Here is a 72,089-nt window from a genome sequence, read left to right as displayed (position 1 = left end):
CAGTAATACCAAATATTAAGGGGAAGGTTCCCCACACAAGGTTAGGCAAGCTACTTACCTCGAACCAGCTCAAATCAATCCGAAACCACACTCTTGCCACGAGTACTCGACTCCAAATGGCCCAAATCTATTCAATTCAATTGCATAATGTAAATAACACTTCAAATAACTGATTCTACAAAGAAATTCTAAGATATGTCATTGACTGCTTTCCAGACACGCCCCATGACCCCTTGGCCGTGCCCCATGGTGGCCTAGCAAGCCTCACAATGCCTAGCGCCATGGTTGGCTCCGTGGTCTTGGCTGCACCATGATGCCTCTCTCCAGCGCCCGAGGGCTGGTCAATGACAACAGCGCCGCGCGCCCTGACAATGCCGCACGCGTAGATCCTGATACCTCGCCAGCGCCCAGCTGCAGGCCCATTCTAGCAGCGCCTCGCGCACAGGCTCTGATACCAACTGTTACGCAACGCTTTCCTGAAGTTCTTTGGAAGGGCAACGTAAGGCTAAGCAACCGATGTCAGTGCGGTTGTTGTCGGCCAATGAGGTCCCCTCCGCACGCTAGACTAGATTGTTAGTGCCGTGCGGGAAAACCAATGTCACGAGCAATTGCGGAAGCTGAGAGAGAATTGGGTTTTGAATGATGATGATGATTTTATTGATGACTGAAATGCTGATTACAAAAGATGCGGTGTCAAGGGGGACCAAACAATCAAACATTTTCAAGCAAGCAATTTTCTGGTATCTCTCCCCCTCGACACCGCATCTTTTGTAATCAGCATTTCAGTTATCAATAAAATCATCATCATCATTCAAAACCCAATTCTCTCTAAGTTTCCGCAATTGCTCGTGACATTGGTTTTCCCGCACGTCATTGACAATCTAGTCTAGCGTGCGGAGGGGACCTCATTGGCGGATAGCAACTGCACTGACATCGGTTGCCTAGCCTTACGTTGCCCTTCCAAAGAACATTAGGAAGGCATTTCGTAACAGATAATACGTAAAATTAGGTAAAATGACCAAAATGCCCCTCATGCCCCTCAGGCCCACATACCAAATTTCTAGAATTCTCACACTCTCACGAGTTCAGTCATACCAAAAGTACCAAAATCTGAGCTCAAATGGTCCCTCAAATCATCACTCAAAGGTCTCTAATTAGTCAAGCCCTAACCCCCAAATTACCACTGATTTTCCTTAATTTTTCATGCTTATAATGATAAAAATCACTCCAATAACGAGATTAGGGACCAAAAACCTTACCCCAATGAACTCATCTGAAAATCCCTGTTGAAAAATGCTCCCCAAGCTTCTTCTTGTTTGAAAAGAGGTGAAAAATAGCTAAATTTCGCGAAGGCAAGTATTTATATGTTTCTGCCCAGTTAATACGCTTTTGCGGCTGCGGTCCCGCTTCTGCGACCTCTCACTTAAAGACCAGCTTCCGTACCTATGATTACCCATTCGCAGATGTGGTACTGCTTCTGCGGTAAGTCTCCCGCATCTGCGGACCCTGCTAAACCTCCCCAATTCCGCTTCTGTGATTGCTCCGCCGCTTCTGCGGCTCCGCACCTGTAGGACCCAACTGCAAGTGCGGTTGTGACAGATATCAGCAGCTTCAACTGCTTCAAACCACTTCCAATTCTTCCGACTACCATCCGAAATCATCCTAAGGCCCCCGCGACCTCAACCAAAAGCACAAACAAGTCTAATACCACTGTCCAAACTTATACCAATCCTTAAAACACCTAAAACAACATCGAAACGACGAATCAACCATGGATTCAAGCCAAAGAACTCCAAAACTATAAAAATATGCTTTCGATCAAAAGGTCTACCAAACCTCGTTCGAATGACCTGAAACTTTGCACATACGTCACATTCAACACTACAGAGCTACTACAACTTCCAGAATTCCATTCCGACCCTCGGATCAAAATCTCACTATTGAACCTAAAACTTCAAAATTCGACTTTCGGCATTTCAAGCCTAAATTAGCTACAGACCTCCAAAACACCATCCGAACACACTCCTAAACCTGAATCTCCATTCCGAGGTCATCTTTACACTGTTCCGGCTATGGTCAAATTTCCAACACTTCAGCTCTCATGTAGGGACTAAGTGTCCCAAAACTCTCCGAAGCTCAAAACCGAACATCCCGGCAAATTAAAATAGCAGAAATAAACACGGGGAAAGCAGTTAATAGGGGATCGGGGCATTAATTCTTAATACGACCGGCCATGTCGTCACATCCTCCTAAACTTAAATATTCGTTCGTCCTCAAATGAGCATAGAGACATACCTGAAGTAGTGAAAAGATGAGGGTAACAGCTGCGCATATCCTACTCGGTCTCCCAGGTCGCCTCCTCGACCGGTTGACCCCGCCACTGAACCTTCACCATTGCAATGTTCTTTGACCTCAGCTTTCGAACCTGCCTGTCCAATATTGCCACTGGCTCCTCAACATAGGATAGATCCTTGTCCAATTGGACTGAACTGAAATCCAACACGTACGACAGATCACTGTGATACCTCCAGAGCATCGAAACATGAAATACTGGATGAACTCCTGCCAAGCTTGGAGGTAAGGCAAGCTCATAAGCAACCTTCACAACACGCCTCAATATCTCAAAAGGGCCAATAAAACTTGGACTCAACTTTCCTTTCCTCCCGAATCTCATAACGCCCTTCATAGGCGAAACCCAAAGCAAAACCCGCTCTCCAACCATATAGGAAACATCACGAACCTTCCAGTCCGCGTAACTCTTCTATCAGACTGGGCTGTACGGAGTCTATTTTGAATCACCTTGACCTCCTCCAAAGCATCCTGAACCAAGTCTGTGCCCAATAATCTAGCCTCACCCAGCTCGAACCAACCCATCGAGGATCTACACCGTCTACCATATAAAAGCCTCATACGGTGCCATCTGAATGCTGGACTGATAGATGTTGTTGTAGGCAAACTCCGCCAATGGCAAGAACTGATCCCAAGACCCTCCAAACTCAATCACACACGCAGGAGCATATCCTCAAGAATTTGAATAGTGCGCTCGGATTGTCCGTCCGTCTGAGGGTGAAATGTTGTACTCAACTCCACCCGAGTACCCAACTCATGTTGAACGGACCTCCAGAACTACGATTTTAACTAAGTACCTCTATCTGAAATGATGGACACTGGAATACCATGCAGACGAATAATCTCCCCGGATATAAATCTCCGCTAGGCGCTCCGAATAATAGGTAGTGCACACGGGAATGAAGTGCGCAGACTTGGTCAGCCGATCCACGATCATCCAAGTAGCATCGAATTTTATCAAAGTCCGTGGGAGCCCAACTACAAAATCCATGGTGATCCACTCCCACTTCTACTCCGTAATCTCTATCTGTTGAAGCAACCCACCTGGTCTCTGGTGCTCATACTTCACCTGCTGATAGTTGAGGCACTGAGCTACAAATCCAACTATATCCTTCTTCATCTGCCTCGACTAATAGTGCTGCCTCAAATCCTGATACATCTTCGCGGCATCCCGATGAATGGAATACCGCGAACTATGGGCCTCCTCCAAAATCAATTCCTGAAGTTCATAAATATTGGGTACACAAATCCGACATTGCATCCTCAATACCCCACCATCACCAATAGTCACATCTCTGGCATCACCATGCTGAACCTTGTCCTTGAGGACAAGCAAATGAGGGTCATCATACTGACGCTCCTTGATACGATCAAATAAGGAAGATCTAGAAACCACGTAAGCTAGAACTCGACTGGGCTCCGAAAGATCCAATCTCATAAACTGGCGGGCTAAGGCCTGAAGATCCATCGCCATAGCCCTCTCCGCTTCTGGTAAATAAGCCAAACTCCCCAAACTCTCTGCTCGATGACACAAGGCATCGACTACCACATTGGTCGTTCCCGGATGATACAAAATAGTGATATCATAGTCCTTCAGCAACTCTAACCACCTCCTCTGGCACAAATTTAGATCCTTTTGCTTGAACAAGTGCTGCAAGCTCCGATGATCAGTATAAATGTCACAAGGCACACCATACAAATGATGACACTAGATCTTTAGGGCGTGAACAATGGCAGCTAACCCTAGGTCGTGGACTAGATAATTCTTCTCGCGAACCTTCAACTATCTGGACGCATAAGCAATTACCATACTGTCCTGCCTCAAAATCGCCCCAAGGCCAATCCTCGAGGCATCACAATAAATAGTGTAAGACCCCAAACCTGTAGGCAATATCAAAACTAGGGTTGTAGTCAAAGCTGTCTTGAGCTTCTGAAAGCTCGCCTCACACTCTTCCGTCAACTGGAACGGAGCACCCTTCTGGGTCAGTCTCGTCATAAGGGTTGCAATCGATGAAAACCCCTTAACAAAATGACGGTAATGACCCGCCAAGCCAAGAAAACTGCAGATCCCTGTAGCTGAGGATGGTCTGGGCCAACTCTACACGACCTCTACTTTCTTCGGATCCACCTGAATACCCTTACTCGACACCACGTGGCCTAAGAATGCTACGGAATCCAACCAAAACTCACATTTCGAGAACTTAGCATATAACTTCTTTTCTCTCAAGGTCTAGAGCACTGTCCTTAGGTGCTGCTCATGATCTTCCCGACTCTGGGAATTCACCAGAATATTATCAATAAAGACAATGATGAACGAGTCAAGATATGGTCGGAACACACTGTGCATCAAATGCATAAAGGCTGCTGGGGCATTGGTCAGCCCAAATGACATAACAAGGAACTCGTAATGACCATATCGAGTACTGAATGTAGTCTTCGGGATATCTGGCTCCCGAATCTTCAACTGATGGTAACCTAAGTGCAAGTTAATCTTAGAAAGCAGTCGTGCGCCCTAAAGCTAGTCAAATAGATCATCAATGCGAGGCAAAGGATAACGATTCTTCACTGTAACCTTGTTCAACTGGTGATAATCAATACACATACGCATAGAACCATCCTTTTTCTTCACAAACAAGACAGGATCACCCTAAGGTGATACACTGGGCCGAATAAAACCCTTATCAAGAAATTCCTGTAACTGATCCTTCAACTCTTTCAACTCAGGAGGAGCCATACAATACGGAGGAATAGAAATGGGCTGAGTGCCTGGCAACATATCAATGCCAAAATCAATATCTTTATCAGGCGGCATGCCTAGAAGATTAGCTGGAAACACATCGGGAAAATCCCGTACTACTGGAACTGAATCAATTGAAGGGGTATCAACATTGACATCTCTCACATAAGTTAAATATGAGTTACACCCTTTCTCAACCATACACTGAGCTTTAAGAAAAGAAATAACTCTACTGGGAGTGTGATCTAAAGTACCCCTCCACTCAACATGCGGTACAACTGGCATAGCCAGCATCACCGTTTTTGCGTGACAATCAAGAATAGCATAATGGGGCGACAACCAGCCCATGCCTAAGATAATATTAAAATCTACCATGCTGAGCAACAATAAATCGGCTCGGGTCTCAAAACCACTAAGAGCAACCAAACACGACCGATAAATGTAGTCCACAACAAGAGAATCTCCCACAGGGGTAGAAACATAAACAGGGGAACTCAAAGAATCCCGAGGTACACCTAAGTGCGGAGCAAAATAAGAAGACAAATAAGAGTAAGTGGAGCCTGGAACAAATAGAACCGATGCATCTCTGTGACAAACTAGTATAATACCTATGATGACAGAATCAGAGGCAACAGCCTCGGTACGGGAAGGAAGGGCATAGTATCTGGCCTAGACTCCCCCTCTAGGGCGACCTCTACCTCCCCGACCTCCACCTTTAGCTGGCTGAGTAGGTGGGGTAGCAACTGGAGCTATAACCATAGCTTGAGAACTCTGTAGGGCACGCTGTGGCTGAGAAGTCTGCGGAGGTGCACCCCTCCTAAGTCTGGAGCAATCCCTCACCATATGGCATGTGTCACCACACTCAAAACAAGCTCTGGAAGGACGTGACGGCTGTGACTGGATCGGTCCAAGTCTGCTGGACTAACCTCTGAAAGCACCCCGCGCGGGAGGCGCACTAGAAACCGGAGGCGCATAATAAGGCTCTTGAGGCCTAGGAGGAGCTGGAATACCACTGGTTGCTGGAAGAGTTGAATGAATAGGGCAACTCATATAACCCCTACCATGACGACCTGTAGCTGGGGCACGGGCACCATAATAATGGCCCGGCTCTTGAGACCTCTTGGCCTCCCTCTCCTCTCTCTCCCTAGCATGCATACACTCAATCCTCCTAGCAATGTTCACCACCTGCTGATAAGAAATATCCATCTCCAACTCACAAACCATGCTAGACCTGATGTTGGGAATAAGGCCCTCAATAAAATGGTGAACCCTCTCGCGAACAGTAGAAACCAAGGTTGGTGCATGTCTAGCCAAACTAGTGTAACAGACGGCATACTCTGAGACAGTCATAGCACCCTGGCGCAAATGCTCAAACTCTATGCGCCATGCATCTTGGAGGCTCTGAGGAACATACTCTCTCAGGAACAAATCTGAAAACTGAGTCCAAGTCAGTGAAGCAGCCTCATCCAGACTGTCTAACTCATAGGTGCGCCACCACTCATAGGCGGCTCCTCGAAGCTGGAAAGTAGTAAAGGAAACCCCGCCCGATCCTGATATACCCATGGTACAGAGAATACCGTAACACTCATCTAGAAATCCCAGAGCATCATTCGATGCTAGACCACTGAATATAGGAGGCTTGTACTTCTTGAACCTCTCAAGCCTCGGCTGCTCGTCCTCGGAAACCGCTGCCCTGTCCTCGGGCTTATCTCGGATTGCAGGCTGTACAAGAATAATCTCAAGGACATGCTCAACATGCACTCGCTACTCAAGAGTGCGGGCGGCGGGAGTTTGTGCTCCTCCCCTGGCCTAAGACGTAGATGCAGCAAGGTAAGCAACCTTGTCTGAGACAAAGTGGTGTACATGCTCATGAACTATGCCAGAGTTTCCTGAAGTGCTGGATTAGTAGTAGCAGTAGGCGTATCAGGTGCCTGGACTCTGGCTGGAACTGATGGTGGTACCTCAGTGGAAGCTAGCATAAGTGCTCTGGCTATACCACATGCGCGTCCTCGGCCTCTACCCCGGCTCCGGTCTCTGACGGCTGTAGTAGGAGGCGCATGTGCCTGATCATCTCGGGTAGTGCGTGTCCTCACCATCTATGAGAGATTAGAAGACAAGTGTTTAGAATTGTGACATCAAATATCGCACGACAAGGAAATCAAATGAAGTGGAAATTTTCCTAACGGTTACATAGCCTTTTGTAGATAAGCACAGACGTCTCCGTACCGATCAGCGAGACTCTAATAAACCAGCTTGTGATTCATGACTCTTATGAACCTAGAGCTTTGAAACCAACTTTTCACGACCCCAGTTCGCCCTCCGTGAACTGCTGTGACGGCACATAGTCTCTACGACTAAGTAAGCCTAACAAATATGGAAAATAATAAAACTTGAGGAAGAATAATTAAAAGCCAAAATAATCGAATGAAACAGTATTTAAAATGACGCTCGGCATATACAATACAACTTCTCGAAAACTAAAAACATTTTCCAAAACCCGGAATCTCATGAAACCACAAGCCTTGGAATGTCTACCAGTGTCTAATTCCAGAATATATAATAAGGAAAAGAAAATACATAAGGTTAATACAATAGGGAGAGTAGAAAGGGACTCCTCAGTCTGCGGACGCGGCAGATATACCTCGAAGTCTCTGGAACAGTCACCTCGCCTCAAGGGTGATAGGACTGAGTCAAAGTACCTGGATCTGCACATGAAAAACATGTGCAGAAAGGGCATGAGTACACCACAGTGGTACTCAGTAAGTGTGAAGCCTAACCTCGGTCACCTAGTGACGAAGAAGGTCAGGGCCCTACTGAGGTTAAATAAAATATAAAGTTCGACAGTGTAGAATAGATCAGTATAAACAAGTACAGTAGTAAAAGTATCACAAGATATAAAAGATCAACAATAACTATTATAGAGGCAAGGTAAACACAGAAAGAAATAAGGCTCAGCACTAAAATAACAATCGGGGATCTCCCAGGATACCATCCTGTAGTCCCAATTATACATATCCAATGGATCACCCGGGATCCCGTCCAGTAGTCCAACTCATAGTGCGCGGGGATCTACCGGAATCCCGTTCCGTAGTCCCAAATGTAAATACTAAGTAATGAGGGAATCTACCGGGTGCAGTTCTGTAGTTCCATATAATTGTGCAGGGGGATCTACCGGAATCCCACATCCGTAGTCACAAATAAATAGACAAGGGGGAGCTACCGGAATCCCACATCGTAGTCCCAAATATAATTACACAGCAACATCAGGAAAATATTCTGAAATGTCAATTTCATATCAAGGCAAACAAGTAATTCTAGCCTAGCATGCTGCACGAAATTCAGGTAAAGCAGTTTGAGCAAATAAGACAATTAAAACACTTAGACATACTTTTCTAAGCTAATAACAGGCTTTAAATGCGGGTAATATAAATAGGAAAATAAACATACTAGTAATTACTTAATGAAAACCGGGTTTTCAACAATTAGCACAAGTACGCACTTGTCACCTCACGTACATGGCATTTCAATTAACAGTAATACCAAATCCTAAGGGGAAGGTCCCCCACACAAGGTTAGGCAAGCCACTTACCTCGAACCAGTTCAAATCTATCTGAAACCATGCTCTTGCCACGAGTACTCGACTCCAAATGGCCAAAATCTATTCAATTCAATTGCATAATGTAAATAACACTTCAATTAACTTATTTTACAAAGAAACTCTAAGCTAATACGTGAAATTAGGTAAAATGACCAACATGCCCCTTGGGCCCATGCCTTGGAATCGGGTAAAATATACATTTTTAGAATTCTCACTCTTACGAGTTCAGTCATACCAAAAGTACCAAAATCAGACCTCAAATGGTCCCTCAAATCATTACTCAAAGGTCTCTAATTAGTCAAGACCTAACCCCCAAATTATCCCTAATTTTCCTTAATTTTTCATACTTATAATGATAAAAATCACTCCAATAACGAGTTTAGGGACCAAATACCTTACCCTAATGAACTCCTCTGAAAATCCCTCTTGAAAAATGCTCCCGAAGCTTCTTCCCGTTTGAAAAGAGCTGAAAAATAGCTAAATTTCGTGAAGGCAAGTATTTATATATTTCGGCCCAGTTAATCCGCTTTTGCGGCTTTGGGACCACATCTGCGAGGACATGGTCGCATCTACGACCTTTCACTTAAAGACCAGCTTCCGCACCTGCAATTACCCATTCGCAGATGCGGTACTGCTTTTGCGATAAGTCTCTCGCATTTGTGGACCCTGCTGATCCTCCCCAATTATGCTTTTGTGATTGCTCCACCGCTTCTGCAGCTCCGCACCTGCGGGACCCAACTGCAGGTGCGGTTATGATAGATATCAGCAGTTTCAGCTACTTCAAACCACTTCCAATTCTTCCGACAACCATCTGTAATCATCCCGAGGCCCCCGGGACCTCAACCAAAAGCACAAACAAGTCTAATACCACTGTCCAAACTTATACCAATCCTTAAAACACCTAAAACAATATAGAAATGATGAATCAACCACGGATTTAAGCCTAAGAACTCCAAAACTCTTAAAATACGCTTTCGATCAAAAAGTCTTTCAAACCTCGTCCGAATGACCTGAAATTTTGTACACATGTCATTCTACACTACAGAGCTACTCCAACTTCCGGAATTCCATTCCGACCCTCGGATCAAAATCTCACTATCGAACTGGAAACTTCAAAATTCGACTTTCGGCATTTCAAGCCTAAATTAGCTACAGACCTCCAAAACACCATCCGAACATGCTCCTAAATCCGAAATCACCCAACAGAGCTAACAGAACCATCAGAATTCCATTTCAAGGCCATCTTCATATTGTTCCAACTACAATCAAATTTCAAACACTTAAGCTCTCATGTAGGGACTAAGTGTCCCAAAACTCTCCGAAACTTAAAATCGAACATCCCGGCAAATCAAAATAGCAGAAATAAACACGGGGAAAGCATTTAATAAGGGATAGGGGTATTAATTCTTAAGACGACCAGCCGGGTCGTCATAGAAGTAGGTGAAACAAAGTTATTGGGGTCGGAGTTAGTGCAATAGGTTGTAGAAAAGGCGAAGCTAATTCGAAGCCTACTGTTGGGTGCCCAAAGCAGGAAAAAATCCTTCTTGGATAACTGTCAGCGAGAATTGGGGTTCTCTATAGGATACTGGGTATTCTAAAAGGTGTCATCTATGAAAAGTGTGATAAGATTTGGTAAAAGAGGCAAACTCAGCCCCCGGTATATTGCACCGTACCGGATTATTCAGAAGGTCGGCCAAGTAGCTTATAAGCTCGAGTTAAACCCGAAAAAGGAAGCAGTGCATTTGGTGTACCACGTGTCTATGTCCGAAAGTGCTTGAGCAATTCGTCCGGTATCACCCCTGTTGAAGATATTCAAGTCATAGAAGATCTATCCTACGTAGAAGTCTCGGTGGCTATCCTAGATCGACAAATCCGTAAGCTGCGAACTAAAGAAGTGGCTTCAGTTAAAGCACTTTGAAGGAACAAAATTAAGGAAGAAGTGATGTGGGAAGCTGAAGAAGATATAAAATCTAGGTGCCCCCTTTTTACTCAACACTACGGGAGGCAGTAATGATGAGACCATCGAGATGGGCCACGATTCAACATTCGAGGATGAATGTTATGAAGAGTGGGATGATGTTACAACCCACACCTACATAAAGCTTAGTAAGTGTGACTTTTAGTGCGGCTAATCAGATGTCGACGCGTTTCCGGGCAGAAAAGGCAACTGCATGCGACCAGATTTCGCCAGTCACACCGGGCACGACAGCCAAAGCGGGGGCGACCCATTTTTCATGTGAAATCGACGGAGTTCCCTATTCTTGGTACCTATATATAAGGGCATTATGTCTCAATCTCTTTAACTTTTAAGAAAGATCACTCTCCACAATTCACCAGATGCTCTCACACCTAATTTGAAGTTCTAGAATAGACTAAACTGAATTAGGAGACGGTTCTATTATGATTTAGCTTGAAGAAACATTGGAATCGCTGCTGTAATATGTACCATCTGGTGGTATTGATTCTGAAGATTTGTTTGAGGCAAAGTTAGCCACCATAAAAGTGTAATTAGATCTTCAACAAGGTATGTAGGGCGACTTTCTTTTCTTGGCATGAGTTAGCGTAAGCTCCTCCTTCTTTCTAAATGATTCATGTGTTGTAAGGTTTTGTAGTTCTGAAGACCTTTTGATAATATTATCCTGTTCTTATACATTCATGTTGGTAGCATTTATTTCAAAGTCTATGATGTTCCTAGTTAGTTTTTTGGGTTCGGAGAGTATGATTCGTTTTGAACTCAAATTTGTTATCCCTTCAAACTGCTACTGCATTGCACTTGTATATATATATGTATCTATTTCACTTTTACGAGTCGTGCTATAGTTGGTTGGGTACGGCACTTATTGTACAATCAGTGGTCAGTTGGGTATGAGGTGAAATACTATAGAGCCCTTGTGTGGTCAGGTACGACCGAGCCCTGGTGTGGCCAGGTACGGTCGAGCCCTAGTGTGGTTGGGTACGACCGAGCCCTCTATGACGCCGGGTACGAGATAATGTAAGTAAGACACCATCGAGCCCTTGCGAGGATGGGTATAATCGAGACCTCCTAAGGCTGGGTACGATGTGATGAGATATAGAAACTATCGAGCCCTCTGCGACTCCGGGTACGATATAAGGTGATATGCCCTAAACAAGGCTAAATGATGTTATATTAAATTCAGTGTACAATCTCTCTGAGTGGACTAACCCTTTATAAAGCTTGTATATTTTTAAGTCTACTGCTCAACTGTGCCCAGGTTGAAGGCATGCTCTCATGTCTTTTATGTTATATCCCTGATTTACATGTTTACCCTTACATACTCAGCACATTTTCCATACTGACGCCCCTTTATTTCAGGCGTTGTGTTCATGCCCACAAGTACAGATAGACCCGGTGACGTTCCTCCCTAGTAGGGTGCTGTGCCAGCTGACTGGTTGTAGCTCTCCACTCCTTCAGAGTGGCGGTTCAGAAGTCAATAGGTACTGAAGCAGATGTTCTTAATGTTTTGGGTACAGTGGGGCCCTGTCCCGACCAAGTTGTGTATATATTTAACTCATTTGATTTCCTTAAGAGGCTTGCAGACTAGAGTTGATTGTATGTAAAAAGGTGGAAGTATAACTCTATTACAGTCGTAAATATGTATGGAAAGTAAAGCTTCTTTTGCTAATTAATTGTACACATTATAGTTCTGGTATTGTTACTTGGAGGCCTCAATGACCCGATTTAATGAATTAAAAAAATGTAAGAACCAACGCCGGTTCGCACGGGCCTTCGAGCATCATGTGCCGGTCGCACCTCCCAATGTTGGGGTGTGATAATTTCTAATGCGTTACTTATAATCTCGTCGAACTACTCTTAGCAGATCATGAGTTCTTTATCTATCACAATTATCTCTATATTAGAGGTGATAATTTACTAGAAATATTCTCTCGAATTAATCTAGCTTGCACTCCGAACATTTATTACGATCATGTCAAAGCTTTGTTATTATTAAACTTGCTTTTAAATCCAAGTGTTTGATCTCCTCAAGTACTTAGGAGTGATGTTCTCAACAACAACCTAATTTGATGTTGTTTGTCAAGCAACTCAAGATAAATAGGTACAGTTAATCAAGAGCCCTTTAATTAACTACAATCAAAATATAGTTGAACAAATAGAGATTAAAACGGCTCAATTATAATCAAACACAATCAAGAATTCATCCAACAATCAGTTCCATCAAACCCTAGAGTAAAATTTTAGCTGCTCATAGTAGTATGTAAAAATTATAACCAATAAGAGAAATAAGTTGAATAATGAAAACTCGTTGGCGAATCCGTTTGCCATCGCTCTTTGGGCGTTCTTACCTTTAAACGTATTGTCTCCCCCAAAAAACATCATTCTAGGATGTATTTATATGATTTAGGGTTTGCATGAGTCGCATTTGACCAATTCAACCTCGGACAGGAGAACTGAAAGCTCATTCTCAATCGTCGCGTCATGAGAGGATGCAGACGAGCTGCTTCAGGTCTTTCCCAATAGTCCTCGTGATGGGAGCACGCATTCATTGGCTTCACTGCCTCTGCCGGAGGCTGACTTCTTTTAGTCCATGTCTGTTTGTGATGCGAGCAGGGCATATGACCTGACCCTTTAACTTCTTTGTGTTCTTCACTCAACTTTTGCTCCAGATTGATCTCTTTCAGTCTTCTTTCGTTACAAATAAAAAGCATGTAACAAGCTCAAACACATCAAAAGCCATACGAACTACGGTACTTAAGCACAAGATATGAGGTGATTTCACACTATATGTGTACACTTCTAGCTTAATATCGCTGACATCTTCGTTAATTTTGCAATTTACATGGAAGACGAAATAACTTAAAGCATTAGTACCATTATTTGGTTGGCCACAGCGAGGCCATAACTCACAAAAGGAGTGATGGCACTAATTCCAGTAAATACTCTCTGACCACCGAGGACTGTGGTAAGATAGATGGTATTCATTCCTCCTTAACCACAGATTTCGTGATCCTATGTGACGCGAATCAAAATTAGGCCGGACTTCTATATGGTTACTGGACACCGTGAGAAACGGAGAAATAGAACTACATTCCAATTCCTAAAAGTTGTGCTAGATGGAACCTTTTTAAAATTATTGTTATATTTTGACCCCATTAATTTATTTTTTTAGGAAAAGTAGCCCCGTGTCTGAATTTTAAAACACGCTGGCCAGTATTGTGAAGCACCCGCCAAAATATTGAAGCACCAAAAATTCTGACGATCACTAGAATTTTTAACGCAAAAATTATAAAGCAGCTGAATTGTGACGATCACCAGAATTTTCAGCCATAATATTGAAATTTTTTGACGATTAGTCAAGATTTGTGGCAAAATCTTGACGATCACCGTAACTCCTGCGTAATTTAAAATTATGCAATAAAAATAATCCTGGCGAGCAAACTTGAAAATTCTGGAAGGACTTTTTTCCCGAACTTCTGTTAGAGGGTCAAAAAATTAATAATGGCACCAAAATCATTCTCCCTTCGGACTCTACCGTCAACATATTTAAAGAAATAAACAACCTAGGGAAAGAATGATTCTTCTATTTTTTTTCTCTTTTTGCACAATAGCTCACATTCTTTTAGTTAGCGTTGTTTTTGCGTGTACAATTCTGGTACACATCTTGTCCTAAAATACTTGAGGAAAAAAAAAAAGCAACTTGCTAATCCACGCGACAAAAATATCTAGATCTACAGCCCTAATTCCTAAATCAAAAATTGACAGCAGTAGTCCCAGTATGACCAAAATTTGGGGTCTTTTCTTTAATTTGTTAATCTCCTGATCATCCTGTTAGAACACTTCATGATTTTTTTTCTATTTTGAACCATGTACAAAATGGCTGCTGCCTAAATTTATGACACCTTTATCACAATAATTTTTGAGAGTTAGCTTCTTAATTGTTTTTATTACTCCAATTATTTTAAAATTAAGCTTACACATCTAGAAAGTATACAAATTACTTAACCACCATTCTTAATTTCCGCTAGCTTTTCAAAACAGAATTGTGATTTGCATTACGAGTTCTTTAACGAAAAATTTGTAAAAATGATAAATCACATGCAATATTTATTTCATATATTCAAATTTATTACATGAAAAAAAAAATCTGCAATGCTACTTTCAAGAAATCGTCATTTTAAAAAAGTTAGGGGTTAAAAAAGTGAAAATGATGCTGGTTCAAGAATTTTCTTATTATCAATGATTCCTTAGCCATGAATATCAATGAAGGGACCATGTAAGTGTCAATGAAAAGGATAGAAAATGTTTCCTCAATGGCATTTCTTCTTGAGTATTTGGAAACCTTAATGCTGATATATAAAGGAACACTACATGGAAAAAAAGAAAGAAAGATAGCAGGTAAATATTATGATGCTTTTACATTTGGCATCTTTATTTAGGACCACTCCAGATTATTTTCATAGGATAATACCTTTTCACACAATTCTCTTACTTTTTCTTATTTGTTTTATTTAAAGTGTTGATGGCCACTTAAACCCCACATTTTTTTTTAAGAATATGAGATAGTAGTTCTAGCAGCAAACAATATTGTCCCTTTCAATTTACGCACACCTCAACTATTCCATCTGATACCCGATATCCAATCAAGAATAAGACAACCTTCCAATAAATGTATGTAATTAAATTATTAATATTTCATTGGATTAACCACCATCATAAAAATGAGAAATTGGGAAAGCTTCTAATTCTATTCTTCAAGTACCTTAGCACTAGAGCATGAGAGAAAAGCAAAAAAGAATTACCCAACAAGGTATGTAGCTTGTTGTTTTATTTGGGCATGTAGTCCCCAAAGTTTAGTACGGTGAAAATAGCACGGGCTAGCCAGTTTTTAGACTGGTAATTGAAAATAGCCAGTACTTGCAAAATTATTGAAAAATAGTCACTATTTTGCTGCAACACGGAAAGTTCCAGCATAATATACTGGAGATTGGTGAATCTGTGTATGAATTTCCAGCATATTATGCTGGAACTCCAATACACGGAAAGTTCCAGCATAATATACTGGAGATTGGAGCACCTGTGTATGAACTTGCAGCATATTATGTTGGATCGATGTATTATGTTGGAATTCCATTATATTATGCTGGAATATTTTTCGGATTTTGAACATGCTTTCGTTCAAATTTATCTTTTACATGAAAAGTGGCTAATTTCGATTAATTTTGAAACTGTGGCTATTTTTCAATTACCACTTATAAATCTTGCTATTTTTGAATTTCACCACATCATATTCAAAACTCAAGTCCATTGGGCACTTACAAAAGTCTGAACCCATATTCAAGGTTGTAACTGCAATACTACAAGGAGAATAACATTACTACATGTTTGTATTTCAGAATACTAAGGCTGCAACAAGAGCTTAAACCATGTATGTCATTCCAACTTGGATGATGTTCATGTGAGGTACCCTCATTGTTGCAACCCCTCCTCTACAATTCCTCCTAAGGATTGCATATAAGTAATTTATGGTTAGTTTCTTGATAAACCATGAGTTTTTCTTCGCCCTCACGTCCCCGTGTCCTAGCAAATATGTAAATCCTGATTCTATGGCTTCGCGAAGTGCTGAGAGCTCGTATTCTAAACCAGGATCATCATCTACTGATGCTATTATTGATGGTTCTGAGGTAGATGTCCCGATCTCTAATCTTTGATCGTGCATTAATGGTACCTTAAGCTCGTCCACGCCAACTTCAGCGTTGTCCCTTGGCGCCATCACAGAATTGCTGTCAAACTCAGGTTGGGACAGTTTGTTTTCTAAAGCAAGATCAAGTGCTTCCTTTCTTAGAAACTTCTCAAGGCTATCAACCAGAAGTTGTTCGAATGAATGATGGTCTTCTTTTCTGACATCTTTATAGCCATATCGAGCTACACAACGAAACATATGATAGTCCTTAGGACAAATCCTTCGAAACAAGAAACGTTCTTCTTGAGGGACAACAGGAACTGGCACATATTTGATGCACACAAAGACTATTACAGAATGAATAGCCGGAAGGTCCAATAGAAACTGACTTAAAATAGATGGAATGCGTTGAACCAGTTCATTATATAGTAAACCGATCCCTGGTACTCGTACTGTCCCCAACGAACATCCAAGCTCGTCCATAAAATCCATCGAAATTTTCTGCTTAACTTCACTCTGATATTTTAAAACACTTCCATAGTTCCAGATATACATGACACAGAGGAAAAGAGAGGCGAAAACAAGTGGAAGCCAACCACCTTCCAAGATCTTTGATAAAACAGCAGACATATAAATGAGCTCCATTGTGCCAAATACCAATGGAAACCACAAAGCAAGAAGCAAATTTGTTTGCCATATTAGTAGCATTACAATTGTAACCAAAGTGGTGGTAACGATCATGACACCGACTTCAGCTATGCCTGCAACAGAAAAGAGTCTACTCTCAGTATGAACAAACAAGGAATATATTGTAAAGACTGGAATAAACTAGTATCCTATTAATAACTCGAATATATAGTTAAAGAGAGACACTAACCGTATGCATTGGCTATACTTGTTGTACTCCTAAATGCAGCAACCACGAGCATGCACATTATCATCAAAAACCAATTAATGACTGGAATGTAGATTTGACCCATGTGCTCTTTTGAGGTGTGAATAATCTTCACCCTAGGGAAGCATCCGAGAGCCATGGCTTGCTTAACACATGAAAACGAAGCAGATACCATGGCCTGGCTTGCAATTATAGCAGCTACAGTTGCTATCGCAAAAACTGGCCAGAAGAGACTATCTGCTTGTTCACAAAAAAAGAATCTTGAGTGTCAATGAGCACTTGCTATAGAAACATTTAACTCCTAAATAGCTGTAGAGAGATTGCGGAAAGAAAATATTTAGAGCTGAACATTAGCGCGATTATTACTTGGGACTGAATCGTAAAATATTCTGCCAGCTGACTGAGGGTGTTGCATAAGAAAAGCAGCTTGACCTAAGTAGGCCAACAGAAGGCAGGGGAAAACCACGCTTGTGAAGGCAATCTGCAACAGTCAACTTGCATCAGAAATGAAACAATTGTTGCAGATATTATATTATGGTAAGTTGAAAAGAGGGAAAGGACAAAGAAAAAACACCTGTATAGACTTCACAGTAAAATGACCTCAATCCGCAAACATCGCTTCTGCTCCTGCAAATTTAAAATAGTGTCAAAACTATGTCCTCTAATCAGATGTATACTGGCACTCTATAGAAAAGGAGCTTCTAGGCAGTCTTCTGTAAAATTTACCGATATCTCAATCCACATATTTCCATTAGGTATACATATACATATTGGCAGAGGCATCCATTACTCGGATCTCTAAGTATGCCAAATTCTTTTTTAACTATAGAGCAAATGAAAGGAGAACAATAACTTCGCGCACCTGTGATGCATAATACACAGCCACCAAGAGCGGACCATCCTTTGCTCGAGTTCTTCTTGAAGAATAGATAGATATAAGCTGGATTTACAGCCCTTATAACTGTTACGTCATACTTCAGCAGATTGTAAATTCCTATAGACCCCAGACTGAAGAACCACAACGCAAGGGCCGGAGCAAAAGTGAAACCAACTTTATTTGACCCAAATCTCTGTATGCTGAATAATGCGCCAAGGATGATAATTGAAATTATGACAAGAGCATCTGCATGCAATATCAATCATATTAATGTTTTCAATAAAGCAAAATTATCTGAGCTTCTTAGAAGTTGCCAAATGCAGTCATTTTAAACATAGAAGCAAAATCACCTGTATCAAATCCTGGTACCCTACCCTGCAGTCCACTAACAGCAGACATAACTGCCCAAAAAGAAAAACTTTTACAGCCATATTGTATATAATTTCTATTCAAACGACACAAAAGTAAATTCTGCAATCCATTTCAAGATGATGAAACTAAGACAAAGTACCTGCTATTGCTGGAGTCAAGATACCATCCCCTATTATCATTGACGTTCCCATCAAAACCAACAATAAGAGAAGTGTTTTCAGCAACGATTTACGTTCCAATATCTCCTTTATGTACACAGCCCTTTCTAGCTCAGGAGTGGGCAATTTGAGCTTAAAACTTGAGATACATTCATCAGCAGGCGTACGATTCTGAAGAAGATTGACATTTGCATATCTGCAAATCAATGAATACAGTGCAAAAGTTCCTCCTGCCATGTATAAAAAAAAACATTATCTACTAGAATCTCAGCATATGACAAGTTGAGAACAAAAGATACTTTTGGTAACTGCCCTATATATATACCTTCTCCATTGTCATTGGCCTTAAGCACTATGAATACATACTTCATTAGAGGAATGAGCGCAATTGTGTAAAACACAATTGACAATGCCCCTAAGACATCTACTTCTGAAGTGATGTGGACTTTGCTGAATACATCTGAGAAAACATATAAAGGGCTTGTGCCCATGTCACCATATACCACACCAAGTGTTTGAAATGCTAGAGCAAGAGTAGCCAAAAGAGGCACATCCTGTTTTGTACAAGTGACAGAAATTAGTCAAGAATGTAATCAGAAATGATGCTAGTTTTAGAAACAGGTACAATCAAAAGGGAGAGCACATGCATTTCTATGTCTATCTAGGATCCTTTTCATGACTAATGGTTTATTAAGGAATTCTGAAGTTGTTCTTTAAGATCATCTTTTTGTATATATTTTTCTGATTAATGTAATTTCTAAGGTATTTCTTCCAAATTAATGGACAGGAATTTGTTCCTGCAAATCTCAGACTTGAAATTTGGTAATGACTTGTCATAAGGTAGCTTAGTGGTCAATGAAGTAGGCTGAGAATCTAAGATCTCAGGTTCAAATCCCAGCAAAGACAAACATACTAGGTGATTTCTTCACATTTGTCCAAACCTTGGTGGATGAAGTATTTGGTACCTATTACTGCTTAGAGGTAGCAGGTATCTCGTGAAATTAGTCTAATTGCTCGCAAACTGACCAGACACCACGATTATAAAAAAGGTAACTTACTCATTCTCCAAAGACATATACTATAATTTAGACTACATTTTCTTGGTCCACAGTGCTCTCAATAAGAAAAGCTTATTTAACTTATTTAATCAAACAGACCCATAAGCTAATGAAACACAACAGGAAAGGCAAAACGGTCATAAGACATTTAACTTTTAAAGAAACCATATCAGCACAGAATCTCAGAGATGCCGTTTAACTTCTATACATTAAAAGTATAAGATAAATTTTAAACTATTCAGAATTTTAAATGATAATTACTGTTCATAAAAGTGGGATTAGTAACCTGGAAAAAAAGGATTACCTACTACGTACAACAAGTTCAAATACTTTATAGTATAAAAGTTCTTTTAGGCTGTCAATGTATAAGTTAAATGTTTCTAAAAATTGAGTTTAAGTTTGTGTAAATTTATGCAATCAAGTCACTTACAATATAATTAGATGTAAATCTCTATGATAAACATTAATTGGAAACTTGATAAAACTAAACTAACCTGTTATTATGGAATAAACGACAATTATTCAGTAAAAATTTTTGTATTGTCCGGACATAAAAGTTAAATCTTGTAAAATTACCTGTTTGTGTTGGCTACCATGAGCTCCTTTAATCTGCATAGATTCAACATCTAAAGAATCCACTCTTTTTGGTTTCTTAAGCCTTCTCCTAACAGATCCATAATTACTTTCTCTAATCTCCTCATTATTATCAACCACTACATCTTGATCGACTAATTCATTACCATCAACCCACCTCAATGATCCAGTACTTCCTCCACTACTACCATTTCTCCTCAATAATCCCTCTGTTACACTGCTCTCCTCAATCTCTTCTTTACTCATTCTGTCACCTCTTCAAGAAAACAAGAAATCTTCACTACAAGACTAAATAATTAGTACACCATTTTTGCTTCAATCAGTTTCTGACAAAAGTTGTTTTTAACTATAGTGTAACTACGTACAACATTATCAGCTCAATCATTTTCTGACAAAGGTTGTTCATTTGTTTTCTTATTGGTTGCGGTGTTGGGTTCTGATTTTCCTCAGTACAATAATTTTGTTTCCTAATAAATCTAGCACGTGTAACACCGGATGTTTTGTTAGAATTAGTAATTAACATTCCTTGGGAGCCTAAAACGTGTCATGTAATAGTAACAGAACAACGGATTCGCCGAATAACGTTGACAGTTTCCATCAGCATGAAAATACTGGATTGGTTTTATCTTCTTTTGTTTTCTTCCCTTTCTAATATTAGTTAAAATGCATGATTGTCAGATGCTGACTTAGTAATAAAATAAAATAAAATAAAATCTCGTAACAAATGGAACCATCTTTTCTTGCGTAAGAAATTTAAAACTTTTTTTTTTTTTTTCGGTTTAAAGGATGCATTTATATATCTAATCAGGTTATTTGAATAGATACATCAAGGGGCATATTATAATCCCCTGCCAAATTTGGATATTGAGCCAATGTATGAAGGCTATCACTATTACATTCCAAAACATGTCTAGGAAAAGTAGTTCCTAAGATATTTGCCAAAAAAAGCTTTATTTGCAAATACAGGAGGAACTACTAGCACAGTCAATCTCCAAAAAACTTCCTTCTTGGCTCCTTCCTTTTCCAAAAGATTAGCTACTCTATTCTGTTTCATGTAGCTGTGCTTGATCCTTGTCCTGTCCAGCTTTTAAATCAGCAACCTGCACTCAGAGATAATAGGATCATAAATGTCATTACCCAAATTTAGTATTCTGATAACTTTAGTTGAGCCAATAGCTATTTCCAGTGGAGTGGGGTTCCTGTCATCAGCTATTTGCAGTCCCTGCACTAGAGCTGTTAATTCAGAATGAGTGTTAGAAGTGTGTGGGAGGCTGACCATAAATCCTATTACCAGTCAGCATTGGAGTTCCTGAAGACACGAGTAGTGCCTCCTTTCCCTGGGTTACCTAGAGCTGCACCATATGTGTTTAGATTATAGTAACCCCATTCAGGAGGCTCCTATTTAACATTAATGGTAACTTTACAAACAGCTACCTCTTTACCAAAAACAATACGGTATTTAGTGGCTTTGGATATGGTATTTTTTTTTAAACCCCTCCCAAATTAGGAGGATCTATAGTGTTTCCACACTTCCCTTCCATGGTGACTCGAACCCAGAACCTAACGGTAGGGTATTGGTAGCTGAGGTAGGGTCTTTTTTTTTTAAACCCCTCCCAAATTAGGAGGATCTATAGTGTTTCCACACTTCCCCTCTATGCTAAACTCGAACCCCTCCCAAATTAGGTGGATATGGTATTGGTAGCTGAGGTAGGGTCCTTTTTTTTTTTTTTGCTAAAGAGATTGTAGTTTCTAGTCAGCCATATATGCCAGAAGCTGAAAAGGAGCAGAAGTTCCCAGGACAAATTATTGTTGAAGGTTTTTCTTTTAACTTGTCCCATGTATGAGTCCAAACTTGGCTAGTGAAGATGAGATCATTGTGGCAGCACTTGTTGGTGCAAAATTGGCTTAAACTATCCCTGAAATTCAGTGGCAAAGCCAGAAATTTACTCAAGGGTGTTCAAACATGAAAGAAGTGAAAAAATTTTCCGAGAAAGAGTGTTCAATTTGTGTTATATACCTCTAAAATCTAATATTTTACCTATACATGCAGTGTAATTTTCCGACGAAGGGTGGTCAATTGACCGCCCTTTACAACATGTAGCTTCGCCCATGCCTGAAAAGCTAAGCATTTGGACAGTCAAAGAAGATATGGGTAATAGTTTGAATATTGTTAGAGCAAAAGCCACAAATAGAGTCAATATTGACTGCAATTTTATAGAGGAATGCACCAGGGGGAAGTTTTTCATGGTGGAGGAGCCAAAAGAAAGTCTTGATCTTGTTAGGTACTAGAAGGGTCCAGATCCAGTTGAAGTTTTTAGTGGAGGTACCTATAATAGAGAGGGTTTTAGAGTCAATTAAATGATAGGCTGCTCTAGTGCTAAAAATATCATTGCTGGTAAGCCCCCATATCATTTTATCCTCTTTACTACTAACAGTGAGAATGAAGTTGGACCTGAGGATGTTGGTGACATTGTTCGAAAGAGTGATGGACAAAGAGGATGTATTCTAGTTACCATTATTGTAAACAGTGGCAACCTTAATGGATTGATCAGTAGGGGTAGGGGGCCCTCAACCATGCTTCTAATGAAGTTGGTGTTAGGGATCTAATTATCATTGAGGAAATTGAAGCTATCTCCTTTGTGGATAGCACATTTTGAAGCAACTCTACAAGTATTCCAGATTTGGAGAATGCACTGCCATATGGGGGACTTGGATTTCTTGGGTAACTACAGTGTTTTGATATCAGGGCTTTAGTCTAGAGGGAGGGAGGTTTATGAAAAAACTGTTGGGATAAAATAAATAATCCCGCCCAGGAATAATATCCACAACAAATAATAATAACACAAGAGAGTAACAATGACACCAAATATTTTAGCGGGATAAAATACAATATCCGAGTGTAGTAATATTACCACTATAATATTACAACTCAGTAGTGTCAAGAGACTACTACAACTTTGAAAGAAATAACACTCTTTATATAAAACATCTCACTACAATATTACTACCACTCACTAGTTATCTCACAGACAACAATCTATGGATTACTCTCTCTAACTTCTATTGTTTCTCTCTTATTTTGGTGTCATTCAAATGAAGAAACGAGGCTGCTATTTATAGGAAACGTTTCCTTGTTTTCAGTCAATCGTGGCATGCTTTGAAAGTTTGTTTTCAGTCAATCATGGCATGCTTTGACAACTTGCAATTGCAAATTGGATTTGCAAATTGCATCAGAAATGTAGGCGCCTACCTTTGCCTTTCTCTTATCCAATCACGTTTTTTTCTCTTTTTCATTTGTTATTTTTATTTAGGGACCCTACAAATTTCTCCCTTAATTTTGATTTTTCTTCTTCATTCCAAGTCTTGATCTCAATCTTTGAAAATCTTCAAACTTAAGAGGCTTTGTAAAGATATCTGCAACTTGATCATGAGACTTCACATATTTGAGCCCGACTTCCTTCTTGGCAATGCACTCTCTGATGAAATGATACCTTGTATCTATATGCTTGCTTCGATCATGATATACCGGATTCTTGGCGAGTGCCTGTGCAGATTTGTTATCAATACAAATCTCTGTAGCTTCCATTTGTGGCAAATTGAGCTCCTTTAATAATCTCCTTAGCCAAATAGCATGACAGGTACATGATGTTTATGCTATATATTCGGCTTCACAAGTCGAGAGAGTAACAATGGACTGTTTCTTTAAACTCCAAGAAATAACAGAATCATCCAAGAAAAATACAAAACCAGTTGTACTTTTTCTATCATCAATATCTCCCGCATAATCACTATCATAAAATCCCACAAGGTTGAAATCATTAGAAACAGAATAAAATAACCTAAAATCGATCGTACCTTTTAGGTAACGAAGAATTCTTCTAGTGACCTTCAAGTGAGTAGAGGTAGGAGCCTCCTTGAAGCGACTTACTACTCCAACTGAAAAAAGTATATTTGGTCTGGTACAAGTCAAGTACCTCAAACTTCCCACAAGACTTTTGAAGAATGTGAGATCCACTTTTTCTCCTTCATCAAACTTGGACAATTTTGTCCCACTTTCCATCGGTGTGTTCATGGGGTTGCAATCGAGCATGTTGAACTTCTTCAATATCTCATTTGTATAGCTTTCTTGAGAGATAAAAATTTCATCCTCCATCTGCTTCACTTCTAGGCCCAGGTAATATGACATGGGCCCTACGTCTGTTATCTCGAACTCACAGGACATATCTTTCTTGAAAGCTTCAAACAAACTTGGGTTATTACCCGTGAAAATAAGATCATCAACATAAAGACAAACAATTAAGATATCTCCACTAGTATGAACTTTAAGGTAAAGAGCATATTCATGGAGACAATGAGTAAACCCATTTTCTTGAAAATACTTGTTGATGCAACTATTCCACGCTCGTGGGGCTTGCTTTAATCCATATAAAGCTTTCTTCAACCGCAACACTTTATCTTCATGGTTTTTGACCACGAAGCCTAATGGTTGTTCAACATAGACTTCTTCTTCAAGATAGCCATTCAAAAAGGCTGACTTGACATCTAGTTGATGAATTTTCCACTTTATTTGCGCCGCCAAAGAGATCAACAAATGTATAGTCTCCATGTGGGCAACAGGTGCATAGACTTCTTCATAGTCAATGCCTTGCCTTTTCTTGTAGCCTTTAGCCACAAGTCGTGCCTTGTATCTCTCCACATCTCCATCAGCATTCTTCTTTGTCTTGTATACCCATTTCACTCCAATTGCTCGATGACCCTTGGGAAGAGTTGTTAACTCCCAAGTGTTGTTCTTCTCTATTGACTCAATCTCCTCCTCCATGGCTTGTCTCCACCTTTTGTTTGTAATAGCTTCATCAAAGTTCATTGGTTCACTCTCAGCAAAGAGACAACATGAAAAATCAAAATTAGTAACTTCTTCTGTGTCCTCATAGAGCTCTTGAATGCTCCTTGTCTTTTGCGGCTATTCATTTGAACCTTCTTGAGAAGAGGGAGATGCAACATTTGTTGGAGAAGAAGGTGGAGTTGTGTCCTGCACAGGTTTCACGGTTGCCGGTTCTTCTTCATCACCAAAGTATGGAAGAAAATCATATGAAGTTTCTTCCTCGGCTTCCCAATTCCATGCCAGTTCTTCATCAAATTCAACATCACGACTTACCACCACCTTACCGCTGTTGGGTTGTATAGCTTGTAGCCTTTTGAACTCGTATCATAGCCAACAAACACATGCTTGACACTTCGATCATCAAGCTTTGCTCTCCCTTGATGTGGCACATGAGCATAGGCTATGCTCCCAAAGATTCTCAAGTGCTTGACATTTGGTTTTATTCCACTCCATGCTTCTTGAGGGGTTTGATCTCTAACATTTCTTATTGGAGACCTGTTATTCAAATAAACTGCACAAGAAACAGCTTCGGCCCAAAATTCCTTAAGCATACTTTTAGCTTTCAACATACATCTAGACATATTAAGAATCGTTCGATTCTTTCTCTCTGCAACACCATTTTGTTGAGGTGAATAAGGTACCGTTAGAGGGCGACGAATTCCATGAAGTTGACAGAAGTCATTAAATTCGTTTGAGGTGAATTCGCCTCCTCTATCGGACCTTAGAGATAATTTCATAGCCACTTTCTTTCTCCACAAGTACTTTGAAATTTTTAAAAGCAGCAAAAGCTTCAGATTTTTGGTTCAAGAAATAAACCAAAGTCTTTCTACTAAAGTCATCAATGAAAAGCAGAAAGTATTTTCTTTTACCAAAAGAAGATGGATTGATTGGTCCACACACATCAGTGTGGACAAGCTGGAGCGGCTTGGTTGATCTTGACATGGCCTCCTTTGGAAAACTCCTCCTTGCATGCTTTCCAAGAAGACAAGCTTCACACAATTGATTGGGATGGTTAATTGATGGTATCCCATGCACCATGTTCTTTTCTCCCATTGATTTTAGCGCTTCAAAATTTAAGTGCCCAAATCGCATGTGCCAATACCATGATTCATCTTGTACATTAGCCTTCAAACACTTTGCATCAATTATTTTAAGATTCAGAGAAAACAATCTATTCTTTGCCATATGCACTTTAGCAATTAGAATTCCATTTGAATCTCTAAGCCAAAGATGCATATTTTTCATGTGGATGTCATATTCCTTTTCAAGAAGTTGGCCCAAACTTAAAATATTACCTTTTAATTTTGGCACATAATAAACATCTTAAATTAACTTGTGACTACCATCTTTACAGGAGATCAGAATCGTACCTATCCCTTCGATTTGAACCTTTGAGGTACTCCAAAGGATACATTACCTCTCACTGTTTTATTGATCTCCACAAACTTCTCTTTGCATCCACACATATGATTGCTTGCTCCATTGTCCAAATACCACGAGTTGCAATCATCTCTGTCTTCTTCCTTGAGTGCCATCAACAACGTTGACTCATTTTCTTCTTTCTTGTCATCAACAATGTTAGCCTTTTCTTCAACATTGCTACGACATTCCCAAGAGTAATGGCCAAATTTATGACAATTATAACATTCAATTTTTGATTTGTCATACCTTTGTCCATTATTTTCTTGGTAGTATCCACGTCCTCTTCCTCCTCTTTGTCCACAACCACGACCTCTGAATGTTTGGTGGATTTTAACTTCATTGTTTAAGTTGTTACCATTACTTCTTCCTCTTCCATGACCTCCTCGACCTCGGCCTCGTCCTCGTCCTCGTCCGTTTCCTCGATAGCTTGTTTCACCTCCATAATCCTTGAAGGATGCCTGAGTTTTAAGAAGTTGCTTCGATGACACTTCTTGTCTCCTTTTGATCTTTTCTTCGTGGGCCTGTAAAGAACCTTCCAATTGCTCCACCATCATAGAGTCTAAATCTTTAGATTCCTCAATAGCACACACCACAAAATCAAATTTAGGTGTTACAGTGCGAAGGATCTTTTCTACCACACGGACATCTTCTATGTCCTCCCCGTATCTTCTTAGTTGATTTACAACAGCCTTCACTTTTGAAAAATAATCCAAGATGCATTCGAATTCTTTCATTTTTAAAAATTCAAAATCAGCCCTTAGAGTTTGAAGTTTTACCTTTTTCACCTTGTCAACTCCTTGAAGAGAATTTTGTAAAATCTCCCAAGCTTCCTTCGAGGTGGTAGCATCTGCCACCTTCTCAAACATGGCATCATCCAAACATTGGTGGATGAGCGTGAGGGCTTGTTGATCCTTCTTCGTTGTCTTTTCCAAGACCTCTTTTTCATTTTGGGGCAGAGCTTCATCATTATCGGGTTTTGCCTACCCTCTATCTACGATTTCCCATACATCATGAGAGCCAATGATGACTTTCATACGTAGACACCATTTCTCATAATTATCTTTTGTCAGACGGGGGTACTGAAAAGATAGCGGACCATTATTTGCCATGGCTCTAATACCACGTTGTTGGGATAAAATAAATAATTCTGCCCAGGAATAATATCCACAGCAAATAATAATAACACAAGAGAGTAACAATGACACCAAATATTTTAGCGGGATAAAATACAATATCCGAGTGTAGTAATATTACCACTATAATATTACAACTCAGTAGTGTCAAGAGACTACTACAACTTTGAAAGAAATAACACTCTTCATATAAAACACTTCACTATAATATTATTACCACTCACTAGTTATCTCACAGACAACAATCTGTGGATTACTCTCTCTAACTTCTATTGTTTCTCTCTTATTTTGGTGTCATTCAAATGAAGAAACGAGGATGCTATTTATAGGAAAAGTTTCCTTGTTTTCAGTCAATCATGACATGCTTTGAAAGTTTGTTTAGTCAATCATGGCATGCTTTGACAACTTGCAATTGCAAATTGGATTTGCAAATTGCATCAGAAATGTAGGCGCCTACCTTTGCCTTTCTCTTATCCAATCACGTTTTTTTCTCTTTTTCATTTGTTATTTTTATTTAGGGACCCTATAAAAACCTCCAAGCCAGCCCAACATGCAAGACTTTATTTTTACACTCAGCTTTTTGAATACTAAGGCACCTTTACTTTTAGGCTTTGTGACAGTCTCCATCGTACTAAGTGCATCTTTTTCGTCCAAAATAGGTTGCTTGTGCTAGTATTACTATTGTTGCCACCAAACTTGTCCCTATCATTGAGGACCTCATTAAAGTAACCCCTCATATGAACCAACTACCATTAAAACTTCTAGAGATATCGGTTAAGCAGTTCAAAGCACAAAAAAGAGTCATGAGTTAGGAGAGGGTTTTACCTTAACCATGACATAAATACCTTGAAGAGTAGTGAAAACTTCCTCGATCTGAAGAGCATCTTTTTTCCACATGATGACAATACCTCAACAACTAAGAATTGAATGTGGAAATCAAATTGTAGCTCCTCTGCTAGCTACTTGTGGTCGGCCATTCTGGTCTCAAGTAGGATCATATCATAGGCTTGTGCAGTTGTACCATCGTTGTACAGTGCCTGTGAAACTTCACATTGTCCCCCCTAATATTCCATATTATGTAATTCATTAGCAAATGTGGGTGTGTTGGAGTTTCTGTCATCTGTGCCTTCCCTTTCCCGGTGTAGAGGGCTACTTCCTCAGTGAACTTGTGATGTAAAACTGGGGTTAAGGTGACTAGTGGTTTGTTTAGTCCTTGTATAATTACTCGACCAGTCATTTTGATCTTTAGCACTTCGTCTGGCGGTTTGAGATTTGAAGTAGCTTCACATTATGCATTATGACTCGCATATGTGGTTGGTTTTGATTTTCAAAAGGTTCAGAGTTAATTTGGATGAATAATTTTCAACTCGAAAACCTTAAGTTGGAAGAGTTAACCGGGATTTGACTTTTGGGTAAACGACCTCCGTATCAGGCTTTGAAGGTTCCTCTAGGTTCATAAGATATTTTCGAACTTGGGAGTATGTCAAGTTAAGTATCGAGTGATCCGGGAGCGATTCGATGCTTATTGTTGGAGTTTGCATTTTGAAGGTTTTTGAATTTGCTAAGTTTGACTTGGAGTGGACTTTAGTGTTATCGGATTCCGGGTAGTGTTCTAAGACCTTGGATAGGTACATTTAGTTGATCGAAACTTATGTGTGAAGATTGGTCCTAATCTGGATTGTCTAAGTGTTATTCGGATGCGTTCGACGAAGCATGAACATTCGAAAGTTAAGAGAGTTTAAGAAATTGAGTTTGATATTTAGTTCTTGGTTTCGATGTTGTAATTTGTGTTTTGAGTATTTGGAAAAGTTTACATAGGGTATATAAACTTGGTAGATTGATTGGACGAGGTTCCTCGAGCCTCAGGTGAGTTTTGGATCACTTTTAGGCCTTTTGAGTTGCTGATAACTGATCACAGCGGTGTGAATCACGATTGCGGAGGCCTGGTCCATGATCTCGAAGTGTAAAGTGCATTTCAGGCCTTGTGAATCGCGATCGCGGAAGGTAGGCCGTGATGGTGTAGAAGGAATTTCTATTATCAGTGGTCTGACTTTGGAAGTTTATATCTTGCAATGTATAAGGAATTTGGGAATGATACAAAAACAAAAGTTGTAGCCCTTTGAATCTAGTTTTTAGAGAGTCAAACCATTTGTCATTTTGAATTTATTACAAAAATTTATGACTATTATGTCGAAGGATGTCAATATAAAGGAAAATATAATTTGTATATCGCGATCGCAGGGCTTCTTGGCCTGATCACGATGAAGAAAATGATGCTGAACATTTGTTAAACGCGATTGCATGGCTAGTGTTGATACCCATTTTTCCCTATATATTTTTAAATATGCATAAATACCTTCAAAATAGCATATATATGCATATATATGCATGCCCAAGGTTTTTATTATTTTTTCCATAATTTTAAGGGTTTTAATTGATTTATTTTCTCCCATTTTATCCATAAAATCCCAATAATTACATCCACAATTATTGTTTTGATAATTCATCTATTGAATTTCTATATTTATGCCAAAATATGGCTAAGGTAATTTTTATATATTTTTTACAATTGCATTTAGTATTTTTAAAGCTAAATTGCGTATAATTGCAATGTTAGCCCATTTTAAAATTTAATTATGTTTTATATGCATAAAATTGGATCCTGTATTTTTAAATTATTAATTATGTATTTTAAATCATTTAGGTACCTTAATTTATTTTTTCACAAGTTACCTATTATTTTTAAAAAAATAAATAGGGGAAAATTGGCTATTTAAATAACAGCCAAATTTGGCTTTCAATTATAGCCAAATCGGACCCCAATTTCTAGACCAAGCTCCTAATAAATTAACCCGACCCAGGCCCCAACTATTCTTACCCAACCCATGCCATCATAAATTCTGGCCGTTGATCTTTTAGATCAACGACCCTTATTTCCCCTTTCCTTTTTAATTTCCAAACAACCACAACCTTAATTCATTTTTTCAAAGGCGCCGTCTTTAGATGCTCTCCCATCTCCACTCTTCTCTCAAACCTAACCCTAGACTCCTCCACTCCCCTCCATCTCCGGCCATCTCCGACGACTATCTTTTTCAACCCAAGCCTCCAATGGGTCTCTCATCACCCTGCTCATCATCTCTAAGGCCTTCAAGGATCCTACGCCATGTCGATTTGGACCTAGGGTTTCTGTTTCTGTCACTTATGGGTTCTTCGGTGTGATTTTTTGCAAAATCACACCTTATATGTCACGATCGGTGAAGTTACAACAAGTTCTTTCAATTTTTTTACTTGGGTTTCCTTTTGAAACCCAGACTCCCTCCTGAATCTCTCAGATCTATGTTATTTTTATGCTTTAAGCCTCTTTCCTTCTATGATTTGCTTATTCTCGAGCTTTCTTCTGAAAGATCTTCTACTCTAAACCGTTTTTACTCCCTTTGAAAACTAGAGTTTTTCGGAGTTTTTTCTATACCTTTTTCGACCGATTCTTTATGGTTAAACCTTTTTCCTTGTTTATCTTGACCGATTTTATGTTCTTACTGCTCAACTCTGTTAAAAAACCCTAATTTTCTTTTAAATATTTTCTTTACTTATTTCTCTGAGTTGGCATGATTTCTTTATTTGTTTCTGTGTGTTAGCTTTGTTTTCTTTACTCTGCTTCTGTATGTTACCATGATTTTCTTCATTTTTGGTCCCGTGGTTAGCATGACTCTCTTTGCCCTGGCTCTATGTCTTAGCATGATTTTCTTTGCCTTGGTCTTGATTAATCTCTCGTGGTCACCATGCTTCGAATATGTTCTGCTGAATCTCTAGCCTACTTACATCACTTCTACATGACTGTGTTTGCTCATCTCTTGTTTCTTTCTGCCTATATAATCGACCTTGTTTGTTTGCTACTTTTGTTCAATCGTCTCTATTTATATGTTGAGGTATGCAGAATCATGACTCCCCATGATTGATTCTCATTTTCCTTAACTTTTGGTAATTTGAAAGTTTTTCCTTCAAAGTCCTAGAATTCTACTCGTCTGTTTGAATTAACTGATTTTATTGCCTTATTTACCATGGTACTTTGTTTTACTTAGCCTTTCCTTAATTGGATCTTTCTGAATTTGGTCCTAATTGTCTAGTTTATACCTAATGGACTCTGGCTCCTTTCCTTGTTTAATTATACACTGATTCCTCCTTTCCCCCGTATATGGTACTGAATCTTCCCGTTTGGCCTTGACCCCCTTAAGTCAAGGAAGTACTTCCTTGATTCTCTGAAGTGATTGATTCTGAGTTATTAAATTAGTATACTACTATGATTTTTACCTTATTCTACTACCTACTTTCAACTATAAATTCTCTAAGTTTTCAAAAACAACACAGACTTGGCTTCCAAAAACCCCTCTCTTACTCAAAATCTTTGTGTTATTCTACTACTAGCTGGCTGCAAGCCGGCTAATCATCTGTGCTCTTTGGTTCTTCTATTCTACCTACTCCTATCTTCACTAGTATGCCCTAGTTTAATTTACAGTCACAACAACAACATGTTTCTCTTCTTGTTTCAGTTTCTTTTATTTCTAGCCTGCTTTTACTTGTGGTTTTGTTGTGAAGTTTGTAGTTAGCATGCTAGTATGGATCCCCCTCTTATTCATGCATTCCCTTTTATGGTTCAAGCATGTCTGGACAATTGTATCCTTTTACATATTGGGCACTTACACTTTGTGAATCCCAAATCCCTACTCCCCTCTATGTGTTTATGACCGATTTGTGATTATGCCAGTGTCAAACTATCTCTGAGCATGTCCATACCAGTCCTAATACTCCTGCTGGGATCATGTATCTGCAGTCAATGTATGTGTATCCCCAAACCCCTTAATCCCTGTGTGATTCATTCATCTTCTGTGAGCTTGCTGTGTGTGTTCTTATCCTGAAGTGTTTGAACTCTGTTTACTATTCCAACTTCTTTCAACAATCTCTGTTACTAATTTCTTTCAAAACAGACCTTTCAGTCCAGTCATTAATAAACTTCTTTCAAACATGTGTCCTGCACTTTCACTCTACTCCTAGTTAATAAGTTTTGCCCCCTCTAGTATGTGTACTGCCTTGGGATCCTCTTGAGAACCCTTGGAACCCTGGCATACTGAGGCTGGCTTTCCACACTGCATTGGTTCAATACTTGGCTATTAAGTCTAGGTGTAAGCATTGCCCGGGGTACTTGAGGCCTTTAGGGAACTTTGATGCACACCTAGACTCTGATTTGTCTATGGAAATGAGGTTTGAAAGACCATTGGAGGCTTTGGAAAACTTGGGCCTGATTGTAGGCTCTCTATAGAATAGCTTCTTGATTTTCTATTTCCCTTATGTAATTCATTTGTTGGCTTGTAATATTTTGTAAACAGATATCCGGGGTAATTTAGTAAAAGAGGTGGGTAGATGTATGCTTTGTGGGGTAATATGGGTAGAAATCCTGCTCTTAGGATTTTAATTTCAAATATGCATGCTTTACTCAATGGAAAACATGTTCATAGGGTGCGACTCTTGTTAAATCTGATTTCATTTCACATAATAGACATCATACCTATAGGTCTTCACTTTTAATGTCATTTGCATCAGATATATACCATGTTCATAAATCCTACATTTGTCATGTTAGAAATCATGTTTCTAGGTTTCAAACCATCATGTTTTAAATCAACTCAAGTATAGTACCATGCCTATAGGACATAATTCCGATTCAGTAAGTTTTTCACACGTTACTGCAAATTGCCTAAAACCAGTAATACGCCTAGATACCATGCCTATAGGGACTTCTACTCGTAGTTATGTCTGATAATCTAATTGGTCTAATGAGTCGATTTCCTTTCACCTAGTTTGTTTCTTAAAACCAGTATTAATAAATGTCAACATTTCTCTAAAACTCGTCCTTTCATAATTGCTTTAATCCCATTAGATATCCTGCCTATAGGTATTGAAAGGTTTATTTTGAACACTTGTTTGTTTCTGCACTAACATAAATGTCAGTCCTGCATATAGGCAAGCCTTAGGGCATTTTCAAAACTTGCATTTCTCTGAAGCTGTTTCTGTCACTCAACATCTCTGGATTCTAATGGGCTTTTAAAAGAGATCCTAGGCAACTAATAGGTTGCGACTTCTGTATCTGAAAGTAGTTTATTTCTGCATAATCACTTAGAAATCCTTCTTTAGGACTTTGATTACTTAAGACCTTACCTGTGGTTGAGTCATGCTGCATGTATGCTTGTTTGCCGAGGAAACTGTGAGCCTTTATTTGCTCCGTTTATGTGAAAGTTCTAAATGTTTTTCTTTGACTGTCGCCTTAGATTTTTGCCTTTAAAACCTTACAGGTATGTCTAGAACTACCTATAAGTAGAAGTACTAACTCCCTCCGAGACTATTAAGAAGGGACGGGTATCAATACGCAATAGGAATCAATGACCAACACTCGCTTTGCATGACCAATAAAGGGATGGGAAGGGTAGACATGAGATATGATGACTACGTGTTAATGTCACATGTAGCCCCTCGTTGAGGAGTGTTTACCGGGCATTGCGTGGGGTGATACTATAGGATAAACCTAGGACCCCTCTTTACCCCAAACCTTCTCCTTGTTTAAAATTTTTCTTTATAATTTATTCAACCTTTATTTCACTACTTGACTTGTTCAAACGTGCTGTACTTATTTGATTTGTATGGACTAATTTGTAAAGATAAGTTCGATCGGGACCCATAGTTGTGGACCAAGAGGGGTGCCTAACACCTTCCCCTCGAGGTTATCTCGAGCCCTTACCATAATATCTGGTAATGTAAACCAACCCAAGAGTTAATTACTCTAGGTGCCCTAACGCACCATAATTCATTAAGTGGCGACTCTTCAAATACCCAATTCCCAAAAGGAAACGAGTCATTACACCCCGTGAATGTCGAAACCCGGACCTTTCTCCGCGGAGGAAGAAAAGGGGGCGTGACAACTAGTGCCGCAATCAGGACTAACAAGGCCTGAAAGGGGTATTAAACATCCAATTTTGGGATTTTGAGTTTATTTCTTCAATTTTATGTTCTTGGAGCACAAGTAGGGCAATTTAGGATGATTCTTAAAGACTATTTTTGCCATTTATAATAACGTAAGTTATTCCTACTTGTTGTGAGTTAAATACATGGATTATATGAAGATTTAAATATAAAAATTAGTGGGTTGTGGGATTTTGAAAGAAAACCTAGAAATGATATCTTTGAGTTTTGACTATGAAATTGGACATGAAATTAGGAATAATTTATATATTTGAGTTCGTGGTGTTATGGGTAATATTTATCTTAGAAAATTTTCGAATTCGGGAGCGTGGGCCTGGGGGTTTGCTTTTTGACTTTTCGTTTGGAGTTTGGAATTGTTTCTAATTGTTAAATTACGAGTCTTTGAGTATATTTTGATTGGTTTGCACATTCTTTGACTAGTTTCAGATTGTTTTGCACTGGTTCAAGGCGTTAGAGAGGTGTTGGAGACGATTATCAAATTTCTGAGTAAGGTAACTCTCCTGTCTAACATTATAAGAGGGAATTTACCCGCTAGGTACCATATTTGTTACGTGCTACGTGTTCTGGGAGCTACGCACATATGAGGTGACAAGTGTTTGTGCGTATATGTAGACGCCCCCTTTTTCTACGAGTGTCGAAATCGGGTATACGACATTGGGAGGACAACTCTATTCCCTTTCGAGAATTGGGTTTAGAAGTTGAAGAGTCGCCACCTAATGATTATAGTGCATTAGGACACTTTAAGAAAGAATTTGAGATGAAGAGACCAGAGATTAGGGTAAGGGCTAGAAAGTATCCCGAGGGGAAGGTGTTAGGCACCCCTCAGGATCCACAAGTGTGGTTCTCGGCCATGCTACAATTGTGACTTTACAAGTAAACAATCAAGGCTCAAATAAGGACTCGCATATAACATTGTAATTAGGTTGAAAACTTTTGAAGGCAAGTGGAGAGGGCAGAAATTTATGAAAAAGGAATTTGAAGAGTTTTACAAGAAGAGATGAAAGCAAATAAAGGGAAGGGGGTTTTAGGTTTATGATTAATATGGATCACTTCAATGCAATATCCAGCAATCACTCCTCAAAAGAGGGGTCGCACGTGATATTAACGCACCGGTCATCATATCCATATTCTACCCTTCCTACCCCATTAAGGTATTAAAGCACGGAATGGTATCGTTACTTATTACATGCTATTACCAGCCCCAATCCTATCAGTCTCGGAGGCATTGAGACTACTAATCCTACAGGGTAAGGAGTAGGCTGAACCCTCAGGTTTAAAGGATAAAGTGCTAGGCGACATACATAACAAATAAGACCGCACATAAGGGAGCATACAAAGACAAATAAAGGCTCACATATCCCTCCACAATTAAACATGTATTAGCACGTCTCTAACACATTTAAGGTCTCAAGGATAAAAGTTTTAAGGAATAGGGAACTGTTAAAACCTGGTTTGAAAAGGTAAAGACTTGAAAATACAGTAGTTTAAATCAAAGCAACACGATTCTGGGTAGAAAAGGTAGCCCAACAGTTTGAAAACTTAATAGAGCAAGAATCAGAAAAATCAGTGAGAGTAGATATGTGCTTTCAAAAAAAAAAATTACTTCCAGATAGAGGTGGATTTTAAGTAAAAGAGTGAATTTCAGAGAGTCACAACAGGAATGAAAGGGGCAGAATTCAAATTAAACAAAAGCTGGTTAATCCTAAACTGATAAGAACATGATTAATTGATTCTTATTAGGCCTAAAGTTTGTCTAGGCATTGTACGCATTGCCTAATTATCTTAAAGGGTGGACATGCATATTTAATCCTAGTTTCAACAGGACGCAGTTAACCAAGCTTGTATTAACGGTTTAAACCATACTGGTGAGGCGTTCAACTAATTGCAACTTGGACAAAATAAAAACCTAAGTAACATGGTGTCTAATGCACACAAAAGTCCTAGAACATGGTCTCTAAATGCCAGTGAGAATGCAGCAGTAGTTTTATGACAATTACTTGTTGGTTATTAACGGATCATGATTACGAAATGAGTATGATAACTTGCTGAAAGTAAAGTGCCTAAAAACAGGATCTCTAATTGTATGAGATGCATGTCCTATACAGGATATTTATTGCACAAATAAGTGAGTAAAGTCCTATAAGCATGTTTTCTACCCATTATTTAAACTAAGCATGCATAACCCCTCCCAATTTCACTATAACCCCAATCAGTTGTTTACAAGTTATTACAAACTATGATAGCTGAATTACAATAATAAAGAAAAATAAGAAGTTATTCTATAGGGAGCCTTCAACTAGGCCCAATCTTCTAATCTCACATCTTTCGAGTTTCACAACCATGGTCTGGGTGCGGCAAAGCTCCCTAGGGCCCCACTGGGTCCCTAGCCAATACCAGCACCAAACATTTACCCAAAAAATGTTGGACAAGTACAGTGTGGAATTACCAGCTTTGTGCATCAAATTTTAGTGGGCAAATGCTTACACGAAAGGAGGCAGAACCTATTTTCTAAGAGTAGTGAGAGTGTGTGATAGAGTTTTTTAAGAAATTTAGTTGGGAGGAGAAAACAGTTTTTGAAAAATGATCCATATAGAATCAGTTCTTGAAAGAAAAACAATATAGGAGTGTGACAGTTTTTGTAAGAAGATGAGTAAGACAATCTCAGAACAAAATATCACACATAGTTCAGGGAAACAAACACAAACAGGGGATAGGGGACATGGGGACAAGTAGTTCACATGTAAGAGCACAATTGCACATACATAGACATCAGAGAAAAGCATTTCAGAACTTAAACAGTCACAACATATTTCATCCCAAAAAGGTTCAGGGTTACATGCTGATAATGTACTGGGGTTAGGGGTAAGGAAGAACATGCATTAAAACAAATAAGGGAAGCAGTAGACATGCTCACATCAATGAACTTACACAGAGGCATGCTAGTTGTAATGAGAACAGCAGAACCATAAGTAGAAGCATAAAAGAAACAAGAGGAAGTGTAATACACATAAAACACATGTTATTTTGGAAACTGTAAATCAAATAGAAGACATACCAGTAAGAGAGCAAAAGCATGATACAAAGACAAAGTAGTAACACTATATTGGCCTTGGCTTTCAGCCAGCGGATAATAAGCAGGAGCAGAGAACAACAATAGAGCAAGAGAGCAAGAGCGAATGCAGATTTTGAAAGTATTTAGTGGTGTGTGTAAGTCAGAAGCCTGTTGTGTGTTTGCAAAAGAGAATGGGGAGTATTTATAGTACTGAATACGAGTAATCAATAAGGCAACAGTCCCTTAACTAAGGAACTGGCATCAATCACAATCAAATTAGTATATGGACTTCCCTTTAATTAAGGAATTCAAATCAAACAGTAAAAATCAATCATTTAACAGGAAAGAAATCACAAAGTAGGGTATAATCGCATAAGAAAACAGAGTAACATATAGTATTCAATAAAGACTAGGTACATGACACTCTAATTAGGGAAAAAGGTCAGGCAAATCAATTAACAAATTTGTGCACATATATAGGGCAAAATACCGCTGTAATTCAGGAAAATAATTTTCAAAATAATGAACGAGATTGAAGACCTAGGAAATCGGTATTAATCGAGGCGAGTATCCCGCAATTTAAGGAAGCAATTCAAACTATAGGGAAAATATGCAGAATCACAGTTTCAAAGCAAGTATCACAGTCTCAAAGAGGGCTCGGATAATCAGTATAAAATCCTCGTGTAAGCAATCAGAGAAGCTTTAAGCGAAGAACACAGAATGGTAGGGGAATGAAACACTAACAACGAGATTAAAGCAAAGAGCATGGAACTCAGAGAAGAACCCAAAAGAACACACAAACATGCAAATAATGCAAACAAAATCATACAAAGTTAGGGTTTCATCAAACTTAAGCCAAACATTTGAAAAATAGTACTGAGAATCATGAGTCAGTACTCAAAATTAGAAAATAAAGTGATTTTGAAAAGGGGTTCAGAAACCCTAGTTTCAAAAGGGGAACAAAACGTTTTAAAATTTGAACAATCGTAAAGATCGAGTAGAGAATAGTGTAAAATACCAAGGTGTGAGTTAAAAAATCGTAAAAACTATAGAGATTTAAGAGGTTGGGTACAGATTAGGGTTTCATAAGAAACCAGTGAGAAGTGAGAGAAACCTGGCTATGAAACTCAGCAATAATGGTGTTCATAGCACCATCGAACAAAACCCATCGGAGGACGGCCGGAGACAAACCAGGCAAAGCTTTTAGTGACCATCTCGCATGGTGGAGGATCATGGGGTCTCAAATATTGAGGGAATCATTGAGGTAAGGCTTCACGGTGACTGATGATCGAAAGAGGTGAGGCTGTAGGTAGCCGGAGAGGCGGTGGGTTCATCGGAGAAGAAGAGAACCACAAGGTTATAGAGAGAAGGGAGAGGGAGAGTCAATATAGAGAGAGAGAGAGAGACCGTCTCAGAAATGAGGGTCCTGGGGGGGGGTAATTGGATTTTAATTAAGGAAATCAAATCTGGGCCGTTGATCTCATTTTATCAACGACTCCGATTAAATCGGAGCTGGGCCGGGTTGATTAATTGAAAATATGGGTCGGTCCAATTGGGGTTAGGACTGGGTAAATTGAGGGCTAAAATTGAAATCCGAATGGGCTATAATTGCAATGAAATGAGGCTAAATATTAAATAGCTAGTTTTCCCTTTTTATTTTATATAAAATAGTCAAAATGATTTTTTTTTAAAATTAAAAGCACTGAACTAATTAATAAAGTATACGTATTAATTTAAAAATATTGGAAATAATTTAATAATTATGAAATGTTGTTAATTGTAAAATAGGCTATAATTGTAATTACATGCAATTTAGCTTTTAAATACCAAATAAATTTGTAAAAATAGGAAAAAAATCACCTTAATTATATTTTGGTGTAAATATGAGAAATAAGTAAATTATTCACCAAAATGATAATTTTGGGAATAATTACTAAATTTTGCGCTGCTAAAATAGACAATAAATTGGTTTTAAAAGTCTTTAAAAATTTGGAAAAAATACCAAAACACTTGGGCATGCTTATGTATGCATATATATGTTATTTTGAAAGTATTTTTTTATAGAAATACATAGGAAAAAATTGGGTATCAACAGTATACTAGATTCTTGATCATGTTTGGGTAGACTTAGACTCACACCATGTTTTAATTGTATTACTTGAATTATTCCTGCCTGTTTAAATGCTTTAAGTTATAATTTATCTTATTACTAGACTTGCATAGAATATCGAACTTTGCTATTTTAGATGCTTGATGCGCTACCTGATTAGTCGTAGAAATTATACTTCCTTTTACGAATTTCTCCACGTTGTACGTATATGTCCATTTTTTTTTGAATTTCATAACTCACACATATACTCGTGAATGGGGACAGTGACCCATCAAATTTTCACTATTCCTATGGGATCGAGATGAACGCCTCAGCAGTACCATTATGGGATCAGGCCATTCGCCTCGGCAGTATTATGAGATGCATCTATGGATCAGGTCGTATGACCTCCGTTGTTTACACTATTATTATGGGATCAGGCCATACAACCACGACATGATATTGTACCATCACTCTTATGGGATTGAGTTGTTCGCCTTGGCAGAATCATGCATAATATTCGATAAGGAATCAACATACCTATGAGTCTTTCTGACTTGATATATGACATTTTACTTGGTATTGATCTTTTATATATTCCATTCGAGGTAGTATTCATTATTTGAGGATTTTGTATTTACCTTTCTGTTGAGGATCATGTTATGCACATATATCTATTTTCATTGATTTTACTTGTCATGCTTCATACTTGTGTACCTTTATTGTACTTTGATTATTGGACCACTTGTAAGTGTCAATGTCGAATCCTCGTCAATACTTCTTCGAGGTTAGACTAGATACTTACTTGGTATAGGTTGATTTACGTACTCATACTATAATTCTGCACTAATTGTGCAGGTACTAAGACATGTACATTCGATGGTCATCTTGGCACGTAAACGCAGCAGCGGAGGAGACTTTATGGTGGGATGCATTACATATTATGACCTGTAACACACAAAGTCCTTTTCCCATTCACTTACTATATTCTATCTATTTTCTATCCAGACAGTAGTAGTAGTATATATTCTAGTAGATGCTCATGCACTTGTGACTTCGAGCTTTGCGGATTTAGATTTTGTTCTTGGTTGCATTTTTGTATGATGTTCAGATTTATGTTTCGACAACGTTCGATCATTTAAGATAATATCGGTACTTTTCTATGAAAATGAAATGAATCCACTTATTTATTTCATTATTTGTTTCCAGGTGTGAAATGAACTATCTATCGGCGCATTAATTTAATTGTTGGTTTGCGTAACGACTGCATTGGGTGCCATCACAGCCTATGATGGAAAATGGGTCGTGACAACATAGTATCAGAGAACTAGGTTCACTTAGGTCTCACGAGTCATGAGTAAGTATATTAGAGTCTTGCGGATTAATTTGGAGACGTCTATACGTATCTTCGAGAGGCCACAAGGATGTTAGGACAACTTCATTTTCTTGATTCCTTATCGTACCAATTAATTTTGGTTGAAGCTAATATCTTCGGTTCCTTCCTACTCATTCATACTCGATGTCGAGCATTCAATATCAGTTGGGTACCTACAAGTTGTGGAGATACTACAGATGTGGTGTGTGATGTTTTTCCCTACGTATACGGGCTGACTACTATCTTCACCTTCTGGAGGGGTATTCAGTCATTTCAGTCCAGTGTTGGTATTGCCCGCGGGTTCAGGGCTATATATGGGGTATCGTGATATTTCTTGCGTTGTTATCACATAGTGTTTGTGTGAATGGTAGATGTCTACTTATGGATCGCGACAGTGAATGCTTCAGGAGAAGGATTATTCGGTTCATGATTGGAAGATTGGTGATTATTCCAGTGCAATGAAAGGCATTTGGGTTATGGTGTTCAAACTTTGGCCAACAGAGTCGCAAGATTGGATATTTCTGAACTTGGTGGAATTCCTATCTGGGTTTTTGTGTTTTATCCTTATTTAAGTGCACTAAGACACATCAGTATGATGGTCTTCATTTGTTTGCCCTTGGAGGCACGGTGGTGCAAAGTGGTACCTAAGAAGCAGTTATCGGGGATGGCGGTGTATTGTGACTTCAAGGTTGAATTGATGCTTCCAGTGTTGATGGTTCGAGTGAGATGATCCTTAAGGAGGCTTAGTGTTTATGGCATTCTATTTGTTCAGGTTCTATGGAGATAGATCGTGAATTGGGGCAGCATTATTGGTGGACAAATTACTAAGTCTGTGTATTCTATTTGAGATGGAGGCTTCTAAGCTTGGGAAGTTCGAATGTGACGAAAGGAGTTTTTTATAATGCGGAGGGAATGTGAATGCTTGATTATCATTTTAGGATTTAATATGGTCTCGAGCTTTGAACGTGTTGTTGGACCTTTAATGGATGTTAATGGGATGAACGGATTTTTACGGCTGGAAGACCAGTGTGGATCATGAGAATTAGTTGATTTCACGGTGGATGTAATTGTCGTAATGTTGTGGAGGATGTCAATATGAGGTTACACAGGTGGGATATCTCCTATGAGAAGTCTAGGGGTTGCATGATTTCTGATGAAGTTCCTATGAAGAGTCATACCCTTTGTCTAATGGGATGCATCTACTACAATGTGGGTCTGGATCGCTTGAGGAAGATGACGCGATTGTCATGAGATTGAGTGTGCATTTGGGGGATGAAAACTTGGGATGTATTATACTTAGTACAACATGAGCTTATGAGAATTTGGTTGAGTAACAGTGTGAGATCATGGTAGCAGGGAGGAGAAGTCATTGTGAGTTCGTGGGTTATGTGATTTTGGCTTAAATCCAAGTGGGGGGGAGGGGGGAAGCCTACTGTCAGTGTTTGGATCACGTGGCCTTATGTTGTTGTAGTTTCTAGATTTCGGTATGTTGGTGGATTAGTTATGACTTGAGGAGGGGGAGGACATCAGGAGTAACTCGAGAAAGGAATTTGATGGATGTGTGTGTTACATTTCACCTTATTTATTCATAGAGGTTCTAGGATGACTAAGATTTGTTATCCCTTGGTGGATGTGATATGCAGGGGAAATGGTTTATTCGGTTGCTTTCTTTAGGGGGGAATGATTTATTTGGTTGCTTTCTTTGGGGGTATTAATGAGCTAACGGAGCACCAGTTGTTTCGCTATGTATTTGGGACTAAGCCAGACTGGGAGATTCCCAAGGATGGTACTAGTGGGTTTAAGATTTAAGGTGTGTTGCCTAAAAATTTTCGGGTTTGTTGCGTGCAAAGGATTGAGAATTGCAGTGGATTATGAAAGAGACTTGGAGTATTTTCTATATTACAGAGTCTGCGATGTAGAGTTAGAGAGATGGAAGAAATAGCTTCAGATTAGCAGAAAGTTTCTTTGGAACGAGTGTGTCAGTTGGAGGTGCTACTGAGTGCACGAGAGGGTATAAAATGGCTTATGGGTATCGAAACGACGTGGTCTTGTAATTTGGGGTCACTCAGGATGAGTGTTGATTGAAATCTATTGTATGCTGGGAAGAGAAATGTTATTTTTAAAGCAAGTCAAGAGGGGATATGATGAAGTTATGTTAGTTTTGTAGTGGCTTGGATCAACATGGTAAGGGAAATGATCGGCTCCTTCGGTATTATAAGGCTGTACAGGTATTTGTGGCAAAACTTACGGGTTCAACAATCTGCATGATTTGGTTGATTTAGAGGGACTCAGCTCTAATGGCTTGATTATGTGCAAATGAGTCCCAAGGAGTTTATGACGGTTTCGACCATAACTTGAGATTGGGTCTTCTACGGTTATGGGAAGTTTGTTGCATGTTGAGATTTTTCTTCTGAAATAAGTTAGTGAAAGTTTTCTAATAGATGAAGTGCTTATTCTACTTATGATTCAGAATTTATGAGATTGGAGGGCCAAGGTTGTAGTTCAGATGGACATGAATGTCATGAGTTTGAGGTAGCAGGAGAGATTTTATATGCTTGAGAGAATGCTAGCACTACTTTGTATTGCCTAAGAAGGATGAGTTTTATGAAAAATATGATGTGTATCGATTTTGCGGATGCTTGTCTTGAACTATAGAAATTACATGGTTGGTAGCCATTGATGTCTAGGTCCCGCCACTTGGTGCGGAAGGTGTTAGGGGTATTACCCATACGGTGGTTGTGTATGCATGATGTGTTGGTCATTTAAATGAGAGAGAGTTAGAGATAAGGTGTAGAAATTGGATTCTCTTAAAGGCACACTATTCCTCTGGGTGCAAACCGTAGAAGTGTGTGCAGGATTTAACAGCTGGTTGTATGTGTCACAGATGGGGTCATTATGGATCTTTGAAAGGCTATTTACCTATTTTGATATGATCGAAATCAATTTGGAGGCCCATTTAGTAGGCATGATGAGAATGCATGTTCGATACTATATTGGAATTGTTTGGTCAGCGCAACATTTACTACGGGTGTGTCGTCAGACATAATGGATGTTATTCATGCCCTGATATATTTCATGCATTACTCTCTTATGGCATGATAGGTGTGAGATTACTAGATTATCTACGCGCATGTTATGGTCTTGTGTAGGCCTTGTGGCAATATATGAATGAGGTGGCTCTCGAGATGCTGATTTGTTTATTGCACCTTAGTTGTGCTTGGCCTTTTTTGTAGCGCATTATGCTATCCATCCCCCCAGGGTTACGTTTATTCACTTGGCGTCCTTGTTATTTGTCTACGCGTGTCTAGTGAGTATGAGCATTTTGGCTCCATTGGTGTTCCTAAGCAGCTATTATATGTGGATCGGGTGGCACACTGCCATGAGTATTATGTGTGGATTGTGTGTCACGCCGCCACATGTAGGATATTTGGATTGGGTTGCATGCCGAAATGGTATCATGTATGGATCGGGTTGTACAGAAACGGTGATATGTTAAGTACGATTCCTTGTATTTATCTTATGTGATGATTTTCCTCTGTTAGGTAGATTCATAGAATTTGTTTGGTTGTTTTATTCGTTATGCGTGATGGATATTTATGGTACTTGTGTTTTCTTTCCTTATTGGTCATATTCGAGTTGTGGCTTATTGGCACATGGATCGTGTCTATGAGATTTTGATGGTGTTTGATGTCGCATATCTGTTAAACAACTTGTACTTGGTGAGGCGAGGTTATTAGACCTAGAATCAGTGCAACCGGACCTGTGCAATGTATGTTTGGAGGAAGAATGCTGCTAATCAGCTCAGAAAATGGCAATGGTTCATGTTGAGCGAGAGAACTCTGTGATTTATTGATTTGACAGATAGTAATTAGTGTCGGCATATCTCTTTCATCATTGCAGTGTTACAAGGGTTGGAACAGGAGTTTTACGTGCCATAAGGTATATTACCAGTACCGGGTTCGGTAATGAATAACTGCTGTAGTTAGAAGATATTTCCATGGGCATATGAGTTATGTAGTACATCGTGTGGTTACAACTTGGGTGTATAATTATATCTTGATAAGTCGTGTTGAGATTGCTACAACGTGTATATATATAAAAATCGCATCTTCGGGGAGCTCCGAAAATTTGAATTTGGTTCTAAGTATTTCAAGCTAAGATTGAAGGAAGAATTTTCAGTCAATTGTGTTGATGGAATCATATGGATTGAGGTGATGTAAGATCACCCATGGATATATGTATAATGAGTTATTCAGTGATTTTGGCAACTTTGGAATGATTCTTGGCACGGTCGAGACGAACGCATGTTTAAGCCGGGAGAATGTATCGATGACCCGACTGGTCATTTTGAGCTTTAGCACTTCATCTAGCGGTTTGATACCTTGAGTATCTTCACCTTATGCAATATGACTCACGTATGTAGTTGGATTCGATTTTCGAAAGGTTCAGAGTTTGTTTGGAAGAATAATTATCAATTCGGAAGCCTTAAGTTGGAAGAGTTGACCAGGGTTTGACTTTTTGATAAACGGCCTCGAAATCAGGATTTAAAAGTTCTTATAGGTTTGTAAGGTGATTTCAGACTTGGATGTATGTTTGGGTTGAGTATCGGGTGATCTGGGAGCAATTCAACGCTTATTGTTGGAGGTTGGCCATTTTAAGGTTTTTGAATTTGCTAAATTTGACTTGGAGTGGACTTTGGTGTTATCGGACTCCAGGTGGTGTTCTGAGACCTTGGATAGGTTCATTTAGTTGATCGGAACTTGTGTGTGAAGTTTGGTCGTAATCCGAAATGTCTAATTGTCATTCAGATGCATTAGGCGAATCATGAAGGTTCGAAAGTTAAGAGTTTAAGAAATTGAGTTTGATCATTAGTTCTTGGTTTTGATGTTATAATTTGTGCTGCGAGCCTTTGGACAAGTTAACACACAGTATATAAACTTGTTAGATTGATGTGACTGGTTTCCTCGGACCTCGGGTAAGTTTTAGGTTGGTTTTAGACCACTTTTAGGATTTTTTGAGCAGCTAATAACGGATCACAGGGGTGTGAATTTCGATCACGGAGGTCTAGGCGGTGATGGCGAAGAGCAAAGTGCATCTCAAGCCTTGTGAATCGCGATCGCGTAGAGGGACTTTCTGCTATCACTAGTATGATTTCAGGAGCGTATATCTTGCAATCTATAAGGAATTTAGGGATGATCCAAAAATGAAAGTTTCAGTCCTTTGAATCTAGTTTTTAGAAGTCAAACCGGTTGTCATTTGAAATTTATTACAAAAAGTTATGGCCATTATACCGAAGGGTGTTTGTATAGAGAAAAACGCAATTTGTACATCGCAATCGCGGGGGCTTCTCGGCTGTGATCACGATGAATAAAATGTTGATGGAACATTTATTAAGCGCGATCACGTGGCTAGTGACCACATCACGAAAATAGAGGCCCGACAGGGGTATTAAACATCCAATTTCAGGATTTTGAATTTATTTCTTCACTTATATTGTTTTTGGAGTCACAAGTAGGGCGATTTTGGGTGATTCTTGAAGATAATTTTTACCATTTATCATAAGGTAAGTTATTCCTACTTGTTGTAAGTAAAATACATGGATTTTATGTGAATTTAAATATTGAAATTAGTGGAATTGTGGGATTTTGGAAGAAAATCTAGAAATGGTATTTTTGAGTTTTGACTATGAAATTGGACATAGAATTGGAAATAAATCATATATTAAAGTTCGTGGTACTACTAGTAATATTTATCTTCAAAATTTTTTAAAATCTAGGCATGTGGACCTGGGGGTTGACTTGTTGACTTTTCATGTGAAGTTTTTTTTTTTGGCAATCCACTAGGCAAGTGCCTAGGGTTAGTTTTTTATTTATAACAGAAAAGAAAATACATCAATTAGGAAAAGTACAAATAAGGGAGACAATAACACCGGTATTGTTACCCATATAACACAAACCGGGCTAACCTTACTGTACTAATCCTCTTAATGCTTGTCAAAAAACAAACTGAGAGTCAGGTGGTCTAACTGTATGAAAGAAATAAAATTTGACGCGTACATAGAACCTATTATCAATATCGAGTAAGTTCAACATTGATATCACATATGATCTAAATAATAATTGAAAGTAAGAACTAGTCCTAGGTAATAAAACCTAAAATAGGTCCAGATATGCATCTTCAGTTGATTGCACCCAGTAGCCACTGTCCAGAACTTATGATGTTCAAGACCCTCGTGCCTTCGATCATTGTCTATCTCTTGCATTTTGTTCATTATTGAACTGATTTCTGGTAATATCCTTACATGTGCTTCATCCTGCTTTGTCCTTCTACCTTGTTGCATTGATATGTTAGCCCATTGTGGTCGATAATTACCCGAATATTGCAGATAACCTTGCCACATGACCCGCTCCATTGTATAAATTTGGACCTCTTTTTTATGATAGTACCACATGTTCCCAGCTGGCCTTCTTGTATAGTCTGTTAACTGTATTGTTGTAGTTGAAATCTGCTTCATGGGGAAGTTCCACAACACTTCCCAGTTACTCATAAATCCTTTCCAAAAACTTCCTCTCGTGCCCAAAGCTGCCCATATGAGTGTGTTGTTTTTGCCTTTCTTTTCTTGTATTGTCTCACTCCTGCAGACTATTGTATAACAGTCAATCACACAACATACATCTTCCTACATTTTCAAATGATTCATCCTCATGATACTCAATTTGGCTATAAATTTGCTGATTTTCCAGTTTTGCGATGTAATCCTACTCAAACCTCTCATGCTTGTGCTTGTTTCTTTTCCTTCCTCACGGGATTGAGCACTTAGTGCTAATACCACCCAATGAGGTCGTATTTGGAGACAAGGCATGAGTATATTAACATTTCCTGCAAAAAAGAAAACATGGTTAGTGCAAACATCAGTCAGTACCCTCTCTTCTTTACAGATTCGATGATATTGGCTTTTGGTGTTGCCCAACTCCCTCTCAACTACCCATTCCTTGTTCTTTGATTCCATCTTCCCCTTCCTTTCTTTGTCAAACTCATAGCTGCTCCAAACCTCCCTCAAAGCTATCTCGAATCCACAATAGTTTGTTGCATTTAGAGATACTGTTGCATTAGCATTCCTGCATTGTGCATGTTCATTATAGCTTCCCACACAAATAGTAGACTTTTTTGTTCTATTTTTTCTAGATATCATTTGTGGAGAGAGATATTTGCATTTAAAATAATTCTTGAAAGTCTCAAAAAATTAGGTTGTGTATGTTGTATTGTGTCCCACACACATGTCTTCTACTAATATGCTCAAACTTTGCCCCATTCTTTTGACCAAATAAATCTCTCCAGTGCTCTCATCTAAAATCCCAATGGTCCATATATTACTGTGTGCCATGCCCCCTGTTAATGACATGCACACTTGTTTGTTTAGGGGTATTATTTCCTCATCCCAAAGTGGTCTAATGTTGTTAGTTTCCCTACGAAGAAGGCGTGCGTTAGAGCAATCCAAAGCTTTTAACCAAAAGTAACGCAAAAGTTCCTCTGGCCAACTAAACTTTATCAGACATTTGACTATCTCTAGTTGTCTTGGATATCACGCGATGGCTGTGTGAAGCTGCATATGAGACTGAGCCATTCCATAGAGATTCCCAGTATTCGTTTCTAAATCTCGCCATCTCCAATTGAAACATGCTTTGTCCTCGGGCCTCATGAAAGTAGAAATTATTTAGCCCATTTTTAGAGCCAAAAAAGCTTTTTTTTTCATCCATTGATTCGTGTGTTCTCCCCCATGTGAACCAGCCTTGCATACTTAAGAAACACACTGTCCCATATTTCAAGTTGGTGTGATGACAAACCCATCTTTTAAGAATTATGTTCCCAAGCTTTATTCTTGAACTTGTCAAAAGTGCATACACAGTATCACAATCTGTGTCGACATCCATGTGCAGTTGAACATCGATCAGTATTACCACTTCATAACTTCTTGTGTTTTGTTGCACGCTAAGTTGAGTTAATTCTCCAAAATCTTTGGCTGCCTGTAACTTGATTTTTCTCCTTGATATGCCAGTGTTACCTTTTAGTGTCCTTCCAGTTGATTGAATGCATCACATTGATACTACTATCTGTAGTTCTTCAGTAAGGTAAGACATTATCAAATACATCTTTCCAGTTTGAGAACTAATCCCAACCTTTTCGGAAGTACTGCTAGCAGAAGAAGAGAGATTGGCTTCAAGAAACACCAGAACTCCTTCTCTGTCTGTCAGTACTAGTATATTCTGTGATCTGATTTTGGTAATAGCACCGATCCCCTTTGTTGCATCCTTTAGCTCCTTGAAACATTCACTCTGATATATGGGCATTGTGATTTATCTTCATTTACTATCTTCCTGCTTTGATTGTCCAGATCTCTAAAAAGATACGCTTCAATAGGACCAAAATCCAATGCATAGTTTGCTAGGTGATCTGCCAGCTTGTTCCCTTCTCTGAAAATATGTGATATTCTTAGGTTGCATCTCTCCTTAAATCTCCTTATTTCCTCCACTTGTTCCATAATGTTCCATGGAGGTTTCCATATGCCATCTATTATATTTTTCAGTAACAACGAGTCAGTTTGTAGCCATATGTTAGAGTAATTCAATGACCTGCATATTCTCAATGCCTCACCATTGCTTCAGCTTCCACTTCATTGTTTGAGCCCTCATTAATTTCCCTACCTGCAGCATACTGAACATCACCATATTCATCTCTCAAGCACACCCCAATCGAGCTTCTTCCCGGATTGCCTCTAGATGCACCATCAGTATTAGCTTTAATCCATCCTTCAAATGGAAACTCCTAAAGCACTTTCTCAAATTTCAGCTTAGGAGAATAATTCTCGAGCACCAATAACATGTCCTGCCATTTATGAGGAACATGCAGTCCTGGTTTTCTCAGTTTTATGAGTAATTATAATGTATTGGACACCTGATAAATAACCCGACTAACAGATACAACTTCACCATGTTTTAAGCTATTTCTCTTTTTCCATAATTTCCAACAGATACACGAAGGTAGAGCTTGTAGTATTGGTTTAATTCTTGGCAATACAGCTGCTGTCCAGCACTTTGTTGTTGCCTGATGCAAACTCAGACCCTCCGTTGCTATTCGCGCCCTGTTTAGGAACAATTTCCACAATGTCCTTGCTGCGTTTGCTGTATAGAATAGGTGTGTTAGTGTTTCTTCATTTGGTTCTGCACAACACCAACACTTAGATGCCATTGAATAGCCTAATCTGCGCATGAAGTCATCAAGAGGCAGCTTTGCTCTCCATATTTTCCACATAAAGAAAGCAATTTTAAAAGGCATACCTTTAACCCAAATCAAACAATATGCTCTTCTAGGATCCTCCCTCCTCCTTAAATAATCCCATGCTGACTTTACAGTGAAATTACCCTTTGTTTCTAGCATCCAAAAAGAACATCTAAATCATTAGATATAACTAGAGGCTTAACTCTTTCAATTATATGTGTTACAAACTCCTCTGGTAAGACCTCCAATAGCCTTTCCACATTCCATCGACCATCCTCACCCACATCACTAACATTGTGTATGTTATCATCAATCGCAAAATCTGCAGGAACAAGAAAGTATAAAGCACCCAGCCCTGTCCAATTGTCATACCAAAATAATGATGAGCTCATTCTAGGTTGCCAGAAAATTTGATGTTCAATTAATTCTCTGCATTCAATCATTTTTTTCCAGACATGAGAACCTCCCTTCCAGGGCACTACCACAGAATTCATTTTTTTACAATATTTCTGGCTCATAAAGGAACTCCAGAGGCTTGGTTTAGTCCTGAAAACCCACCAAAGCTTGCAGAAAAGTGCCTTAGCTACGTCATGTAGAGATCTAAATCCAATGCCTCCTTCTTCATATGGCATAGACAGATTGGTCCAAGAAGCCCAGTGCCTACTAGTACCACCCACAGAACTACTCTAAAAGAATTATGCAAATATCTTATGGAGCTTGTTAATAACATAGTTAGGAGGATTGACAGCGGATAACAAGTGAATGGGCATGCTCTGTAAGACATTAGTTATTAAGACTGCTCTACCCCCAATGGATAGAAGTTTACCTTTCCAGGTTTGCAATTTGTCAAGGACTTTGGTCAGCAATCCTTGATAGTGTTCCATCTTCCTCCTAGCATAGAAAATTGGGCATCCTAGATAGGTGAAGGGGAAGTCCTTCCTACCAATTCCAGTAGTCCTCCCCATTTTCCTTACTACTTCTTGATCTTCCAAGTGATGAATATATACAACAGATTTACCTTTATTAACCCGCTAGCCTGATGCATTTTCATATACTTGTAGCATCTCCATGATGAGTCGAAGAGAAGTTGCATCAAAAGAACTGAAGATTATGGTGTCATCTGCGTATGCAAGATGATTGACTTTGGGGTCCATTTAGGCATTCCAAAGCCACAAAAGTATAGGTTTGTATGCAGCAAATTCAATCCCCTTGACAAAGCTTCAGCAGCCAGAATAAAAAGTGTCGGAGACAATGGATCCCCTTGCTTTACTCCCCTCGATGATTTGAAAAAACCATGTGGCTTTCCATTTATTAGAACTGAATACCAATTATTTCCAACCAAATCAAATACCAATCCAATAAACCTTTCAGAGAATCCCATTTTCCTCAGCACTTTAGTAAGAAATAACCATGACAACCTATTATATGCTTTCGTCATATGGAGTTTGATCACAACATTAGGACCAACTTTAGTTTTGAGCTTCATATCTGTGACTATCTCCTGAGTTAACAAAACATTTTCCACTATGCTTCTATCCTTCACAAACCCTGCTTGCTCCTCTGATATTAAGCCTGGTAATATACCCACCATTCTGTCATGAACTACTCTTGAAAAGATTTTGTTGACAAAATTGCTAAGACTTATCGGGCGTAAGTCTGAAAAGGTACTAACTTCTTTCTTTTTTGGGAAGTTGTTGTCCACAGAAGAAGGATAATACCATCTGCACAATGTCTTCACCTATAATCTCCCAGCAAGATTGGTAGAAAAGTCCAGTAAAACCATCTGGCCCTCCTGCTGAATCTCCATTCAACCCAAAAACTGCATGCTTGATTTCCTCTAGAGTGGGGTTGTTGTTTAACTTCTCATTTTGTTCCATAGTTACCATGGATGAGATATGATCAATTATGTGAAAAGTTGTTGGAATTGTATCTTCCCTGAATTGCTCCTGGTATAATTTTACTGCTTCTGCTGCAATCTGATATTCCTCTTCCACCCAATTTCCAAGGCTGTCTTGAATTCTGGTGAGTTTTAATCTTTTCCTTCTTCCATTAACTTGCACATGAAAAAATCTTGTGTTTCGATCACCATCCTTAAACCAAGCCATTCCGACCTTTTGTCTCCAAAACTGTTCTTCCAATGCCAAGTATTTTATCATTTCAGTTTGAACCTTATACAACCTTTGTCTGTTCATTTGAGTAGGAGAAAGCTCAAATTGTCTTTCATGAACTAGGACCACTTCTTCTAGGCTAGCAATTTTCTGAAAAATGTCTCCATAGGTAGCTTTACTCCAAGTAGACAAGGCTTTCTTAAGCTTCTTTAATTTATGATTAAAGGTCACAAAAGGATTAGCAGCAAAGTTAGCCTTCCAATTTTCCTTTACCAAATCTTTAAATGATGCATGTTGTACCCAGAAGTTAAGAAATCTGAATAATTTCTTGATAGTGAGAGACTCAGTATCACATTTTAATAGCATAGAACAATGGTCAAATCCAATTTTAGACAAATGTGACACCTCCACCCCTAGGAAAGTCAGTTGAAATTCTATGTTACCAAGACATCTATCCAGCCGCTTAAAAATACAGTCTTCCTCTGATCTACCATTCCACCATGTGTAAATGCTCCCTTTGAAGCCCAAATTAGTCAAATTGCATGTATTGATGCAGTGCCTAAAATCATCAACCTCATTTAATGATATAGGTAATCCACCAAATTTCTCCTCCTCATCCCAAATTACATTAAAATCACCTCCCACAAGCCATGGTACTGTCATGTCAGAAGCCATTGCATAGAGTGAATCCCACAATTCTATTCTTTCAATAACATCACATTTTGCATATACCAATGTGAGAGTGAGCTCGACATGTGTTTCTGTATGGAATAATCTCAGTGTAATCTGTTGTGTCGTGTTATACAAAATATCCACATTAAAAGCTTCATCAATGAAAGCCCAAATTTTGTTTGAGACATTCACTACTGCTTGGGCCAAGCCTATTCGTCTTCTATAGTTTTCCATCTTGTTAGATTATTGCATAGGTTCAAGAATCCCTATAAATTCAAAATGATGTTGTCTATGCATTGTGATCAATCTTTCAAATGCCTGCATTGTATTAACAGACCCCACATTCCATATAATTGCCTTCATCATTGATCTTTGGATTTAGAAAGTGTTCTTCTAGTTTGTATACCTCCTGCTGGGACTGTGAAGGTTTCTTTTGCTTGTTTTTTTTTTACTTTAGCTGCAGATTTCACCCGCTCAACGTGCCTAGGTGATAAATCACCTTGCTTAGCCACATTGAGGAAGTTTTGTGTTGTTGACTCCTCATCCAAATCCCTATTTGTCTGATCAATTGGTAAGTCAATTTTCTTTGTATTTTTAGAACAAATTATATCTGTACTTCTCTTCACATTTTTCAGCTTTTTATTTGCAGAGCTATTTACATGTTGTAGCTGGCCAGAGTTCAATGTAACAGTATCCTTTTCTACATTCTCCACAGCAACCTTCACAGTTGTTTCTTGCTTACCTGGATCCTTAGCAGTGTTTTTTGTTTTAGCAGTACTATCTTCTACACTCTTTTGTTTTGGTTTATTCTTCTCAGACTTGTTGATACCTGCTACTGTTCTACCAGGGTCCTCATCATTACACACTCTTACTTTATCATGGATTAATTCTGCATTTGGAGAAACTGGATTTCAGCATTTTGTGACTCTTTGTTTTTTGTGTTTACGCTTTGATCCTCTTCGTTGTTTGTTTCCCCTCCTGTTTCCTTATCGCTTGCCATTCCATCTGGAATTTCTCCCTCTGCTGCATCTTCCTCAGGTTGGTTTGACCACAATTTATTTCCATTCCACTTTATTTTATCAATGCTTTTTAAAAAGTTCAAAATCAGTATCTTCAACTTGGTCATTGTCACTGGTTATCTCCTCTTCCTGCCTTGTTATTGCATCAGTTGTATTTACTTCGTTTGCATTTTGGGCCAACTCTACATCTACCCTTGTGTCTTTTGATGGGATATCTTGACAAGAGGTGTTTACACCTACCACACTATTAGGATAATTTTTCTGTACCCTAGCAGGTGTCAATTCCCCATTGCTAACATCTTTTGTTCTAAATGCTACAGGATTAAATGACTGGGCTGTATGATTCATTCCTTTTCCACCTACAGTAGCATTATAGCTGTTAACAGCGATTGAAGCCACAGTCTTATTATTGTTTGGATTAACAGCATGAGCATCTGGGTTCAAATTTCCGGTTGAAGCATTATCCTCATGTACAAGATCGTTTTGACAAGGTGTCTGCTCCACTACATCTAATTGATTGAATTCGTTAACTGCAACTTCTTCAACCTCCAACAGAGAAAATTTGTTTGTTGTTTGTACCTGTTGTGTTGCTTCATTATTGACCGGAACAATTTCCTTCCCAGTAGTGTCGTTTGCTTCATTATTCTCACTTTGTTTACCCTTGTTCTGTCCTCTGTTATTTCTAACTTCCTTCCATTGATGCTTGACATTACCTATGAATTTTCCACTAGTAAGAATCATCATTGGGGCTTTGTGTATTTTATTTTCATTTTGACTTTGAACCACAACTTCTTTAGCATACTTTTGTTTGTCTTTTTTGCTTTACATTAATTCCGGGTGAATTCTCCAACATTCAAACATGTCATGTCCTTGTATCTTGTATTCTTTGCAATAATTTGGTATGTACTCATACCTAACAGTAACCCATTCAGTTCTAACAGTTCCTGACGTTTCATTGAGGATGTCCATTCGCACCTTCGTAGGAAGATTATCTAGGAGATTAAATAAAACCTTAACTTTGGCACAACTTGGCATTGTCTTATTAATCGTGGCCAAATCTAGGTGAAGTGGCTTTCCCACAGCAGAAGCCAAAGAAAAAAGGCATTCTTTAACAAAGTAGGTTGGTAACAAATTTGGAAACAAAATCCACGCCATTACCTTAGGTGTTTCCTCTCCTGCTTTGAATTTAGCATCATATATCAAGGTTCTCAGTTGGTATTCCAGACCATATTTGTCTTTAACATAATACACACCCTTCGACGAAAATTCAACAAAGTCTTGCCATAACGACAATCGTATTAACACATGTCTGTCACAAAGGTAGCCTATCTTACAGTCACCTTTAATTCCACATTGTTGCGGCACAATTCGTCTTAATTCAGCAATTTATGGCCACCCATATGAGAATTTGCAAACTACTGCATGCTGTAAGCCTTAGATCATGTTCATTCGATCAACTTCTACTTCAGTAAAATAAACCATTGGTTGTCCTTGTAATATGACTACTTGACGCTGTGGTATAGGATCAATAGTAGACTGTTTTGTCGTTGATCCTTGCCCTGCTGCATTGATCACATCTGGTTTCAGGATATTCGAAAAATCTAGGGGCTTGGGTATTGATGTAATGTTGTTGGGATGGTGGAGGTTGCTTGGGGTGGCTGACCAGCCATTGTTGCTAGCTGGTCGCCGGCCAGCTTGGCCATGAACGACCAAGAAGAAGCTGCTCTCAATGTTGTATTTCTAAAGGTTGCTCAAATGCAAGTGAACGAAATAGATCTTCCACACTCCTAGAAATATGTATTTCAACCACAATCCATATATAGATCACATCGACAATACAATAAGTCAGTAGCGCTGAATATTATTGCCAAAGAACTGAGCAGTAGCAAAAAGAGTGAAGAACTGTATGCTATAGTAATTTGCGGAAAAGAAATTAAGATCTATAAAAATTGGCTATAGATCTGACGTTGAAACCGATTGGATGTTATTCATAAAGAAAATATGTATCTTTTGACACCAAGTTTGGTTAATTTCACCACCGGTCGCCGGAGTTATGACCGGAAAATGATGACGAAATTACTATTCCTTCTCTTCCTTCTCATGTGGAGTTGGGAATTATTCCTAATTGTTAAATTATGAGTCTTTGAGTATATTTTGATTGGTTTGCACATTCTTTGACTTGTTTCGAAATGTTTTGCATTGGTTCGAGGCGTTAGAGAAGCATTGTAGCTGGTTATCGGATTTCGGAGTGAGATAAGTCTCAAGGTTAACCTTGTAAAAGGGAATTTACCCCCGTAGATGCCATATTTGACGTGCTATGTGTTATGACATCTAAGCACATATAAGGTGACGAGTATCTGTGCGTATGCTAGATTCTTGATCATGTCCGAGTAGACTTAGACTCATATCTTGTTTTAATTGTATTACTTGAGTTATTCTTTAAATGCTTTAAGTCATAATTTAGCATGTGACTAGACTGGCGTAGAATATAGAAACTTTGCTATTTTAGCTGCTTGACGTGCTATTTGTTAGTCATGGAAATTATACTTTCTTTTATGGATTTCTCTGCGTTGTACGTATTTGTCCGAAAGTTTCTTGAATTTCATAACTCACACATATATTCGTGAGTGGGGCCAGTTGATCTAAAGCTCTGTTTAATTTTTTTTGATATTTTTTAGGGATAAGTGTGCTTTCACCCTTATTGCAATTTAACAAGAAGCTTTTGTTGAGCCTGGTGGTCCACCATAGTAAAGTTGCGGGTTATTGCTGGATCCTCCATTATAAGGTTCGGGAAGAAAAGAATCGAGAGAAAAGTCTATTACATGAGATTGTTGGCCATCTGCAATGAAATGTTGTGGTGGTTGCTTTGATCGATACTCTGCAAAATCACTGTGTGCCATAGCTAGGTTCCAAAGTTCGCCAACCCCTGATTTATCGCTTCCATTGTTACTCGTGCCCGGTAGGCTGGGTTTTGGATGATGAGTATCACTGGCGGGTTACCCATGAGGAAATTGTAAGTCAGTCATGGCCCCTATAACCCTAGCTCCAGCCACAATGCTGGTGTGTGGTCCAACAGTAAGGGTATGGTGGTAATGGTAATTGGTGGTGGCTAGGAATAAGATATTTTTTTGTTCTTTTTGCTGTGTCTCTTAGGAAGTTGTGTGGCTGATTTTGACAAAGAAGCCATGATGGCAGATCCTAAATTTGCATTAAAATGAATTTCTTTCTGGACATCTTTAGTAGTTGCGACTAATAACAGGGATATGAAAATAATTGCAAATCCCTATGAACGCGACAGAAAGTGTCATATCACCTAAGAGGGTATGATGGTTTTGTAGGTCTTGCACTTGATTAGCCATAGATTGTGGTGGGATTTCTTGACTATCGGGTTGGGGATGGATATGTGTTATGTATCTAGTGTAATAACTTTTATTGTGAAATTTGAGCCCCTATAATGGACTTAGGGGTGTTGTTGTGGGGCAATACTGGATCTTGCGTTAAACCACAAAAGCAAATTTTGGGTCTGTGCTTTTCGGGGTTTGATTTCCTGAAATGGGGGCCGCTTTTGACAAGTTGGTCCTTGATTGGAGTTCGTGTCCAAGTTGATACAAATTTCCATAGCACTGGGCCCCGCCTTTCTTTTTGCAATGGATGGGGTGGTTCTATGCGGATTGAGCCTCGAAAAAACTGGATGAAATGTTAGTATAGCCTTATTATAAGTATCAAGTGTTGTTTTTTCTATTTATGAACTCTAATTGTATCAAAAAAAATATTTTTATATTTGAAAGTCTTAGTTTCCAGCAACTTACCAGAGGTTGCATAAAATATTTTCATCTGAATGGCGTGCCCTTTTCTTTGGGATTGTCACAACCCAAAACCCAACCCATCATGATGGCGCCGAACACTCTTGCTAGGAAAGCTGGATATAATTATAAAGAACCATAAAAGCAGGATTTACAGAATTAACATAAATTTGAAACCTTAACATAACATAATAATGCCATATCATAATAAACTCCTATAACTGGTAACTACAGAGTCATGAGATCTAATACAGAAATACAATTCTGAAATAACCAATTACTATACTATCTGAAATAAAGACAACAATATATAAGAAAAGAGACGTCAAGATTGCGGACGAGAATTCAGCTCTACCTCGTTCTTGCTGCTCGGCTTAATACACAACCCCGGTACTACTAACTAGTCCCGACACCTGGATCTGCACAATTAAGTGTAGAATGTAGCATGAGTACAACCCCTAATGTACTCAACAAGTATCATAAATAACCTTGGCGAGGAAAAAGAAGAATGAATTATAAACACAATTAAAGAACAGTCATGTGATAACGCATAGAAAGAGCCATTTGCGTGTGTGCAAAATTACTCAGGTACTTTATTCAGTTAATGATCCAGCATATAAAGATGAAATGCAAAATCCAAAACAAATACTGGCCAGATTATCATCAATATTCCATATCCGTACCAAACCAGTGATCAGTTTTTCTCAAATCTACGTGAATACCATCAACATGGCACATGAGAGGGTGACCCTAGAGGGATGGATCCATATCTACATGCATGCATGACCAATTCAATGTGCTACCAGCCCGGTGTGGTCACACGCTCAATATCATAATCCGTCCAGCGTGGTCACATGCATAACAGTACAATCTGTCCGGCATGGTCACAAGCATAATAACACAATCCGCCTGTCGTGATCACAAGCATATCAATACAATCCGCCCGACGTGGTCATATGAATATCAACATAATTTGCCCAACGTGTTCATAGGCACCCCGTCTAAATCATATCACACTAAAGCAAGTATACAAGAACACATGTATATGGTGAATGATTATAGGATTTCATACTCCTAGACTGGTATCAATGACATGCTAAAGTGTAGACATGTGTAAAGTATGCTAATATAGCTCAAATCAGCAATTTCACCACAGAAATAACAATTATCAAGTTCATTCAGGGATTTCGCCTTTATGTAATCTCAAACATGGATCAAATAGTTCACAACAAGGTTACAAATATGAGAAATATCATAGGTTAAATATTAACAATCAATACAAGGCATATTATAGGCTAAGAACTATTCTGAGCATGGATAAATACCCGGTGCTCGCACATGGGTTCAAACTCCACATATGTGCTCACCTATAGCACGTAGCTATCATAAATAAACCTAAGGAGCCTTTCCTTGCGAATCAACCTAAGGTCAGTCCGAATTTTGTCAATTAACTTAATACCATCAATAAAAGCCGTAGGAAGTGATTCCAAAAGATAAAGTTAAGATCTTTAACTCAAATGAATAAGTCAAGACCAAAAAGGCAACCCTGGGACCGCTCTCCGGAACCTGACAAAATTCATAAATTCTGAATACCTATTCAATTACGAGTCCAACCATATTAATTTCATCCAATTCCATCCATAAATCGACCCTCAAATCCTCAAATCTCACTTTCCAATAACATAGACCAAAATCTCTCAAATCTCACCTTAGATTCATGAAAATTAGGTGTAATAATTAATGGATAATCAATATCTAACACCAAAAGTGATTAAACCTCATTTACCACTTCAATTGAAGCAAAACATCTCCCAAAACTCGCCTTAGATTGAGCTTCACAAATCCAAAAATGAGAAAAACACTCAAAACCTTGACATATGTAGTATGTCCAACAAAACCGCATCTGCGGTCAAAATAGTTGCACCTGCAATGCCGCATCTACAGAAATTCCATCGCAGATGCGGAACTTCATTAATCCTTGACCATCCGCTTCTGCAGTTATGCCATCACACCTGCGGACGCGCATATGTGCACCTTCATTCGCTTCTGCAAACTTTCCTGCCCAACTCATCTTCTAGACCTGCACACACAAGCCCGCGCCTACGGTCCAAGATCCGCATCTGCGGACATCCCCTGAGGCTTCGCTTCTGCGACCACCAGGCCGCTTCCGTGGCCTCGCACCTGTAGCCACATTCTCACAGGTGCGATTGCACTAGACTTGCAAATCTTCAGCAATTCTTCTAATTCCAAATATGATCCGACAGCCCTCTGAAACATCCCCAGGGCCCCATCCAAACTTACCTAGTTCTAATACACAATATAAAATCGCTTGAAGCCTTAAATGACATCAAATAACGCTAAAACCATTAATCCCACATCAATTCAAGCCTAATGAACTACTGAACTTTAAACTTCTAAAACTCATGTCGAACTATATCAAATCAACTCTAATTGACCTTAAATTTTGCACACAAGTCATAAATGACACAACGGAACTATTCCAACTCTCGAAACCGAAATACGAATTCGATATCAATAAAGTCAACTCTCGGTCAAACCTCTCAACCTTCCATGCCTTCAACTTTTCAACTTTCAACAAAATGTACCAAATCAACCTACGGACCTCTAAATCCAAATCCGGACATACGCCTAAGTCCAAAATCACTATTTGAAGCTATTGGAACCATCAAATCATAATCTGCCCAGCGTGGTCACAAGCATAACAGTAAAATTCGCCTGGCGTGGTCACAGGTATAACAACACAACTCGGCATGGTCACAGACACAACACAATCTGCGGGGCATGGCCATAGGCACAACAACACAATCCGCCTATCGTGGTCACAAGCACCCAGTCCAATCATATCATACATGAGCAAATAAATAAGTTTACATGTATGTAAGAATGAATAACAAATCTCTTGCTTCTTGACAGTTATAAACGACATGCTATAGTGTAGGCATGTGCAAGGTGTACTATCATAGATCAAACTGGCAATTTCATCGGAGAATAACATTTATCAGTTCATTCGGGTATTAGACCCCTATATGGCCTCAAACATGGCTCAAATAGTTCATAAAAATGTCGCAAATGTGCGAAGCATCATAGCTTAACGTTTAACAGTCAATTCTAGGCTTATTATAACCTGAGCACACCCTGAACATAAATAAACACCCCCGGTGTTAGCACATGGGATCAACCCCACACATGTATGCACCTAATAGCACGTAGCTATCACAATACTTTAGGTAACTAGTGCCTCAATTAAGTTCAGATAAGATACTTACCTCAAGCAAATCAGATCACTCCGCTAGCAAGACCTTCCCACGTGTATCAATCTCTGAGAGGCTCGAACCTAGCCAAAAATAACGAAATACTATCAATAAAAGCTATAGGAATTGATTCTAAATGATAAAGTTAATATCTTTAACCAAAAATGAAAAGTGAATCCCTCGCCCACGCCTCGAAACCCGATAAAATTCACAAAATCCGAACACCCATTTAACAACGAGTCCAACCATACCAAAATCATCCATTTCCGACCACAAATCGAACGTCAAACCCTCAAATCTCACTCTCCAATTCCTAGTCCAAAATTTCGCAAATCTCACCTCAAAAACACATAATCTAGGTGGAAAATTCAATGGATACTCAATATTAATGAATAATAATGATTAAAAGTCATTTGCCTCTTCAATCTTGGTGAAAAACTCTCCAAATATTGTCACTAGACGAACTTGCAAAGTCCAAAATGAGAGAAATCACGAAACCCTTATATTTAAACCTTCTACCAGTGATTCCGCACCCGCAGTCACTTAACCACTTCTGTGGTCCCGCTTCTGCGGAAAGGTGGCCACATCTACGACCTGAGACCTTTTAGCCAACTTCTACTTCTGCGATCAAACATGCACTTCTGGGCACGCGCACCTGCACGACAACACCCGCTTCTACGAAAAACCAAACCATTCAGCACTCTTCTTTTGCGCTCCACCTCCCGCATATGCGAGCTCGCAGATGCGGACACCTCTTCGCACCTGAGCATACCCTAGCACATTTTGAACCTGCGATGCTCTAACCGCTTCTGCGGTCGCACACCTGCAACCATTTCTTCGCAGGTGCGATCGCACCACACCTGCAATTCTTCAGCATTTCCTCAAGTCCAAACATCAATCCGATTCCAATCCGAATCACTCCCGAGGGCCCCATAACCCCATCCAAACATACCAACACATCCCAAAATATCATATGAACTTAGTCGAGGCCTCAATTCACATCAAACAACATCAAAAATATGGATCACACCCCAATTGAAGCCTATTGAAACTAATGGATTTCCAACTTTTACAACCAATGTCGAAACCTATCAAACCAATTCCGATTTACCTCAAATTTTGCATACAAGTCATAAATGACGCATCAAACCTATTCCAACTTCAAGAACAAAAATTCAGGCCCGATAATAATAAAGTCAACTCTTGGTCAAACTTCTCAACTCTCAAACCTTCATTTTTCCAACTTTTGTCAATTCAAGCCAAAACCATCCACGGACCTCCAAATCAATACCCAGATACACTCTTAAGTCCAAAATACCATGCGGAGCTATTGGAACCATCAAAAATCCATTCTGGAGTCCTTTACTCATAAGTCAACATCGGGTCAACTCTTTCAACTTAGGTTTCCAACCTTGGGACTAAGTGTCCCAATTCACTCCAAACATCCCTGAAACCAAACCAACCACCAGGCAAGTCACATAATAACAAACAAACATAAAATAAGCAATAAATGGGGGGGAAGAGGGCTACAATACTCAAAATGGCTGACAAGGTCGTTACATTCTCCCCCTCTTAAATAAATGTTCGTCCTTGACCGGGTCTAGAATCATACCTGAAGCCTCAAATAGGTGTGGATAGATGCTCTGCATCTCCCGCTCAGCCTCCCAAGTAGCCTCATCGATTGGCTAAGCTCTCCACTGTACTTTCACTGAAGCTATATTCTTTGATCTCAACTTCCGAACCTGCCGATCCAAAATGGCCACCGGCTCCAATCATAAGTCAAATCTCCGTCTAACTTAACCATGATGAAATCGAAAACATGGGACCGAAATACTTCCAAAGCTTGAAAACATGAAGTACTGGGTGAACAATCGATATACGAGGTGGCAATGCAAGCTTGTAAGCCACCTCTCCAATCCTCTCAAGCACCTCAAAAGGGCCAATATACCGATGGCTCAACTTTCCCTTCTTCCCGAACCTCATAACACCTTTCATGGGTGAAATCTAATAAATACCTTCTCTCCCACCATGTAGGAAACATCACGAACCTTCCGATCAACGTAACTCTTTTGTCTAGACTGTGCTGTGCAAAGCCGATCCTGAATCAACTTAACCTTTTCCAAAGTATCCTGAACCAAGTCAAAACTCAATAGCCTACCTCGCGCAGCTCAGACCAACCAACCGGAGACCGACACTGCCTTCCATACAAGGCCTCATGCAGAGCCATCTGAATACTCGATTGGCAGTTGTTGTTGTTGTAGGCAAACTCTGCAAGCGGTAGAAAATGATCCCAAGAACCCCTAAAATCTAGGCATATGCTCTAATATCTGAATGGTGCGCTCGGACTGTCCGTCCGTTTGAGAGTGAAATGTTGTACTCAACTTAACCTATGTGCCTAACTCTCGCTGCACTGCTCTCCAAAGCTGCAATGTGAACTGCATGCCCCGATCTGAAATAATGGACACCGACATACTATATAGGCGAATAATCTCGCGGATATAGATCTCAACCAACTGCTCTGAAGAACAGGTAGTCCCCACTAGAATGAAGTGCGTAGATCTCACGCCCCAAAACTTGAAGAGGCGTGGCTAGCACCCGATGCCATACTCGGCCCGAGCGTACAATTCTGTAACTTTGAACTCTAGAGGGGTAACCCTCAACTTAGGCCGATGAGGCCATATTCTGAATTGTCTAAAAATAACGCCTCTCTCATCTATGGGGTAAACATACCTAAAAGCTGACATATATATATATATAACTATGGATGACGATGAAGCCGCCATGAAAATCTACTGATATGTAAAAGATACAGGACTCGTCTACAAGCCTCTAGAGATAACTACACTGTACCATGGTCGGGATAGGGGCTCGACCTACCCATCACATCTGTATATATAAAAAGACTCCAAGGTCTAGACTTGGTAACTCCGAGGAAGTGGAGCTTACCAACCAAGCTGATGTTTGACTCTGTCTATTGGGAGGGTCCGTCTAACTGTCAATGAGGACCTGCAGGCATGAAATGCAGCATCCCCGGCAAAAAGGACGTTAGTATGAAATAATATAGCGAGTATGTAAAGGCAAAAAAATAATTGAAAGCTAAAACTGAACTGATAATATAATAACTGAAAGTAACTGGGAGTCAAAGATAATCTGAAGATATGCTTACCTACTGATACTGACTCAACCCTCTCAATATAGTAAGTAAAATAGTTGTCCGGCCTTATAAGGCTCGGTATGTGTAATTGCTCTACCGTATTAGGCTCGCTCATAGGCGCTCGGCCGTACTAGGCTCTGTATCTCGGTCATTTTGGGTTTGCTCATAGGCACTCGGCCATATTAGGCTCGGTATATAACTCACCATCTGATCAGAGGTTGACCAATAGGGGCCTACCAATCGATTATAGCTCAATAGTAGTGAAAATACTGTAATATTGTATATATATAGACTCTCTTCTCTCTTGGCTGAAAGAAGACAAAACTAAACTGAATATGAAGTCCCGATAAGGGATAATGTTGTAACTTATGAGACTAGGAAAATTTACATAAATTCAGGAATATGAACTTCTCTTTATGTTGCGTTGTCAAACACATGTAGTTACTGGATCAGGCCAAAATGAAAGAAGGGTTTAGCCTTAACATACCTTATCACAATATGTCCAATAACCACGTTAAACTCATCTTGTTGCACCTTAATCTACCACAATGATAACAATAGTATCATCAAGTTATGGAAGGTACAACTATCACACAACAAATGACAAGCTTATTTTGTAACAAAACGGGCATCATCTCCCCTATATCTTTACTTCCTCCTAATTCGACATAACACCAAAAATGCGAGAACACAACAATAACAACATATATACATCATTCTACAACCTTATATCCATCGAAAAATACCACAAAACAGCCCAACATACCCCATCACTCCATACACAAAACGACAACCATAGTAGTGTCAAACAACCCAAAAATATAACGACGACGACCAGCCAACCACACTGCCATTATGTGGTATTTTTCCACACCCTTTCTACTCCAAAACTCCACAAAAACCGCAGCTAAAGAGACAACCCAACAGCAACATGAAACATCCCACAAAATAGTCCACTACAAGTTAAACAACTCGAACTCACGGCTTCCGATCACCATCCTGCGAGTTCTTACAATTATTGAATGAATTTCTCTACTTTTAGAGCAGAAAAAATGGATGCAAAAGGTCAGTATACTTACCATATTTGGTTAATGTCTCAGCTCCTATCTTGATTCTTCAACCCTTAGGGTTTTCTCCAACTAGAACTTGAAAAGAAGAGAAAATTATTTAGGGTTTTGTATTGAATTTTTGGGAGGATTTTGATGGGGTGTACATCTGATTTTTTTGATCTATTATGAGTGTAATATCTAAAGGAAATCAGCCCTTAAAAGGGTTATTTTGCCGACTTTTGAGCTTTTAATTGAGGCCTCTCCTTTTGGCAAGTAGGTGATGCACCTACTTGTCACCTACCACTCTACGCAGTCTCGCGAAAACTTGAATATCTCTCTATTCCAATGTCGTATCAATGAATGGTTTACCCCATTGGAAACTAGACTCATATATATTCAATTTGGTAGGTCGATCATCTCGTACGTAATTCCATGTAAATTGGGAGAAATGCTCAGCTACATTTGACCTAATTTTCAGCATATTTATAAATGTAACTTGTGATGACCTTTGCCAACTTTTGTTCCACGACTCGCTTGAATTCAAAATGTAATACAAAACTATACAAAGACTAAAATAACTCATAACATAACCTCCTTATCATGTTAAGAACCCTAATATCAATCCAAAAGTACATGTTATAACATTCCCAACTTGTTGACATTCGACAAAATTTATTTTCTTTAATTTATTTAGCTTTTAAGCTTTTCAACCATCTTGGCACTTGTTATCCATGATCTTAAATATTTGTAACATCCATGGTAACATGATTAAATTACTTTATGTGCTTTCCAAGATGATATCATTTGTGAGCTTGCATCAATTGACTTATGACGTACTCTCACATACGAAAACATGGGGTGTAATAGTGGACTTGGTCAAAATCAATCCATAATCACCCAAATAGAATCAAATTTCTTCAAAGTCTGTGGGAGACCAACTACGAAGTCCATGGTGGTACGCTCCAATTTCCACTCAGGAATGTTGAGCCTCTGAAGAAAACCGCCTGGCCTCTGATGCCCGTACTTCATCTACTAACAATTCAAGCATCGAGCTACAAGCTTCACTATATCTCTCTTCATTCTCCTCCATCAATAGTGTTGCCTTAAGTCCTGATACATCTTCATGACACCCAGATGAATGGAATACCGCAAACTGTGGGCCTCCCCAAGAATCAACTCACATAACCCATCTACATTGGGCACACAAATCCGACCCTGCATCTGCAACACCACATCATCTCCAATAAAAACCTTCTTGGCATCACTGTGCTGAATTGTGTCTTTAAGGACACGCAAATGGGGATCGTCATATTGACGCTCTCTGATGCGCTCATATAAAGAAGACCGATAAACCACATTAGCTAGAACTGACTAGGTTCTAAAACATCTATCCTCACGAACTGATTGGCCAAGGCCTGAACATCTGATGCAAGCGGCCTCTCACCAACAGAAATATATTCAAGGCTACCCATGCTGACCACCTTTTTACTCAAGGCATCAACCACCACATTGGCCTTCCCGGTATACAAAATGGTAATATCATAGACTTTTAACAACTCCAACCACCCTCGTTGCCTCAAATTTAGATCCTCTTGCTTGAACAAGTGTTGAAGGCTCCGATGATCTATAAATACCTCACAAGATACGCCATAGAGATAATGCCTCCAAATCTTCAATGTATGGAGAATAGCTTCCAACTCTAGATCGTGAACGGGGTAGTTCTTCTCAAGGGGCTTCAACTGGTGTGAAGAATAAGCAATCACTCTGCCCTCCTGCATCAAGACACACCCAATAACAATCCAAGAAGAATCATAATATACTGTATAAGAACCCAATGTTAAAGGCAAAAGTAGAACTGGAGTTGTAGTAGAGGCAGTCTTGAGCTTCTAAATGCTCTCCTTACACTGATCGGACCACCTGAATGGGGCACGCTCTGGGTCAACCTGGTCAAAGGCACAACAATGGACGAGAAACCCTCCATGAAGCAGCGATAATATCCGGCCAAGCCAAGGAATCTCCGAATCATAGAAGATGAAGACGGTCTAGGCAACTCTAAACTGCCTCAATCTTCTTCGGATCCACCTTGATCCCCTCACTGGACACAACGTGCCCCAAGAACTCCACCGAACAGAGCCAAAACTAATGCTTGGAAAATTTTAGCATAAAGCTTCTCTTTCCGCAACGCTTGTAGTACAATCCTTAGATGTTGCTCATGCTCCTCCTGGGTACGTGAGTACACCAGGATACAATCAATTAACACTATGAGAACTACATCAAGATATGGCTGGAATACACTGTTCATCAGATGCATGAATGATGCTGGGGCATTAGACAACCCAAAAGACATCACGAGGAACTCCTAAAGACCATAGCGTGTTCTGAATGCCGTCTTTAGAATATCAGAGTCTCGAATCTTCAATTGGTAATACCCAGACCTCAAATCAATCTTAAAGAACACCCTAGCTCTTTGAAGCTGGTCAAATAAGTCATCAATGTGTGGCAAAGGGTACTTGTTCTTAATTGTAACTTTGTTCAACTACCTGTAGTCGATGCACATCCACATAGTACCATCCTTCTTCTTCAATAACAAAACTGGTGCACCCTAAGGCGAAACACTAGGCCTAATGAACCACTTATCAAGAAGCTCTTAAAGTTGCTCTTTCAATTCCTTCAACTGTACTGGTGCCATGCAATATAGAGGAATAGAAATGGGCTGAGTGCCCAGTATCAAGTCAATACCAAAATCAATGTCTTAATACCAAAATCAATATCCCTGTCGGGTGGCATACTCGATAGGTCTACAAAAAACACATCCAGAAAGTCTCACACTATCAGAATAGAATCAATGGTAGGAGTATCAGTACCAGCATCCCTCACAAAAGCCAAATATGCCAAATACCCCTTACCAACCATCCGTTGGGCCTTCAGATACGAAATCACCCTACCGAGAACATAGTCCAGAGAACCTCTCCACTCGATCATAGGTAATCTCGGCATCGCCAACGTCATAGTCTTAGCGTGACAATCCAGAATAGCATGATATGGGGACAACCAATCCATGCGCAGAATCACGTCAAAATCAACCATACTAAGAAATAAGAGATCAACTTTCATCTCCAATCCCCCAATGGTCACCATACACGATTGATACACATGATCCACAACAATAGAATCATCCATTGGTGTAGATACATGAACAGGCGAAACTAAGGACTCACGAGGCATATCCAAATAACGAGCAAAATACGATGATACATATGAATAAGTGGAACCATGGTCAAATAATATTGAGGCATCCATGTGGCACACTAAAACAATACATGTGATCATTGCGTCTGAACCAACCACCTCTAGCTTGGCAGGGAAAACATAGCATCGAGCTTGACCGCTACTTGATCGACCTCCTCCTCTAAGGCAACTTCTAGCTACCTAAGCCCTACCCCGAGATAGGTGAGTGGGTGGTGAAGTAATTGGTACGGAATTCATAGCATTGGATATCTATTATGGGGACCTATACAATAATCTGGGGCAATCTCCTTGAGATGACTCAAATCTCCGCACTCGTAGCAACCCCTCCTAACGGGTTACTAACCTTAATAACCTGAGGAACAGTCTGTAGAAACCTAGGAAGACGGAGCATGGTAAGAACTCTATATTAGTAATGCACTGAATGATGACTAGCCTGAATGAGCACTGTAGGAACCATTGCTAACTGATTCACCACGGTGCACCAGACAATCCATCTGAGCGGGCTTATAAGGACGCCATTTGCTGTGATGGGACTATTCTCTAGAAGAACCACCACTTGAAACCGCCTAAACCACGAGGCCTCTTGGCCCCCTCTCCTTATTCTCTTGGCCGTGAATATGCTCTACAAATCTAGCAATATCAACCACCTCATCGAACCTAACACCTAATGCAATCTCCCGATTCATGATGAAACATAGTCCATAGTTGAGGTGTAACGACCCGGCCAGTCGTTTTGAGTATTTTAGCCTAGTTCCCCTATTTATTGACTCTTTTATATTATATTATGGTTATGTCACTTTTCGGGGTGTTTGATTTTGGTTTCGGGTGAGTTTCAAAGTGAAATGGGACACTTAGTCCTTAAGTTGAAAGAGTTGGCTGAAGTTTGACTTTGGTGTAGACGTCTCCTGAATGGAGTTTTGTAGATTCACATAGCTCCATATGGTGATTTTGGACTTAGAAGCATGTCCAAATATTGATTTGGAGGTCCGTAGGTTGTTTCGGCTTGAATTGGCGGAAGTTAAAAAGTTAAAGGTTTGGAAAGTTGAGAAGTTTGACCATGAGTTGACTTTATTTATATCAGGGTCAGATTTTGATTTCAGAAGTTGGAATAGGTCTATTATGTAGTTTATGTCTTGTGTGCATAATTTGAGGTCAATCGAATTTGTTTTGATATGAATCGATACTAGTTTTGGAAGTCAGATATTCATAGTTTCAATAGGCTTGTATTAGGTTGCGATTCATAGAATTTATGTTGTTTGATATGATTTAGGCCTCGAGTAGGTCCGTTATGTGTTTTGAAACTTGTTGTTGCATTCAGACGGGGTCTCGGGGGTCTTGGGGATGAATCAGATCATTTTGGACTTGGTTGAATTGCTGAAGCTGCTGTTATTCCGGTGTTATCGTAGTTGTAGAAGGTTTGGCCGCATGTGCAAACATGCAAGTGCGAGTTTTCATATCACAAAAGCAGAAAAGTGCAACGAAGGCCAAGGTCGTAGGTGCGGACAGCTGGGCAGAGATGCACATTTGTAGGTGCGACATTTCTTTTGCAGAAGCGAAACTGGAGGGGCTAGTGAAGTACCGCAGGTGCGGTCGAGTCTCTGCAGAAGAGGGCTCGCAAAAGCTAGCATCCATCCATAGAAGCTAAGGGAGATAGGCCTAAGTTAGGGCCGCACCTGCGATGGAAATTCTGTAGGTCCGGTGCCGTAGATGCGGCTGATGGCTTGAAGTTGGATAATCGCAAACATGGCTTACTAGTGGATTGAGTTAGCGTGTTTTGAGTCAAATGACTTTCTTGACTTTGTGTGGGGGAATTAATCCTTATGATTTGGGGTTTTTTTTGTGTTAATTTTGGTATGTGGAAGCCGTGTACGCAAGGTGACGAGTGTGTACACGGGCTAAATTTGGTAATTAACCAGTTTTAGTTATGTAGAATCCTTTCATGCCTTTAATAGAGTTGCCACAACATGTTATACTCATCATCATTAGTCTATCTTCACATGCTTTACTTGACATTGTTAATACTTGTCTTATCTCTTACTTGCTAATTGCCTTTACATGCTTAGATGAAGTTATTGTTCTCTCAAATCCTTATTCATTATTTAACCGTTGAGTTCCTTTATTTGAAGTCGTGATTTCTTGGAATATCTTATTGTTGACTTTTGGTGTTGAAGTTATAAAGGTTGTGATTCACATTGGGACAAAGTTGTAAATTTGTTGAAATACCATTATTGTTGAGTTATTCACTTTCGGTTGCTATTTTTGAGACTTTTGTACAAATTGTGGTTGAGTCATGGGCTATTTATTGTGGAAACACTATCATTGTTGACTTCTTTGGCAAGTTGTGGTATTAGGCACTTAAGGTGCGACTTGTGATATGTTGTGATATTGATACGCATGTGGTGGTATAAGGATTGGGGTTGAAACTCATGCAGTGAGATAAGGTGGGCTTGATACGCGTGTTTCTAGTAGGGGAACAACTTGAAGCCACGTTGCGTGACAAGGTGGGCTAAAACGAGGGTAGCTATTTCGGGAAAATTATTTTCAAAACTAAATGTAAGGCTCCCGCAGTGATATAAGAAAGATTGTGATTTTATTTTTGAAATAAGACTACAAGGTAGTACCTCGATAGTGATTCTTGTTGATACCTTTCATTTGCATCACTTGTGTTTTGGTTACATCATTTCCTTGGCATTCTTATTACATGTTTTTTCCATGATGCCTTAACTGCCTTAGCCTTAGTGTAGCTATTCTTGTTATATATCTTTCTTGTATCATTTCCCTTGTTTACATTATCATATTATGCTATACATGTTCAATTTATTTATTTATTCTAGTAGGTGTCTTGACCGACCTCGTCACTACTCTACTGAGGTTGGGCTTGATACTTATTGGCTACTGTTGTGGTGTACTCATGCTATGCTTCTGCATATCATTTTGTATAGATCTAGGTACTTCATACTAGCCTAGGCAGTAGTGAGTCGAGCTTGGATCGGAGACTTCAAGGTATACCTACCGACATCTGCAGGCCTCAGAGTCACCCTCTATATAGTTCTATTTTATTTTCCTTTTTATAGATACTGTTGTATAGGGATGTTCAATATAATCTTATAGAGCTTGTGACTCGGTATCACCGGATTTTGGGAGTTTTGTACAGTTGAGTTGCAGAGTCCATTTTATGATAGATATTGGTTAGATTGAAAGTTTGACTA

At 39.3% G+C, this 72,089-nt stretch overlaps 1 pseudogene; it reads right to left on the bottom strand.

The window, feature by feature from the left end:
- Positions 1–15,943: 15,943 nt before the first annotated feature.
- On the bottom strand, positions 15,944–20,717 carry LOC104224571 (putative potassium transporter 12; annotated as a pseudogene).
- Between the last annotated feature and the right edge of the window lie 51,372 nt (positions 20,718–72,089).

This window comes from Nicotiana sylvestris, chromosome 10 (genome assembly GCF_000393655.2).
Source record: "Nicotiana sylvestris chromosome 10, ASM39365v2, whole genome shotgun sequence".
In the NCBI taxonomy this organism is placed as follows: Eukaryota; Viridiplantae; Streptophyta; class Magnoliopsida; order Solanales; family Solanaceae; genus Nicotiana; species Nicotiana sylvestris.
Note: the sequence above shows the minus strand (reverse complement) of the source record. Positions and strands in the feature narration are given on the sequence as shown.